Source organism: Zingiber officinale, chromosome 2A (genome assembly GCF_018446385.1).
Source record: "Zingiber officinale cultivar Zhangliang chromosome 2A, Zo_v1.1, whole genome shotgun sequence".
In the NCBI taxonomy this organism is placed as follows: Eukaryota; Viridiplantae; Streptophyta; class Magnoliopsida; order Zingiberales; family Zingiberaceae; genus Zingiber; species Zingiber officinale.
This window is the reverse complement of record NC_055988.1, coordinates 28,962,042-29,034,130: the sequence shown is the minus strand read 5'-3', so window position 1 is coordinate 29,034,130 and position 72,089 is coordinate 28,962,042. Positions and strand designations below refer to the sequence as shown.

The following is a 72,089-nucleotide window of genomic DNA, read 5'->3' as shown; positions in this document are numbered from 1 at the left end:
GAGGGCAAACTCCCTCTTAGGTAATGAAGGCCTAACTTAACCACACATTCTCCTCCTATTAACACACATCAAAAACTCTCTCCCTGAAGAGTTACCCAACGTTGTTTACAACTTCACTTGTTGTTCACAACATAATAACGAAGGTCCTATACCCTTCATTATTTTTAACACTCATCCTTCAACATATACCACTTGGTATATTCACACACAATTTAAATGAAGATCTCATACCCTTCATTGTCATCAAATGCTAATTCGTGAACACACACCACTTGAATAATGTAGATATCCACTCTCCATTACATTCAAATGTCCAACCTTGAGCATTTTCGCTAAAGATAGTTAACCACCTTCCAAGGTGTATGAAAAAATAGATTTTCATGTGCTTAAAGAGTAGCTCCCCCTAAAGACATGCACGTAACTTCTGTCATTGCACCAACAATGACTTAGAATCCCTAAACCCTTAGGAACCCCAAATTTAGAAGTTTTGAGGTTCAAAAATTCAATATTGAAGTCAAACCTCAGCCTAAACATCTACTTAGTCTTCCTTGACCAATCCATCCTTGTTTTCATCATGAAAACTCCCCCTACATGTATAAAAATGTTTTTTGAGGGGTTAGGAAAGGTTTTATAGACTAAAAATGGTTTAGAATGCTGAATATAAGCTTTTTCCAGCCAAAATCGACATCCCCAATCGATTAAAGTTAGGTCCCAATCGATTGAACCCTGCTGAATCGATCCACTAATCGATTCAGACTGCGTGGATCGATTGGTGGATCGATCCAGTGAGCTTCTGCTCGCGGGAAAACTCCTCTCAATCGATCGCCCGATCGATTGAGGCACTCCAATCGATCAGGTGATCGATTGAGGCACTCCAATCGATCAGGTGATCGATTGGAGCTCTGAAAAAACTAAAAATTTATTTCAGTGAATTTCAGAAACTCCCCTAAAATTCTACAAAAATTGAAAAATCATGAAAATTCATATAGACAATCCTTAGGGCATATATTATCAAGGAAAAATAGTTTTCTATGAAAATCCTTTCTATTTTCCAAGATTGACACAAACTTGAAAACTTGTAAAAATTTTAGTATTTTCTTCAAGTTTGTGCCTAACTTTTCAATGATGATTACTATAAAAAGATAGTCTTCACCAAGATTTTTCAAAAGTATTTTAAAATTATTTTCAAAACCAATATCCAACCATATTCTTTGGACTCAATGCACATGACTTGTACATTAGCTTTTCCAATGATTGGAAAACACATAACTATGTGTTGTGATGAACTTAAAACTCAAAAGAATGCACTAAATCAACATCTTGAGTTTTGTTCATCATCCTAATATCTCACTTGTATTTAATGTGTACGAAACCACATACAAGTCACCTTATAGTTCTTAGTGAGATATAAACTTTGGTTTTGCCCTAATCTAGGGATCATGCATATCTATCTAGGTATTTTGAGGTTATGAACATCCACCAAGGATGTTACTTGTTAATGAATGACATTTGTCCTTAGTTTGCAAGGAATTAAAAATAATGCATAATATGTTATGGCATACATCAAAAAGAAATAATTTTCAAAAGAAAATTTCCTATACCTACATAATGTATGTATGACATGACATGGTATGTTTGTATTTTTCATAATAAAACATAAATGTAAAATATGATGTCATGGCATATGATGGGCAAACAAAGCATGGTAAATTAACGTAAATGAAATACCTAGATTGTCTGTCTAAGTATCCTTAATCCTTTGCTAAATTAAAATTTAAACTTAGATTGCCCACTATTTTTAAAAAAATGCCAAAATTTAATTTTTACATTTCTTTTGATTTTCCTAATTTTGTGCCAATTTAAATTAAGCGAATTTCTCAATTTTTTTTTTTTGGCACAAATTACTCTTTTAAAGAGTAACAAATTAAGTTAAGGCTTAAGTTGCCTTTAATTCCTAAGAACATACCACTATTGGTGCAATATCCCACAGGTCAAGGTTGACCTGGTTGACCAAGATTGAGTCTTGGTTTGGGTTTCGATGTTTGACAATACAAGACTTCGATGATATGGACAAGTGCAGGTGCAGTTGTTTATTTGGGGAGATTGGTTGGTGCAATTCCCCTCTGATCAGGGTCTGATCAGGTTGGTTGAAGAAGAGTCAAGTAGGTCAAGGTTGACCAGATACTTGACTGGGAAGTCCTAACTGGGATGTTAGGCAGAAGGAAAATCCTGGTGAGTGAAGCCAGGTGAAAGTCCTAGTGAGTGAAGCTAGGCAGTGTGAAAGTCCTAGTGAGTGAAGCTAGGCAGTATGAAAATCTTAGTGAGTGAAGCCAAGTGAAAGCCCTAGTGAGTGAAGCTAAGCAGATGGAAAGTCCTAGTGAGTGAAGCTAGGCAGTATGAGAATCTTGGTGAGTGAAGCCAAGTGAAAGTCCTGGTGAGTGAAGCCAGGCACGGGGAAAATCCAGATGGGTCAAGGTTGACCAGACATCTGGTAATAGTCCAAGTAGGTCAAGGGATTGACCGGATACTTGGCACGAGGAGAAAAGTCCAAGTGGGTCAAAGGGATTGACCAGACACTTGGTGAGGGAGTCCTAGCAGGTCAAGGGTGACCAGATGCTAGGCATGATGTACCAACAGGTCAAGGTTGACCGGATGTTGGTTTAAGGGGCTTGGGACTTGGTTTTGGGCAAAAACCAGCATCTGGATAGATCAGCTGATCGATTGGCTGGAGCCCAATCGATCGACCGATCAATTAGGGAGTCCCCGCGAGAAACCTTCATCCCAATCGATCAGTGGATCGATTGGGAGGTAGTCGCGAGCACACAGAAGCCTGCTGGATCGATCAGCCGATCGATCCAGAGGCCCCAATCGATCAGTGGATCGATTGGGAAGCTGCGATTTGTCGCAATAAGCCCTGGATCGATCCGTTGATCGATCCAGGCATTTCTTGAGAGCACAGAGGCACTCTGGATCAATCAGTGGATCGATCCAAAGCCTTCCCGATCGATTGGGAGCAATCCAATCGATTGGGATCCGAACGTTGGTGTAGATAAAGGTCGTTGCCGTGCGTCTTCTTCGATAGCGCTTCACCGATTCATTTCAGATCCTCGACAGCAACTCCACAGCTCTCTCTAAGCTCCAGATCGCCAGTTCTTGAAGGTTCTTAGAGGTTCTTCCAAGTCAAGAGGTGGATCAAAAGCAAGAAGAAGAAAGCTAGGGTTAGGGTTTCTTGCATTCATTGTAAGCTTTGCTTATACTTTTGTTCTCTTTCCTTTCTTTCTATATTGAGAGTCTTGTAGGGCTTCTCCGCCTTCGGTAGTTACCAAAAAGGAGTGTTTATTAGTAGAGGTGTGTGTGTGTGTGTGGATCCTTGGACTAGTCACCTCTTGTGAGGTGGATACCAAGTAAAATCTATTTGTTAGCGTTGTTGTAGTTGTTTCTTGTATTTCCGCTACACATCTTTGAAGAAACAAGCAAGGCCAACCACGAGCACGCGACAAGCTATTCACCCCCCCCCTTCTAGCTACATTTCGGTCCCAACAAGTGGTATCAGAGTGAGGTCGCTCTTCACCAGAATCATCGCCGGAAGTGGCAAACATAACAAGAAGAGCTAGAGGGTGAAGAAGTTGGAGCAAAATTATCAAAGTCAAAGAATTTAAGAAGCTCAACTTCAAGATGCAATTCCAAGATGGACTTGGATTTGACACAAGGGTGGCTCCACCGTACACATCTACAAGCTTCGATCTTTGGAAATCAAGGATCGAAAACTTCTTAATGGTGGAGATAGAGCAATGGTTTGCTCTTATGGAAGGTTTCGAAGCTCCAACGAATTCAAAGGGCAAAGTTCTCAAGAGGAGCAAATGGAGCCCGAAGCAAGTCCAAAGGTGCGAAGCAAATGACAAGGTAACCAAATTATTGGTTAATTTATTGCCTAGCACAATTCTATGCAGTTGGACAATATGAAGATGCCAAAGAGCTTTGGAGCAAGTTGGCTAAGCTCCATGAAGAACCCTCCACTGTATCGAATCAAGAGGAATCCAAAGAGGGAGACTCATTGGAGCAAGACCAAGAGGAGGACTCCGAAGTTGAGAGATGCTCAACTTCCGAAGAAGAAGTCCAAGAAGAAGCTTCATCTTCGAGGGAATTCAATGAAGGGAACAAGGAGGGAGCATACTCCTTGTTCCATATACAAGATGATGAAGCCTCCACCTCTAGGATTGAGGGGGAGCAATTTTTGGTGACACCGGATCAAGAAGAAGGAGAAGTCTCCACATCCGGGTCAAGAAGAGAAGAGGATTATGAAGCTTCTACCTCCGGATCAAAAGGAAAAGATGTCATTCCTACACATGAAGGTATAAACATTTCAATTAAAAATAAAAATCATATTATATGTTTTGAGTGTAGGGAGAATGGGCACTACAAGAGCAAGTGTCCCAACTTGGCCAAGAAGAAGGGCCAAGTGGCACCCAAGGGTAAGGAGAAGCCCAAGGAGGCCATCCCCACAACAAAGAAGAGCAAGGAGCACATTGTGTGCTTCTTATGCCAACAAATAGGGCATTACCGAAGTCAATGCTCTAAGGGGAAGAAGGTGGTCAAGGCTCAAGGAGGAAGCTCAATTCAAGGGGGAGCCTCCAAGGTAAAAAGAAAGGTAACTTTTATTGAGCCTACCCCTTTAAATTATGGTAAAAAGCATGATAGTTCTAATTTATATCACTTCAATGCTATTTACCATGAAAATAGGAGGCATGATAAAGTTAAGGAAAATCATGTAGCTTTTCATGCTAAATCCTCTCAACCTAGGTTTAAAAGGGTAGATAGGAATTTAGGCAATAACCCTAAGGATTCTAGGTTTTTGCTTAAAAAAAAAGAAAAATCAAGATTTTAGTGAAAAATCTAAGGTTGAGGAATTATGGAAGGAAAATCAAGTCTTGAGGTCAAGACTTGATAAATTAGAGAAGACCCTTAGAAAAATCACAAATGGAACACAAGGGTCTAAGGGTAAAAACCTAGGTTTAGGACAACAAAAGTCATCCAATGGCCATAGAGGTTTGGGATACAAACCTAAGGCTAAGAAGGATGAAATTTCTTACCATAGGGTTTCATATAGTTATGGAACCAACCCTAGGTCTAAAGGTCAAGTCAAAAGTACAAGGGAAGTTATCCCTAGGAGTATTTTTGCAACTAAAGTGACTAAGACTTCTATGAAGTCTAACAAAGTCACTAAAAAGGTCACAAGGGAAGAAATCTCTAGGGTTGACCTAGAAAAGGTGACCAAGGCTTCTAAGAAGTCAAACAAGGTCACTAGGAAGGTATCTAGGGAAGTTATCCCTAGTGAATACCTAGAGCATCCAAGGAGCACCAATAGGTTTTGGATTCCTAGGAGCATTTTCTCTACCCCATAAATGGGTTAGAGAGTGTCAACTCTAAGAAGAAGGATAGTTAACCCAACTTTGAAGAAATTGACACTCAAGGAGCATTTTCAAGGTTATTATTAACCTTTGAAAATGAAATGGATTTATTATTTACTCTTTGGAAGAGTAAAATGTGCCTAATTCCAGATATATTGATTTTAATCTTAATTGGCACAATTTGGGAAAACATAAGAAATACCAAGTTGAGATTTTGGTATTTTTCTTAGTAATTTAAGGCAAATCTAAGCCAAATCTAAGCCTTAAGTTAAAGTGCTACTCTTGTAGAAGAACGAAATATGCCAACATTTGAGGAATAAGCTTAATTTTAATTGGCATAAGTTAATCAAGAGAACTAGAAATGCCAATTTAGGTTTTGGCACTTTCTTGGAGCATTTAGAGGGCAATCTAGGTTTAATTTTTAATTTACCTAAGGTTTAAGGACACTTAGATAGGTAATCTAGATATTTTATCTATGCTAACTTGCCATGATTTGCTTGCCCATCAAATGTCATGACATCATATTTATTTATTTGTGTTTGCACTCATGCCTTATTATGAAAAACACAAAAATACCATGTCATGACATACATACATCATGTAGTCATAGGAAATTTTCTTTTAAACATTATTTCTTTTTGATGTATGCCATAACATTATCATGCATTATGTTTATTTCCTTAAAATTAAGGACAAATGGCATTTATCAACAGGTAGTATCAATAAGTGACATCCTAGGTGGATGTTAAATATTCACAAAATGCCTAGATAGATATGCATGATCCCTAGATTAGGGCAAAACCAAATTTTACATCTCACAAAGACCTATAAGATGACTTGTATGTGTTTTGTACACAGTAGATACAAGTGAGATGTTAAGATGATGAACAAAACTCAACATGCTGATTTAGTGCATTTTCTTGAGTTTTAAGTTCATCAAAACACATAGTTATGTGTTTTCCAATCATTGGGAAAACTAATGTATAAGTCATGTGCATTGAGCCCAAGGAACATGGTTGGATATTCGTTTTGAAAATGATTTTAAAATTCTTTTGGAAAGCCTTGGTGAAGGCTATCTTTTGATAGTGATCATCATTGAAAAGTTAGACACAAACTTGAAGAAAACATTAAAGTTTTTACAAGTTTTCAAGTTTGTGTCAATCTTTGAAAATATGATGTATTTTCATAGAAAACTATTTTTCCATGATAAAGTATACCCTAAAGAATGTCTACACAAAATTTTCATGATTTTTGGAATTTTATAGAATTTTCTAGGAGTTTCTCAAATTGGCTGAAATTGAATTTCAGTAATTTCAGGTCTCCAATCGATCAACCGATCGATTGGAATGCCTCAATCGATCAGTCGATCGATTGAGAAGGCAATTCTCGTGAGCAGAAGCTCGTTGGATCGATCGGTCGATCGATCCAGACTGGCTGAATCGATCAGTGGATCGATTCAAGATGGTTCAATCGATTGGAACCCAACTCCAATCGATCGAAGATGCTGATTTTGGCTGGGAAAGCTTATTTTCAGCATTTTTGAACCTATTTTAGTCTAGGTAACCATTCCAAACCCCTAAAAATACATTTGTATACATAAAAAGGGTGTTTTCATATTGAAAACAAGGATGGATTGGTTAAGGGAGACTAAGTAGAAGTTTACGTTTAAGGTTAATTCAAATTTTAAACTTTTGAACCTCAAAACTTCTAAATTTGGGTTTCCTAAAGGTTTAGGGATTCCAAGTCATTGTTGGTGCAATGACAGAAGGTACGACCATGTCTTTAGGGGGAGGTACTTTTTAAAGACATGAAAACTATTTTTCATGAACCTTTGAAGGTTGTTGACCTTCTTTTAAGTATATGCTCAAGGTTGAGCATTTGAACTTTAATGGAGAATGGATATCCTCATTGTTCAAGTGGTTCAAGTTGGTATATGCTCATGGATGAGCATTCGATACAAATGAAGGGTATGAGACCTTCATTTGGGTTATTGGACCTTGTTAATGCTCAAGGGCGAGCATTGATGATAATGAAGGGTATGAGACCTTCATTATCGAGTTGATCACAACGAGTAAAGTTGTGAACAACGATGAGCAACTCTTCAAGGAGAGAGTCTCAAAGAGGTGAGTTTTCAACAAGTGAATTTGTTGATGTGTGCCAATAGGAGGAGAATGTAGAGTTTAAGTTAGGCCTTCATTATCTAAGAGGGAGTTTACCTTCTTAGTGGGAGAATGTAGGGTTTAACTTACACCTTCATTACCTAGTGGCATGAAGGAAGTTGAGGCTATGGGAATTAGCCTAACTTAAATGAGGTAATGAGGTATTGTCAAATATCAAAAAGGGGAAGATTGTTAGTGCAATATCCCACAGGTCAAGGTTGACCTGGTTGACCAAGATTGAGTCTTGGTTTGGGTTTCGATGTTTGACAATACAAGACTTCGATGATATGGACAAGTGCAGGTGCAGTTGTTCATTTGGGGAAATTGGTTGGTGCAATTCCCCTCTGATCAGGGTCTGATCAGGTTGGTTGAAGAAGAGTCAAGTAGGTCAAGGTTGACCAGATACTTGACTGGGAAGTCCTAACTGGGATGTTTGGCAGAAGGAAAATCCTGGTGAGTGAAGCCAGGTGAAAGTCCTAGTGAGTGAAGCTAGGCAATGTGAAAGTCCTAGTGAGTGAAGCTAGGAAGTATGAAAATCTTAGTGAGTGAAGCCAAGTGAAAGCCCTAGTGAGTGAAGCTAGGCAGATGGAAAGTCCTAGTGAGTGAAGCTAGGCAGTATGAGAATCTTGGTGAGTGAAGCCAAGTGAAAGTCCTGGTGAGTGAAGCCAGGCACGGGGAAAATCCAGATGGGTCAAGGTTGACCAGACATCTGGTGAAAATCCAAGTAGGTCAAGGGATTGACCAGATACTTGGTACGAGGAGAAAAGTCCAAGTGGGTCAAAGGGATTGACTAGACACTTGGTGAGGGAGTCCTAGCAGATCAAGGGTGACCAGATGCTAGGCATAATGTACCAACAGGTCAAGGTTGACCGGATGTTGGTTTGAGGGGCTTGGGACTTGGTTTTGGGCAAAAACCAGCATCTGGATCGATCAGCCGATCAATTGGCTGGAGCCCAATCGATCAGCCGATCAATTGGGGAGTCCCCGCGAGAAGCCTTCATCCCAATCGATCAGTGGATCGATTGGGAGGCAGTCACGAGCACACAGAAACCTACTGGATCGATCAGCCAATCGATCCAGAGGCCCCAATCGATCAGTGGATCGATTGGGAAGCTGCGATTTGTCGCGATAAGCCCTGGATCGATCTGTTGATCTATCCAGGCACTTCCTGAGAGTACAGAGGCGCTCTGGATCGATCAGTGGATCGATCCAAAGCCTCCTCGATCGATTGGGAGCAATCCAATCGATCGGGATCCGACCGTTGGCGCAGATAAAGGCCGTTGGCGTGCGTCTTCTTCGGTAGCGCTTCACCGATTCATTTCAGATCCTCGACAGCAACTCCACAACTCTCTCTAAGCTCCAGATCGCCAGTTCTTGAAGGTTCTTGGAGGTTCTTTCAAGTCAAGAGGTGGATCAAAAGCAAAAAGAAGAAAGCTAGGGTTAGGGTTTCTTGCATTCATTGTAAGCTTTGCTTATACTTTTGTTCCCTTTCCTTTCTTTCTGTATTGAGAGTCTTGTAGGGCTTCTCCGCCTTCGGTAGTTACCGAAAAGGAGTGTTTATTAGTAGAGGTGTGTGTGTGTGAGTGGATCCTTGGACTAGTCACCTCTTGTGAGGTGGATACCAAGTAAAATCCATTTGTTAGTGTTGTTGGAGTTGTTTCTTGTTTTTCCGCTGCACATCTTCGAAGAAACAAGCAACGCCGACCACGAGCACGCGACGAGCTATTCAACCCCCCCCCCCCCCTCTAGCAACATTTCGGTCCCAACAACCACAATCCCAACTTGATAGTTCTTATGATTTTCCTAAATGTGCCAATTTAATTTTAAAATTAAATTTCTCACATTATGGCACATCTTACTCTTTCCAAGAGTAAACCATCAATCCTTATCATTTTCAAAGATTAACAATAACTTTGAAAATGCTCTTAGAGTGCCAACTTCATCATGATTGGGTTAACTACCCTTTCAATTTGAGTTAACACTCTCTAACCCATCAAGGGGTAGAGAAAATGCTCCTAAGAACTCAAATCCTATTGGTGCTCCTTGGACGCTCTAGGTATTCACTAGGAATAGCCTCCCTAGATACCTTCCTAGTGACCTTGTGAGGCTTCTTAGAAGCCTTGGTCACATTTTCTAGATCAACTCTAGGGATTTCTTCCCTTGTGACCTTCTTTGTGACTTTCTTGGACTTCTTAGAAGTCTTAGTCACTTTTGTTGCAAAAATACTCTTAGGAATAACCTTCCTAGTATTTTTGACTTGACCATTTGACCTAGGGTTGGTTCCATAATTATATGGAACCATATGATACGAAGGCACATCCTTTTTAGTTTTAGGTTTGTATCTCAAACCCCTATGGCCCTTGGATGACCCATGTTGTCCTAAACCTAGATTTTGCTCATTTTGCCCTTTTAGGATATTTTCCATCCTTTTTAGGGTCTTTTCCATTTTATCAAGTCTTGACCTCAAGACTTGATTTTCTTCCCATAACTCCCTAGATTTTGATTTTTCTTTAAATTCTTGAGCATTTTTATTTCTAGGCTTATAACTATGGTCCTTAGTGTTATTGCCTACACTTTTACCTACCTTCCTAACCCTAGGTGTGGTAGTCTTAGCATGGAGAGCCATATGTTTTTCTTTAATACTATCATGCTCCCTATTTTTATGGTAAATAGCATTAAAATAATAAAAATTGGAATTAGCATGCTTTTTACCATTATTTAAAGGGGTAGGCTCAATAAATGATACCTTTCGTTTTACCTTGGAAGCTCCCCCTTGAGTTGTGCTTCCTCCTTGAGTCTTGACCGCTTTCTTCCCCTTGGGACATTGACTCCGATAGTGTCCCTTTTGATTGCAAGAGAAGCACACAATGTGCTCCTTGCTCTTCTTTGTTCCGGGAGCGGTCTTTTTGGGCTTCTCCTTGCCCTTAAATGTCACTTGGCTCTTCTTCTTGGCCAATTTTGGGCATTTGCTTTTGTAGTGCCCATGTTCCCTACAGTAAAAACATATAATGTGATTTTTATTTTTAATGGTAATATTTTTACCTTCACATAGGGATAGCACATGATCCTTCGTTTGATATTTCTTGATCTTTAGAGGATGTAATGTCTCTTCTCCATTTGACCCGGATGTAGAAGCTTCTTCTTATTCTTGATCCGATGTCAACAAAGGTCGCTCCCCCTCAATCCTAGAGGTGGAGGCTTCTTCATCTTCCTCTTGTACATGGAACAAAGAGTATGCTCCCTCATTTCCCTCTTCATTGTATTCCTTTGAAGATGAAGCATCTTAGACCCCTTCTTCGGAAATTGAGCATCTCTCAACTTCGGAATCCTCTTCCTTTTGATCTTGCTCCATTGAGTCACCCTCTTTGGTTTTTTCTTGGATTGATACAGTGGAGGGTTCTTCATGAAGCTTGGCCAACTTGCTCCATAACTCTTTGGCATCCTCAAATTCTCCAATTTGAGCAAATATATTGCTTGGTAATAAATTGACCAAAAGCTTGGTCACTTTATCATTTGCCTTGCTCCTTTGAACTTTCTCTTGAGTCCATTTTCTCTTCTTGAGGATCTTGCCCTTTGAACTTGTTGGAGCTTTGAAGCATTCCATTAGAGCAAACCATTGCTCTATCTCCATCATAAGAAAATTTTCAATTCTTGATTTCCAAGAATCGAAACTCATGGATACATATGGTGGAGGCACCCTTGTATCGAATCCAAGTCCATCTTGGAATTCCATCTTGAAGTTGAGCCTTTTGATGAAGTCTTCGACTTGTAGAATTGCTCCAACTTCTTCACCCTCTAGCTTTTTACCCCTTCTGACGATGATTCTGGTGAAGAGCAACCTTGCTCTGATACCACTTGTTGGGACCGAAATGTAGCTAGAAGGGGGGTGAATAGCTCAACGCGATCTCATGCATGTCGTTGCTTGTTTCTTGAGATGATGTGCAGCGGAAAATACAAAGAAACAACACTCAACGCTAACACTAGGGATTTACTTGGTATCCACCTCAAGAAGAGGTGACTAATCCATATAGCCACACACCCTCTACTATGTAAACACTCCTTTTTGGTAACTACCGAAGGCGGAGAAGCCCTACAAGCTCATAGTACAAGAAGAAAGGGAAGGGAAATACAATACAAATAAAAGCTTACAAGATATACACAAGAAAACCCTAACCCTAGCTTCTTCTTCTTGTTGAAGCTCGCCTCTTCACTTGGACGTGCACCAGCACTAACCTCCAAGAACTCTCAAGATCTGGCGAAGAGAGTTGGAGAGGATCGCAGTGTGGTATGAAGAGGAATCGAGGAAGCGCTACTGTGGGTAACGCTCGCCAACAACTATATCCTGCGCCAACGGTCAAATCCCAATCGATCGGGGAAGCTTTGGATCGATCAGCCGATCGATCCAAAGCGCCTCTATGCTCCTGGGAATTGCCTGGATCGATAGACTGATCGATCCAGGGCTTATTGCGCAAAATCGCAGCTCCCAATCGATTGCCCGATCGATTGGAGGCTCCCAATCGATCGGCTGATCGATTGGGAGGCTTTCTGTTTGTGTGACACTTCTCCCCAATCGATCCACTGATCGATTGGGGGTGACTTATCGCGGGGACTCACCCAATCGATCAGTCGATCGATTGGGCATGAGACAATCGATCAACTGATCTATTCAGTTCCTATTTTTGCCCAAAACCAAGTCCAAAGTCCCCCAAACCAACATCCGGCAAACCATGACCTTTTGGTACATTATACCTAGCATCCGGTTACCCTTGACCTGCTAAAACTCCCTCAACAAGTGTTCGGTCAATCCCTTTGACCCACTTGGACTTCCATCAGATGTTTGGTCAACCTTGACCCATCTGGATTTCCTCGTGCCTGGTTTCACTCACCAGGACTTCCCTTCTGCCTAGCTTCACTCACTAGGACTTCCAAACTGCCTGACTTCACTCACCAGGACTTTTACCTAGCTTCACTCACTAGGTCTTTCAAACTGTCTGGCTTCACTCACCAGAACTTTCACCTAGATTCACTCACCAGGATTTCCCAACTGCCTAGCTTCACTCACTAGGTCTTTCACCTGGCTTCACTCACCAAGATTTTAACTGCCTAACTTCACTCACTAGGTCTTTCACCTGGCTTCACTCACCAGGACTTTCTAGTCTGCCTAACCCCCCAGTTAGGACTTCCACCTGTCTTCACTCACTAGGATTTTCAAGTCAAGTATTCAGTCAACCTTGACCTACTTGACTCTTCTTCACAATCTCCCCACATGAACAATCGCACCTGTAATCTCTATGTGTTATCTACATGTATTGTCAAACATCGAAACCCAAACATCAAGGCTCGTGCTTGACCCAATTCAAGCACAATCAACCAGGTCAACCTTGACCTAGGGAATATTGCACCAACAAACACCCCATTATATAAAGCCTTAAAATCATATACACTTGAAATCTTCTACCTAGTACTTAGTTGTCACTACTTTATGTCTTTCTTCAATATTAACAAGATATAGGTTCCATGATTTCACCCAACTTGATAATAATGGTCTAAAAGATAACCAACTTGACCCTATTGAAGTTGAATGCTTGAAGGAAGAAATATTTGAACAAAACTAACAACTCAAGTTAATTGGAAGATGATGTTTTTTATCCAAGGATATAGTTGAACTATATTTCTAATATTAGGATGATTAGGATGAGTAGAAAACTGACTTAGTAGAAGTCTCCAACTTAGCCATAATAATAAGGTAATTTCATAGAACCAACACCTCTAGGTTGAGCTTGATGTTGAGAAGTAGAAGTATTGAGAATAAACATGAGATGTAAAGGTGACCAAGTTGAAGAAATTAAGAATCTCTAAAAGTCTCACAAGATCAAACATTTGTACTCTTCATATACAAAGCAACTAAATTATGATTACAACTACAAGCGATACAACCACTCCATGGCTCTATTGTCGAACCTTTCAAAGGATGTCTTTAAGCTGGTTATGTTTTGTGTAAAGCACAAGATATAAGGGTGAATTTGGTAATGAAGTACCTTGAGGTGATGAGCAGGGTCATAGCTGACATCATTAGACAAGTGAAGCAAACTAAAGAATCCCTAGATCTCATAACACTTACTAAGATTAAACACGTTACATAAGAATTACATAAGAAAGAAACATATCCATCAAAATTCGAAGAAAATAAACCAACCACACATACAAGTGAAGCTTGTTAGATAAGGACTGAAACTTAAAACTATTATTATATATACCTGTTTGATTCTGTAGAAAGGAGCAAGGTGACTATCAAAATTTCCAATCCACGACCTAAAAAAACAAGAAATGAGCAAGAAGTGAGTTAGGAGCCTATACAAAACAAAACTTCCAATCCACAACATAAAAAAAAACAAATTAAAAATCGCAGTGAGAGCATATTAGGGAGCCACGATGACGAGAATGGGTTAGGCAGGAGACAGGCAGAATCATGGTGGAGGCAGTGTTGTGGAGGAATCGTGGTGGCGACACACGATGGAGGCTGGCGGCGGCACAGGTATGCGTGAGCGTGGGTGAAAGGAGCGGCGACTGCGAGAGCATATTAGGAGGAAAAAGGGAGAGGAGCGGCAATGACGAGAGCAGATTAGGGAGGAGAAAGGGAGAGGAGCGGCGACGACGAGAGCAGATTAGGGAAGAGAAAGGGAGAGAAGTGGCGACGATGAGAGCAGATTAAGGAAGAGAAAGGGAGAGAAGCGGCGCTTGAGCGTGGGTGAGCGGTGGGACAACGAGAAGAAAGAAGAAGAAGGAAATCAATCGGCGCATGAGGGCTTGTGAAGGAATAGCGTTAAGTTAGGGCAAAAACAAAAAGATGGCTTAATTAAGTTATTATTAGGATGGTATATGGTGACATTGATGAAATCTATCACTATATATTGTCTAAAATGATATTTTTATATTTAAAATAATCCTTTTTGATAAATGTCATTAAAAAATATTTATAGTGACATTTAAAATTAAATGTCATGAAGAAAGTGTCGTAATATATTATATTTATAGTAGTGACTCCTCGACATATCAGCTTATTATGATTGTGAGATATGGTAGATGGATGTGAAAATAACTTTCTTTAATGGAAACCTACTCGATGATGCATATATGATACAACCCGAGAGATTTACATCTATTGATAGACATAAAGTATGAAAACTTTAACAGACCATTTATGGACTGAAGTATGCATCCCGGAGTTGGAATATCTATTTTGATGAAGTAATCAAAGAGTTTGATTTCTCACAAAATCCTGGCGAACCTTATGTATACCAAAAAGTTAGTGGGAGTATAGTCGTATTCCTAATATTATATGTTGATGACATATTACTTATAGGAAATACGTGTCAGTTCTATAGTCAGTTAAAATTTAGTTGTCCAAGACATTCTTTATGAAAGACATGGGAGAAGCAACTCATATCCTAGAGATGAAGATATATAGAGATAGTTCGAAAAGGTTGCTTAGTCTTTCACAATCTACGTATAAATAGAGTGTCAAAATGGTTTAGCATATTTGAATCCAAGAAAGATTTCATACCCCTGAGGTATGGAACTCGCCTTTCAAAATCTATGTGCCCACGCACAGAAGATGAGACGATTTGCATGAATAAGATTCCCTATGCATCTGCGATAGAATCTATTATATATGATATGTTATGTATAATGCCTGATGTATCATACACTTTGAGCTTCATGAGCAGATACTAGTCAAATCCAGGAATGGATCATTGGCACGGCTGTTAAGATAATCCTTAAGCACTTAAGAAGAACTAAGAATATGTTCTTAGTATATGGAGATGATGATATGGTTATATGCGGGTATACAAATGCCAGCTTCAAATAGACAAGGATGACTCCAAGTCCTAGTTTTGATACATATTCACATTAAATGGAGGTGTAGTTAGCTAGAAAAGTTTCAATTAAGACACCGTAGTATATTCTACCTGTGAGGTGAAATATATTGTAGCTTCAAAAGTAGCAAAGGAAGCGATTTAGATCAAGAAGTTCATCACTGAACTAGGAGTGGCTCCAACCATTATTGAAGCATTACCACTTTACTACGACAACACTAGAACCATTGCATAAGCAACAGAACCTAGGTCTCACCAATTATCCAAGCATGTGTTTTGTCGTTATCATCTGTCAGGAGATCATTAGTAGAAAAGAAATATGACTCAAGAAAATTTCTACTGAAAGGAACCTAGCAGATCCTTTGACAAAGAGTCTACCACAATGTAAGTTTGAGAGTCACGTCTAGGCTTACAGTTTAGGACACTATGGTGATTGACATTAGGCAAAGTGGGAGTATGTTATGTTTTAGAAGTGTTCTAAGACAATCTCCTTATGGTTTGTACTATTTATTTTGATAAATATAAATTTACTATTTGATTAAATTTATTCAAGTGTTTGAATGGTCTTAAACTCATTTATTAATTGTCCATAATACAACTCATAACATAAGAAAACTTGTAATTGGATCACAACTAATGAAAGTATTTACATGTGTAATTATGAAAGTATTGAAATATTCCCTAGTCAATGAATTGATGTATTTGGGCATCATGAATTCTATGAGACTAACACAGGTTATATTCTTTGGTCTAACCAAGTAGCTGTTATTCACTAGCTAGAGATGCATTGAGATGTTGAGAGTTAAATGTGGATACTAGTTGTGGTAACTAGTTCATTGGAGTAATCCACTATATGACTTCATATGATTCTCTGCATATATGAATATGTCTGTGAAGTACTTACTATAGCTCAAGTGCAAATTTCCTTCGACTTGAGGTATTTAAGTCACCTTAGTCATGAAGCTTTATACTTTGATATCTTAAGCAAAACATCTCCTTAGAGATGTGAACCTGGGATAATTGAGTATAAGTTGAAGTGTCTGAAGGTGTTTGGATAACTCAAAGAGGATTCACTACTCCTTGCGAGGAGACGTATACCCTATATTTACTTGTCAGGATTATTGCTCAAAGTCTTTTACATAGCATCATATGTTAAGAATATGAGACTCTTATGTAGGATCATAGATGTGCTAGAGGGGGGGAGGGGGTGAATAGCACGAGTTGCTTTTTCACTCGTTTCAGAAAATACACAGAATACGCAGCGGAATAAAGAATGAAAAGACAGGCAATGCTAGCACGCTTTCTTTTACTTGGTTCAGAGCCTATGGCGACTCCTACTCCAAGGCTCATGATCGTTGATCGCTTTTGGTTGGCAATTACTATAGATTTGGAAATTGAGTACAAGTACAAATATGCAGCTTACAAGTATTGCTCAAAATTAAACTTGTTACCAATGACTTGGAGAAATATAACTTCTAGCTTGATCATCGTCGGAGCAACGTTTAAACGTTTCCAGAGTGTGCACAAGAGCTCAAGTTGTTCTTCGAGAATTATTATTGAAGCACCTGGAGAGCCCTCCTTTTATAGCTGAGCTTAATCTGATCTAAATCCCCAGATCTAGGGATCAGGTTTGACCCGCTGTCGATCGATCGACCGATCCTCCTGATCAGTCGATCGATCCCGTCTGAATCGGTCCTCCTTCCGATTCTTCTGCTCGGATATGTTGGTGCCAGAAGCATTCAACGATCAAACCCATGTTTTGATAATGGCAAAGGATTCAAAGTTAAATTGGTTTGTGATCTAACAGTTTGAATGAGCTTGCAGGAAAGTCCTAAGTGTGCTTAGGCAAAAGTCCTAACTGTAGTTAGGTAGGTGGAAAACCCTAAGGGGTGATAACCCTAGATCATAAGAGGTGGTAACCCTATGCGGAAAGTCTTGGCGGGTTGAGGGCTTCAGGCAAAAGTCCTAGGGGGTGGTAACCCTAGGTGAAAAGTCCTAGTGTCGCGAACCAGGTGGAAGACTGGACGGGCCGAGGATCGGGCGTTCAGCAGAAAGTCCGGAAGCATCAAGCGTCGAGCAAAATTTTAGTCGATCTGGAGGATCGTGCTGGCAACAGGTAAATCTCCTGAGAGGAGTAGGTGAGGACGCGTTCCTCGCAGAGGGAACAGTAGGCGTTGGGTCGACCTAGGGTTTCCGGTTGGAAATCCGAAGTCAGACTCGGACAGTACAGAGACTGTCAAACACCTTTCTTATCATATCTATGTGTGTTAACCTTGTCTTGCAGGGTATATGTATATTTTGTGGACTAACACGTTGTGCCAGGACAAAAGAGCACACTTGGCCTCGGATGAACAGTGTCCGAGGCACCTCCATGGAGGTTGGAGGTGCCTCGGGTACAAGCTAGAAGAAGTCAGCGCAGCAGAGCTGGAGACGCCTTAGATGAGTCTGAAGGCGCCTTGAACCAGATCTTGGAGGCGCCTTGGAGTGGCTTGAAGGTGCCTTCAAGTGGATGAGGTGCAACCGGATCAGTGCTGATCCACGCGGCTGACTCAGCGGGTTGGAGGTGCCTCGGATGGGCCCAAAGGCGCCTTCAGCAATGTATAAAAGGACATCTCAACCAGAAGCTCATGATATCTTCTTCCAAGTAATCTTTCTACATGCAGCTGCTAACGAGATAGCCCGACAAAGCTACAACTCAACGCCGACGACCTAGAGCCTCATATTTAGTATTTTAGCTGTCGGTATAAAATTTATTTACAACTTTTTTTGTACTTAGCTTGTAATCATTTTACGAAATATAGTTGTTGCCCATCGAAGGCGATCAATGATCGTGGGCCTTGGAGTAGGAGTCGCCACTGCTCCGAACCAAGTAACCAACTTGTGTTAGCGTGTGTTTGTATTTAATTTCCACTGCGTTTTACTCGATACGTTTTAATCAAATGAAATAGCCACGAGCGCTATTCACCCCCCCCCTCTAGCGCTTCTCGATCCAACAGGATATACTTTCTTCATTCGGTCGACTGATCCCACTGTTCGATCGACCGATCCCCAGCACATCTGGCCCGATCAACTCGGCTCGGCCACGTCACCGCTTATCCTCGATTCGGTCGATCGATCCCGAGGTTTGGTCGACTGATCCCTCGGTCGAACCTAGTCTACTCGCTGGAACTGTGTTATGTTTGCTTGGAGGTTCAGTCAACCAATCCCCAGGTTCGGTCGATCGATCCAGGTTGAACATCAACCTGTAGAATCATTAGTCTTCCTGCAAAATAGAGTTAACATATAGCAGATAATATGTAAATGAATAACTTTGACAGTCTTTGGACTGTCCGGTTCTGACTTTGGATTTCCTTTGGAAACCCTAGGTCGAATCGACACCTACTGTTCCCTTACAGAGAACGCGTCTTCACCTACTCCTCTCAGAAGAAGTTACCTGTTGCTATACCGGTCTTCCAAACTGACTGGACTTTTGCTCAGTGCCCGATGTTTCCAGTCTTCATACTAGATGTCCGCTCCATGACCCACCTAGACTTCCACCCGGTCCGTGACTACCAGGATTTCAATCTAGAGTCTTCGACTCTAGGATTTTACTCGAAGTGCTCAAACCGCCAAGACTTTCCGCCTAGGGTCACCACCCCCAGGACCTAGGGTCACCACCCCCTAGGATTTTCCACCTGCCTAACCACAGCTAGGACTTTTTCTCACCTAGGGTTACCACCCCCTAGGACCTAGGGTTACCACCCCTAGGGTTTTCCACTTACCTAGAATCCACTAGGACTTTTGCCTAAGAACACTTAGGACTTTTCCTGCAAGCTCAATCAACCTTGTTAGATAACAAGACAACTTAACTTTGGACCCTTTGACATAATCAAAACTCAGGTTTAATTGTCGGATGCTTCCCGCACCAATATCTTAGACACATGTAGGAGTAATTTGAATCCATAGAACGAGAAAGTATTACTTGGGGTAGGTGTGACGTAGTCAGTCTAGTGGAGATTAACACATAGACCATGTGCTAAACTAAGTGGGTACAAGATGAGTGAAAGGAACAAATCATGTGCTAAACCATATGCTAAACCATGTGCTAAAGGGTTCAGAACTAGTTTTGGAATCAACTATGATTTTTCGGTTAATTGAGGATTATGATGTACTATTAGATGACACTCATGATCAATCCATAATTAAATAGTTAATTATGGATGATCAAGATAAACCTGAAACCTATTGAATCACACGCACTACAAGTATTTAAAAGACATAAATGAAAAAAGGTAAAGTTTTCTCCTTCTCTCATTCACAGTAGTAATTTTCCTCATCCTCTTCTTTTCCGCTGGTCAAGCATAGCAAGGAATAATTGCCTTCTTTTCTTGGACTTTATTTCTACAATTGTAGACCTATCGTCTTCTTTTTTGCTCCTTGTTTTCTAGGATTTTTGTTTGCCCCATAAGACCAACTCTGTGTTGCCTTTTCTTATTGGTTTTTTTGGGTGTCATGGTCGAGCTCATTGGAGCTAGTTGAGGATTTCAAACAAATAACAATAAAAAATTTCCATCTTCCTCTTCTCTTCTTTTGCCAGAATAGCAACATCTTCCCTTTATTTTCCTAATCCTAGCGATCAACCCTTCATGAGCACTCCTTTTTCCCCCTTTGTCCAACAATAACAACAAAAGGAGTAAGTTTTTATTTATTTCAGGCAATATTTGCCTTGGATATCTCCTACATAAGAAATTTTATTTTGTTAATCGATGAAGAGTTGATGTACTTGCCTTTAATTCCACAAATAAGGTCCTAAACAATTGAATTATTGTGTTTTTTTTATAAACTTGCACGATATCTGTGTAAGGTCTTATATAAGTGAATTTTGAATCGAAGAAAAATTCTTTATACCAAGTTTTATTATTTTTTGCTTGTTTATTGTATTTTTTTCATAATTTTATCATCATGAAATAACTCTCTGATATCAAAAAATGACAAAAAAGGAAAAAAGAAAATAAAGGAGAAGAGATAACCTAAAACTTAGGAGGTTCATTGAATAAATATTTTAGTAAAGAATCACATGACACAACAGAAAGCTTAGTTTAGATTTCAACTAATGAATCAAATGCAAATGAAGATTTTGTTGATAACAAGAATGATGAAATGAAGAATTTGTGAGAAGCGAAAGTGATGAGAATGAGAAATTTGTAAAAAATGAGAACGAAGAGAATACAGATTTTAATGATTTAGATAAAATTGAAATTGATAAAACTAAAGATATTGATAATTGTTGTGATGATGAGCATACAATATCAATGTTCAACACCTAGATATGATTTGAATATATTTGATCCAAGAGTTTGGGATAATCTTGATATAAAAATGAGATATTTATTTGTGGAAAGATGCCCTAAAAGAGAAGATATTCTCAAGTTTCCATTAGATAAAAAATCTTGACACTTTTCTCATACTTACTATGTTCAAATGTTACCAAATGGTGAGACTCATGATCAATTATGGTTAGTGTACTTGAAGGAAATCAACAAAGTATTTTGTATTTATTGTAAATTGTTTAAAGTAATACACATCAAAAGTAATTTAGTAAGGGAAGGAGTTAATGATGGGAAACATTTATGTGACAAGCTTAAACAACATGAAAATAGTGTTGAACACCTCACTAATCTGAGAATTTTTGTTGAACTATAAATGAGATTAAAGAAAAAATTGACAAGGAAATGCAAGAACAAATTAAAAAGAATACAAAACATTGGAAACATGTTATGCTAAGAATAATTGTTGTTGTCAAACATTTTGCTATACATTTTTTTAGTTAACACCAGGTATCCAAGCCTTTGGCTTGACTAATCCTGGGGGTGGCCGGCTTAGCCCAATGGAAGTTTTCCACCGACCACCTAGGTAAATTGAGAAAATACATATGAAGGTTCATCCTAACAGTCAGCGTCCTCGGGTCCGCTATCCATTAAGAAGAAAATCCTCCATAATACGTCGTAGTTGAGTTTCGAACTCTAGATGCTTGGTCTATCACTAGAGGGCCTAACCATGGCACCCTTCCCCTGGGGTAAATTATTTGGGTATGCCCGATGCGGTGTGTGCTTAACACATTTCGTAAAATATGCATCGGAAGTAAAAATACGATAATAAAACCATTTTATTACAACACTCATATCACACACATGCAGAATATAACTCATGCAGACATACTCATAAAATAAAAACTTAAGAATAACAATCATTTTAGGCATACCTTACGGATGATGTGTAAAGGAAAGGACATCAACTTAAATGATGTCCACAAACCTTGTCTCTATTCGTATCTAGGCTAAGTTCTTCAAGACAACTCCAATGAGTAATAAGGTTCGTCTCCGATTGGTACTAGCCAAGTGTGGAGGCAATGCGATCTAAGAGAAGGAAAAAGAAGCAAAAGATTGAGGAAGAAAATTCTCTTCCTCTTACTTGTGGTGGGTGGAGATAGAGAGAGGCTAGGTTTCCAAAAACCTAAACTCATAAATAACATATTCCTATAATTTTCTCTCTACCCAATATATATATATATATATATATATAAACCCAAACCCGACCCAAATTCCTTAAAAAAAATTTGGCCTATTAACCTCTTGGTTTGGTATATATATATATATATATATATATATAAACCCAAACCCGACCCAAATTCCTTAACAAAAATTTGGCCTATTAACCTCTTGGTTTGGTTCACAATCAAACCAACTTGGTTTAAACCAAACTAATTTTTATTAAACCAAACCAATTTAGTTCATTACTTAACCAAATAGGGTCTAACTCTTCTATAAGAGATGTGGTTCATTTACACTTCCATTCTAACAAAATATCTTTCATATTTACCTTTTCTCTAGTCCAACCAAACATCTTATCTCTTGATCTAAAATTCAAGTTTTCAAACTTGTTTTATGTCTTTTAAATACTCATAGTGTGTGTGATTCAATAGGTTTCAGGTTTATCTTGATCATCCATAATTAACTATTTAATTATGGATTGATCATGAGTGTCATCTAATAGTACATCATAATCCTCAATTAACCGAAAAATCATAGTTGATTCCCGAACTAGTTCTGAACCCTTTAGCACATGGTTTAGCACATGGTTTAGCATATGGTTTAGCACATGTTTTGTTCCTTTCACTCATCTTGTACCCACTTAGTTTAGCACATGGTCTATGTGTTAATCTCCACTAGACTGACTACGTCACACCTACCCCAAGTAATATTTTCTCGTTCTATGGATTCAAATTACTCCTACATGTGTCTAAGATGTTGGTGCGGGAAGCATCCAACGATTAAACCTGAGTTTTGATTATGTCAAAGGGTCTAAAGTTAAGTTATCTTGTTATCTAACAAGGTTATTTGAGTTTGCAAGAAAAGTCCTAAGTGTTTTTAGGCAAAAGTCCTAGTGGATTCTAGGCAAGTGGAAAACCCTAGGGGGTGGTAACCCTAGGTGAGGAAAAGTCCTAGCTGTGGTTAGGCAGGTGGAAAATCCTATGGGGTGGTGACCCTAGGTCCTGGGGATGGTAACCCTAGGCGGAAAGTCTTGGCGGCCTAAGCGCTTCGAGTAAAATCCTAGAGTCGAAGACTCTAGATTGAAATCCTAGTAGTCACGGACCGGGTGGAAGTCTAGGTGGGTTGTGGAGCGGACATCCAACATGAAGATTGGAAATATCGGGCGTTGAGCAAAAGTCCAGTCGGTTTGGAAGACCGGTATAACAATAGGTAACTTCTTCTGAGAGGAGTAGGTGAAGACGCGTTCTCCGTTGAGGGAACAGTAGGCGTCGATTCGACCTAGGGTTTCCAAAGGAAATCCAAAGTCAGAACCGGAAAGTCCAAAGACTGTTAAAGTTATTCATTTACATATTATCTGCTATGTGTTAACTCTATTTTGCAGGAAGACTAATGATTCTACAGGTTGATGTTCAACCTGGATTGATCGACCGAACCTGGGGATTGGTTGACTGAACCTCCAAGCAAACATAGCAGAGTTCCAGCGAGTAGACTAGGTTCGACCGAGGGATCAGTCGACCAAATCTCAGGATCGATCGACCGAATCGAGGATAAGCGATGACGTGGCTGAGTCGAGTTAATCGGGCCAGATGTGCTGGGGATCGGTCGATCGAACAGTGGGATCAGTCGACCGAATGAAGACAGTATATCCTGTTGGATCGAGAAGCGCTAGAGGGGGGTGAATAACGCTCGTGCCTATTTCATTTGATTAAAACGTATCGAGTAAAACGCAGCGGAAATTAAACACAAACACACGCTAACACAAGTTGGTTACTTGGTTCGGAGCTTGTGGCGACTCCTACTCCAAGGCCCGCGATTGTTGATCGCCTTCTGTGGGTAACAACTATATTTCGTAAAATAATTACAAGCTAAGTACAAAAAAAGCTGTAAATAAATTTTATACCGACAACTAAAATACTAAATCTGAGGCTCTGGGTCGTCGGTGTCGAGTTGTAGCTTTGTTGGGTTGTCTCGTTAGTAGCTGCATGCAGAAAGATTGCTTGGAAGAAGATATCATGAGCTGTTGGTTGAGATTTCCTTTTATACATTGCTGAAGGCGCCTTAAAGCCCATCCGAGGCACCTCCAACCCGCCGAGTCAGCCGCGCGGATCAGCACTGATCCGGTTGCACCTCATCCACTTGAAGGCGCCTTCAATCCACTCCAAGGCGCCTCCAAGCTCTGGTTCAAGGCGCCTTCAGACTCATCTAAGGCGCCTTCAAGCCACCCCAAGGCGCCTCCAAACTCTGGTTCAAGGCGCCTTCAGACTCATCTAAGGCGCCTCCAGCTCTACTGCGCTGACTTCTTCTAGCTTGCACCCGAGGCGCCTCCAGCTCCATGGAGGCACCTCGGACACTGTTCATCCGAGGCCAAGTGTGCTCTTTTGTCCCTGCACAACGTGTTAGTCCACAAAATATACATATACCCTGCAAGACAAGGTTAGCACACATAGATATAATAAGAAAGGTGTTTGACAGTCTCTAGACTGTCCGAGTCTGACTTCGGATTTCCAACCGGAAACCCTAGGTCGACCCGACGCCTACTGTTCCCTCTGCGGGGAACACATCCTCACCTACTCCTCTCAGAAGATTTACCTGTTTCTAGCACGATCCTCCAGATCGACTGGACTTTTGCTCGGCGCTTGATACTTCCAGACTTTCTACTGAACGCCCACTCCCCGGCCCGTCTAGTCTTCTACCTGGTTCGCGACACCAGGACTTTTTACCTAGGGTTACCACCCCCTAGGACTTTTGTCTGAAGCCCTCGACCAACCAAGACTTTTCGCATAGGGTTACCACCCCTTATGACTTAGGATTACCACCCCCTAGGGTTTTCCACCTACCTAACTACAGTTAGGACTTTTGCCTAAGCACACTTAGGACTTTCCTGCAAGCTCATTCAAATTGTTAGATCACAAACTAATTTAACTTTGAATCCTTTGTCATTATCAAAACATGGGTTTGATCGTCGGATGCTTCCGACACCAACATATCCGAGCAAAAGAACCGGAAGGCGGACCGATTCAGACGGGATCGATCGACTGATCAGGAGGATCGGTCAATCGATCGGCAGTGGGTCAAACCTGATCCCTAGATCTGTGGATCTAGATCAGATCAAGCTCAGCTATAAAAGGAGGCTCTCTAGGTGCTTTAACAATAATTCTTGAAGAACAACTTGAGCTCTTGTGCACACTCTGAAAACGTCTAAACGTTGCTCCGACGATGATCAAGTTAGAAGTTATATTTCTCCAAGTCATTGGTAACAAGTTTAATTTTGAGCAATACTTGTAAGCTGCATATTTGTACTTGTACTCAATTTCCAAATCTATACTGATTGCCCACCAAAAGCGATCAACGATCACGAGCCTTGGAGTATGAGTCGTCATAGGCTCCGAACCAAGTAAAAGAAAGCATGCTAGCATTGCCTGTCTTTTCATTCTTTATTTCGCTGCGTATTCTGTGTATTTTCTAAAACAAGTGAAAAAGCAACTCGTGCTATTCACCCCTGCCCCCCTCCCCCCCTCTAGCACATCTACGATCCTACATAAGAGTCTCATATTCTTAACATATGATGCTATGTAAAAGACTTTGAGCAATAATCCTAACAAGTAAATATAGGGTATACGTCTCCTCGCAAGGAGTGGTGAATCCTCTTTGGGTTATCCAAACACCTTCAGACACTTCAACTTATACTCAATTATCCCAGGTTCACATCTCTAAGGAGATGTTTTGCTTAAGATATCAAAGTATAAAGCTTCATGACTAAGGTACTTAAATACCTCAAGTTGAAGGAAATTTGCACTCGAGCTATAGTAAGTACTTCACAGACATATTCATATATGCAAAGAACCATATGAAGTCTTATAGTGGATTACTCCAATGAACTAGTTACCACAACTAGTATCCATATTTAACTCTCAACATCTCAATGCATCTCTAGCTAGTGAATAACTGCTACTTGGTTAGACCAAAGAATATAACCTGTGTTAGTCTCATAGAATTCATGATGCCCAAATATATCAATTCATTGACTAGGGAATATTTCAATACTTTCATAATTACACATGTAAAGACTCTCATTAGTTGTGATCCAATTACAAATTTTCTTATATTATGAGTTGTATTGTGGACAATTAATAAATGAGTTTAAGACCATTCAAACACTTAAATAAATTTAATCAAATAGTAAATTTATACTTATCAAAATAAATAGTGCAAACCATAAGGAGATTGTCTTAGAACACTTCTAAAACATAACATACTCCCACTTTGCCTAATGACAATCACCATAGTGTCCTAAACTGTAAGCCTAGACGTGTCTCTCAACCTTACATTGTGGTAGAGTCTTTGTCAAAGGATCCGCTAGGTTCCTTTCAGTAGAAATTTTCTTGAGTTATATTTCTTTTCTACTAATGATCTCCTGACAGATGATAGCGACAAAACACATGCTTGGATAATTGGTGAGACCTAGGTTCTGTTGCTTATGCAATGGTTCTAGTGTTGTCATAGTAAAGTGGTAATGCTTCAATAATGGTTGGAGCCACTCCTAGTTCAGTGATGAACTTCTTGATCTAAATCGCTTCCTTTGCTACTTCTGAAGCTACAATATATTTCACCTCACAGGTAGAATCTACTACGGTGTCTTAATTGAAACTTTTCTAGCTAACTACACCTCCATTTAATGTGAATATGTATCAAAACTAGGACTTGGAGTCATTCTTGTCTATTTGAAGCTGGCATTCGTATACCCGCATATAACCATATCATCATCTCCATATACTAAGAACATATTCTTAGTTCTTCTTAAGTGCTTAAGGATTATCTTAACAGTCGTGCCAATGATCCATTCCTGGATCTGACGAGTATCTGCTCATGAAGCTCAAAGTGTATGATACATCAGGCATTGTACATAACATATCATATATAATAGATCCTATCGCAGATGCATAGGGAATCTTATTCATGCAAATCGTCTCATCTTCTGTGCGTGGGCACATAGATTTTGAAAGGCGAGTTCCATACCTCAGGGGTATGAAATATTTCTTGGATTCAAATATGCTAAACCATTTTGACACTCTATTTATACGTAGATTGTGAAAGACTAAGCAACCTTTTCGAACTATCTCTATATATCTTCATCTCTAGGATATGAGTTGCTTCTCCCATGTCTTTCATAAAGAATGTCTTGGACAACTAAATTTTAACTGACTATAGAACTGACACGTATTTCCTATAAGTAATATATCATCAACATATAATATTAGGAATACGACTATACTCCCACTAACTTTTTGGTATACATAAGGTTCGCTAGGATTTTGTGAGAAATCAAACTCTTTGATTACATCATCAAAATAGATATTCCAACTTCGGGATGCATACTTCAGTCCATAAATGGTCTGTTAAAGTTTTCATACTTTATGTCTATCAATAGATGTAAAGCTCTCGGGTTGTATCATATATGCATCATTGAGTAGGTTTCCATTAAAAAAAGTTGTTTTCACATCCATTTGCCATATCTCACAATCATAATAAGCTGATATGTCGAGGAGTCACTACTATAAATATAATATATTACGACACTTTCTTCATGACATTTAATTTTTAATGTCACTATAAATATTTTTTAATGACATTTATCAAAAAGGATTATTTTAAATATAAAAATATCATTTTAGACAATATATAGTGGGAGATTTCATCAATGTCACCATATACCATCCTAATAATAACTTAATTAAGCCATCTTTTTGTTTTTGCCCTAACTTAACGCTACGCCTTCACAAGCCCTCATGCGCCGATTGATTTCCTTCTTCTTCTTTCTTCTCGCTGTCCCACAGCTCACTCACGCTCAAGCGCCGCTTCTCTCCCTTTCTCTTCCCTAATCTGCTCTCGTCGTCGTCGCTTCTCTCCCTTTCTCTTCCCTAATTTGCTCTCGTCGTTGCCGCTCCTCTCCCTTTCTCCTTCCTAATCTGCTCTCGTCATTGACGCTCCTCTCCCTTTTTCCTCCTAATCTGCTCTCGCAGTCGCCGCTCCTTTCACCCACGCTCACGCATACTTGTGCCACCGCCGACCTCCATCGTGTGTCGCCACCATGATTCCTCCACAACACTGCCTCCACCGTGATTCTGCCTGTCTCCTCCCTAACCCATTCTCGTCATCGTGGCTCCCTAATCTACTCTCACCATGATTTTTAATTTGTTTTTTTATATTGTGGATTGGAAGTTTTGTTTTGTATAGGCTCCTAACTCACTTCTTGCTCATTTCTTATTTTTTTAGGTTATGGATTGGAAATTTTGACAGTCACCTTGCTCCTTTTTACAGAATCAAACAGGTATATATAATAATAGTTTTAAGTTTCAGTCCTTATCTAACAAGCTTCACTTGTATGTGTGGTTGGTTTATTTTCTTTGAATTTTGATGGATATGTTTCTTTCTTATGTAATTCTTATGTAACGTGTTTAATCTTAGTGAGCGTTATGAGATCTAGGGATTCTTTAGTTTGCTTCACTTGGCTAATGATGTCAGCTATGACCCTGCTCATCACCTCAAGGTACTTCATTACCAAATTCACCCTTATATCTTGTGCTTTGCACAAAACATAACTAGCTTAAAGGCATCCTTTGAAAGGTTCGACAATAGAGCCATGGAGTGATTGTATCGCTTGTAGTTGTAATCATAATTTAGTTGCTTTGCACAAGAAGAGTACAAATGTTTGATCTCGTGAGACTTTTAGAGATTCTTAATTTCTTCAACTTGGTCACCTCTACATCTCATGTTTATTCTCAATACTTCTACTTCTCAACATCAAGCTCAACCTAGAGGTGTTGGTTCTATGAAATTACCTTATTATTATTGTTGAGTTGGAGACTTCTACTAAGTCAGTTTTCTACTCATCCTAATCATCCTAATATTAGAAAAATAGTTCAACTATATCCTTGGATAAAAAACATCATCTTCCAATTAACTTGAGTTGTTAGTTTTGTTCAAATATTTCTTCCTTCAAGCATTCAACTTCAATAGGGTCAAGTTGGTTATCTTTTAGACCATTATTATCAAGTTGGGTGAAATCATGGAACCTATATCTTGTTAATATTGAAGAAAGACATAAAGTAGTGACAACTAAGTACTAGGTAGAAGATTTCAAGTGTATATGATTTTAAGGCTTTATATAATGGGGTGTCTGTTGGTGCAATATTCCCTAGGTCAAGGTTGACCTGGTTGACTGAGTTTGAATTGGGTCAAGCACGAGTCTTGATGTTTGGATTTCGATGTTTGACAATACATGTAGACAACACATGGAGATTGCAGGTGCGATTGTTCATGTGGGGAGATTGTGAAGGAGAGTCAAGTAGGTCAAGGTTGACTGGATACTTGACTTGAAAATCCTGGTGAGTGAAGCCAGGTGGAAGTCCTAACTAGGAGGTTAGGCAGACTGGAAAGTCCTGGTGAGTGAAGCCAGGTGAAAGACCTAGTGAGTGAAGCTATGCAATTAAAATCCTGGTGAGTGAAGCCATGTGAAAGACCTAGTGAGTGAAGCTAGCCAGTTGGGAAATCCTGGTGAGTGAAGCTATGTGAAAGTTCTGGTGAGTGAAGCCAGGCAGTTTGAAAGACATAGTGAGTGAAGCTAGGTGAAAGTCCTGGTGAGTGAAGCTAGGCAGTTTGGAAGTCCTAGTGAGTGAAGCTAGGAAGAAGGGAAGTCCTGGTGAGTGAAACCAGGCACGAGGAAATCCAGATGGGTCAAGGTTGACCAGACATCTGGTGGAAGTCCAAGTGGGTCAAAGGGATTGACCGGACACTTGGTGAGGGAGTTCTAGCAGGTCAAGGGTGACCGGATGCTAGGCATTATGTACCAACAGGTCATGGTTGACCGGATGTTAGTTTAGGGGACTTTAGACTTGGTTTTGGGCAAAAACAAGAGCTGAATCGATCAGCTGATCGATTGGCTCATGCCCAATCGATCGACTGATCGATTGAGTGAGTCCCCGCGACAAGTCACCCCCCAATCGATCAGTGGATCGATTGGGGAGAAGTGTCGCACAAACAGAAAGCCTCCCAATCTATCAGTCGATCGATTGGGAGCCTCCAATCGATCGGGCGATCGATTGGGAGCTGTGATTTTGCGCGATAAGCCTTGGATCGATCAGTCTATCGATCCAGGCAATTCCCAGGAGCACAGAGGCACTCTGGATCGATCGGCTGATCGATCCAAAGCCTCCCCGATCGATTGGGAGCAATCCAATCGATTGGGATATGACCGTTGGTGCAGGATATAGTTGTTGGCGAGCGTTACACACAGTAGCGCTTCCTCGATTCCTCTCCATGCCACACTGCGATCCTCTCCAGCTCTCTTCGCTAAATCTTGAGGGTTCTTGGAGGTTAGTGCTGGTGCACGTCCAAGTCAAGAGGCGAGCTTCAACAAGATGAAGAAGCTAGGGTTAGGGTTTTCTTGTGCATATCTTGTAAGCTTTTGCTTGTATTGTATTTCCCTTCCCTTTCTTCTTGAACTATGAGCTTGTAGGGCTTCTCCACCTTCGGTAGTTACCGAAAAGGAGTGTTTACATAGTGGAGGGTGCGTGAGTGTGTGGATCCTTGGATTAGTCACCTCTTCTTGAGGTGGATACCAAGTAAATCCCTAGTGTTAGCGTTGAGTGTTGTTTCTTTGTATTTTCCGCTGCATATCATCTCAAGAAACAAGCAACGACAAGCAGGAGATCGCGCTGAGCTATTCACCCCCCCCTCTCTAGCTACATTTCGGTCCCAACAAGTGGTATCAGAGCAAGGTTGCTCTTCACCAGAATCATTGCCGGAAGGGGCAAAAAGCTAGAGGGTGAAGAAGTTGGAGCAATTCTACAAGTCGAAGACTTCATCAAAAGGCTCAACTTCAAGATGGAATTCCAAGATGGACTTGGATTCGATACAAGGGTACCTCCACCATATGTATCCACGAGTTTCGATTCTTGGAAATCAAGAATTGAAAATTTTCTTATGATGGAGATAGAACAATGGTTTGCTCTAATGGAATGCTTCAAAGCTCCAACAAGTTCAAAGGGCAAGATCCTCAAGAAGAGAAAATGGACTCAAGAGCAAGTTTAAAGGAGCGAGGCAAATGATAAAATGACCAAGCTTTTGGTCAATTTATTGCCAAGCAATATATTGGCTCAAATTGGAGAATTTGAGGATGCCAAAGAGTTATGGAGCAAGTTGGCCAAGCTTCATGAAGAACCCTCCACTATATCAATCCAAGAAAAATCCAAAGAGGGTGACTCAATGGAGCAAGATCAAAAGGAAGAGGATTCTGAAGTTGAGAGATGCTCAACTTCCGAAGAAGGGGTTCAAGAAGCTTCATCTTCAAAGGAATACAATGAAGAGGGCAAAGAGGGAGCATACTCTTTGTTCCATGTACAAGAGGAAGATGAAGAAGCCTCCACCTCTAGGATTGAGGGGGAGCGACCTTTATTGACATCGGATCAAGAAGAAGAAGAAGCTTCTACATCCGGGTCAAATGGAGAAGAAGACATTGCATCCTCCAAAGATCAAGAAATATCAAATGAAAGATCAAGTGTCATCCCTACGTGTGAAGGTAAAAATATTACCATTAAAAATAAAAAATCACATTATATGTTTTGACTGTAGGGAACATGGGCACTACAAAAGCAAATGCCTAAAATTGGCCAAGAAGAAGGCCCAAGTGACATCTAAGGGCAAGGAGAAGCCCAAAGAGACCGCTCCCGGAACAAAGAAGAGCAAGGAGCACATTGTGTGCTTCTCTTGCAATCAAAAGGGACACTATCGGAGTCAATGTCCCAAGGGGAAGAAAGCGGTCAAGACTCAAGGAGGAAGCACAACTCAAGGGGGAGCTTCCAAGGTAAAATGAAAGGTATCATTTATTGAGTCTACCCCTTTAAATAATGGTAAAAAGCATGCTAATTCCAATTTTTATCATTTTAATGCTATTTACCATAAAAATAGGGAGCATGATAGTATTAAAAAAAAACATATGGCTCTCCATGCTAAGACTACCACACCTAGGGTTAGGAAGGTAGGTAAAAGTGTAGGCAATAACACTAAGGACCATAGTTATAAGCCTAGAAATAAAAATGCTCAAGGATTTAAAGAAAAATCAAAATCTAGGGAGTTATGGGAAGAAAATCAAGTCTTGAAGTCAAGGCTTGATAAAATGGAAAAGACCCTAAAAAGGATGGAAAATATCCTAAAAGGACAAAATGAGCAAAATCTAGGTTTAGAACAACATGGGTCATCTAGGGGTCATAGGGGTTTGAGATACAAACCTAAAACTAAAAAGGATGTGCCTTCGTATCATATGGTTCTATATAATTATGGAACCAACCCTAGGTCAAATGGTCAAGTCAAAAATACTAGGAAGGTTATTCCTAAGAGTATTTTTGCAACAAAAGTGACTAAGACTTCTAAAAAGTCCAAGAAAGTCACAAAGAAGGTCACAAGGGAAGAAATCCCTAGAGTTGATCTAGAAAATGTGACCAAAGCTTCTAAGAAGCCTAACAAGGTCACTAGAAAGGTATCTAGGGAGGCTATTCCTAGTGAATACCTAGAGCATCCAAGGAGCACTAATAGGATTTGGATTCCTAGGAGTATTTTCTCTACCCCTTAGATGGGTTAGAGAGTGTCAACTCAAATTAAAAGGGTAGTTAACCCAATCATGATGAAGTTGGCACTCTAAGAGCATTTTCAAAGTTATTGTTAATCTTTGAAAATGATAAGGATTGATGGTTTACTCTTGGAAAGAGTAAGATGTGCCATAATGTGAGAAATTTGATTTTAAAATTAAATTGGCACATTTAGGAAAATCATAAGAACTACCAAGTTGGGATTGTGGCATGTTCTTAGGAATTAAAGGCAACTTAAGCCTTAACTTAATTTGTTACTCTTTAAAAAAGTAATTTGTGCAAAAAAAAAATTGAGAAATTTGCTTAATTTAAATTGGCACAAAATTAGGAAAATCAAAAGAAATGTCAAAATTGAATTTTGCCATTTTTTTTTTAAATAGTGGGCAATCTAAGTTTAAATTTTAATTTAGCAAAAGATTAAGGATACTTTGATAATCTAGGTATTTCATTTACGCTAATTTACCATGCTTTGTTTGCCCATCATATGCCATGACATCATATTTTTCATTTATGTTTTATTATGGCAAACACAAAAATACCATGTCATGTCATACATACATCATGTAGGTATAGGAAATCTTCTTTTGAAAATTATTTCTTTTTGATGTATGTCATAACATATCATGCATTATTTTTAATTCCTTGCAAACTAAGGACAATTGCCATTCATTAACAAGTAACATCCTTGGTGGATGTTCATAACCTCAAAATGCCTAGATAGATATGCATGATCCCTAGATTAGGGCAAAACCAAAGTTTACATCTCACTAAGAACTATAAGGTGACTTGTATATGGTTTTGTACACATTAAATACAAGTGAGATGTTAGGATGATGAACAAAACTCAAGATGTTGATTTAGTATATTCTTTTGAGTTTTAAGTTCATCACAACAAATAGTTATGCGTTTTCCAATCATTGGGAAAGCTAATGTACAAGTCATGTGCATTGAGTCCAAAGAATATGGTTGGATATTGGTTTTGAAAATAATTTTAAAATACTTTTGGAAAACCTTGGTGAAGACTATCTTTTGATAGTAATCATCATTGAAAAGTTAGGCACAAACTTGATGAAAACACTAAAGTTTTTACAAGTTTTTAAGTTTGTGTCAGTCTTGAAAAATAGAAAGTATTTTCATAGAAAACTTTTTTTCCTTGATAATATATGTCCTAAGGATTGTCTACATGAATTTTCATGATTTTTCGATTTTTGTAGAATTTTAGGGGAGTTTCTGAAATTCACTGAAATAAATTTTCAATTTTTTTCAGAGCTCCAATCGATCACCTGATCGATTGGAGTGTCTCAATCGATCGGGCGATCGATTGAGAGGAGTTTTCCCGCGAGCAGAAGCTCACTGGATCGATCCACCAATCGATCCACGTAGTCTGAATCGATCAATGGATCGATTCAGCAGGGTTCAATCGATTGGGACCTAACTCCAATCGATTGGGGATGCCGATTTTGGCTGAAAAAGCTTATGTTCAGCATTCTAAACCATTTTTAGTCTATAAAACCTTTCCTAACCCCTCAAAACACATTTGTATACATGTTGGGAGAGTTTTCATGATGAAAACAAGGATGGATTGGTCAAGGAAGACTAAGTAGAGTTTAGGTTGAGGTTGACTTCAATATTAAATTTTTTAACCTCAAAACTTCTAAATTTGAGTTTCCTAAAGGTTTAGGGATTCCAAGTCATTGTTGGTGTAATGACAGAAGTTACGTGCATGTCTTTAGGAGGAGCTACTCTTTAAGGACATGAGAATTTATTTTTTCATACACCTCGGAAGGTGGTTAACTTTCTTTAGCGAAAATGCTCAAGGTTGGGCATTTGAATGTAATGGAGAGTGGATATCTTCATTATTCAAGTGGTGTGTGTTCATGGATGAGCATTTGATGACAATGAAGGGTATGAGATCTTCATTTAAATCGTGTGTGAATATACCAAGTGGTATATGCTCAAGGATGAGTGTTAGAAATAATGAAGGGTATGGGACCTTCGTTATTATGTTGTGAACAACGAGTAAAGTTGTAAACAACGTTGGGTAACTTTTCAGGAAGAGAGTTTTTGATGTGTGTCAATAGGGGGAGAATGTGTGGTTAAGTTAGGCCTTCATTACCTAAGAGGGAGTTTGCCCTCTAGAAAAGGAGGAGAATGAAGGAAACCATCACTCTTACTTTGGCATGAAGGAGAGTTTGAGGCTATGAGATTAGTCTAACTTAAAGGTATTGTCAAACATCAAAAAGGGGGAGATTGTTGGTGCAATATTCCCTAGGTCAAGGTTGACCTGGTTGACTGAGCTTGAATTGGGTCAAGCACGAGTCTTGATGTTTGGATTTCGATGTTTGACAATACATGTTGACAACACATGGAGATTGCAGGTGCGATTGTTCATGTGGGGAGATTGTGAAGGAAAGTCAAGTAGGTCAAGGTTGACTGGATACTTGACTTGAAAATCCTAGTGAGTGAAGCTAGGTGGAAGTCCTAACTGGGAGGTTAGGCAGACTGGAAAGTCCTGGTGAGTGAAGCCAGGTGAAAAATCTAGTGAGTGAAGCTAGGCAGTTAAAATCCTGGTGAGTGAAGCCAGGTGAAAGACCTAGTGTGTGAAGCTAAGTAGTTGAGAAATCCTGGTGAGTGAAACTAGGTGATCAAATTTATTCAAGAAAATGCTCAAGAATGTATGAGACTCAAGATTGTAATGATAATGATCCTCTAGGTCATTTATATTGTGAACTACAAGCGAATACAATTCAAATATCAATCTTATCTATATAATTGAGTCGATCATAAAATATGCTAAGTCAATCTAAATCCTAGGAAACCATTATTGATAGAAAATATCACCCAATAAGTATGAATTGTTTTAATAAATATTCAATATTTGAATTTCTCAGGTCAACTAAGGAAAAAAAACACCAAATGACAAGTCAACCAATATAAAACTTAGATGGAGCCATCTTAGAGAAGTGGCAAAATAGTACAATTTAACGCCCAAACTACCTTTCAAAAGCATCTAACAATTCGATATTGGCTTTAACTCAACCCCATCAATCTAGAACTCCTAACGTATACATAGACATCTCCAAGATAATTGACACTAGTTAAAATTGACACAAGGCAAATACTTAGAATGACTAACATAGGCTCCTTAAATAAGAATAAAAACCTTGCCTAAAGTCACTCTTTAATTCAATTTCAAATTAATTATACTTTTAAAATCAAATTATTTAGTTCTGATCTACATTATTATTCAATTTGATGCAAAGTTTTAGTGCAAATTTCGTATTAATAAAATTAATTATTAATTTTGAATAATTTTTTAATATTTAATCAGACCGTTGACCTCTTTGACTAATTCTTATGTTCCTTCCTCAGCTAGCAACCGGAACACCGTTACTCCGACCGGTGGGACCCAACCCAACAACGCGTTCCGTTACTTTTCCTCCTCGACCGTCCAACCTGGAGCCGTAACCACTCCGGTCCTTTCTTTTCCCTTCGAGTCCGATCCCTTCTCTAGTCATCTGCTGCCTCTGCTAGTCCCTTTCACTCTTCCTCTGTTCCGCCTCCGATCGAGTCTTACGATTGGGGAGAAAAGGCCGACGGAAGGGGAGGCTGCTGGGCCGGAGGTCGATTCATCCGCCCGACGAACGATCGGCGATGGGGGCGAGCGACGCCCTGACGGAGCGGGCGGCCTTTCTCCGCGACTCCCTCCACAAGAGCCGCACCAACACCGACCGCATGGTCTCCATGCTCGGATCCTTCGACCACCGCCTCTCCGCCCTCGAAGCCGCCATGCGCCCCACACAGGTACACATCCTCGTCCTCCTTACCCGTCGATGGATCTCTCTGTCGTTAGAGTTTTCGGAGTGGATCTTCCTTGAATTACAGTTTGGTTTTGGTTTAGGGTTTTGGAGAACCTCGCTTTAGTTATCTGCTGTCGCTTGTGATGCAGGTGCGCACCTATGCTATTCGTATGGCTCACGGGAACATCGACAAGACCCTCAAATCAGCGGACATTATACTTGGATACTTCGAACGCATGAGAGAGGTTGCCCCTACTTTCCCCATTTTTTTGTTTTTGTTTGTCAAAAGACACGTTATATATATAAATATTTGATCAAGCTCGAGTTTTTTATTTTCAAATTCTTCTTCTCACGCATAATGCTTGTAGGTGGTAGTAAGTTCATTGTTGAAGTCCATTGTTTTCAACTTCAGAAATGCTTTATTATAATAATAATTATTATTATTCTGTGGGCAAAACGGATGAAGGAAAGAAATCTGAAAATTTAATCTGAAAATGTGATTGGATTAGTTTGCGCTTGTGCATATTCTGATCATTCATGTTAAATCTAGTTCTTTTTTGAATGCGTAGGCAGAGCTCAAATTGTCAAGGGGACCACGTGATGATCTTGAAAGTTATCTCACAGCAATTGATCAGCTTAGAAGCATCTCACGGTTTTTTAGCTCAAATAAAAGTCTAAGAAACAATGATGGTGTGGTCAACCAAGCTAACAATACTCTTTTGAAGGCAGTAACAAGACTTGAGGATGAATTTCGTTCACTCCTAACTACTCATAGGTTTGTTTCAACATGATATAGCTTCACTTTGTTTTAATTTTTTGGATGGATATTGAGTTAATTGCACTTTAGTCTACAATGATTCTATCTAATTTTGCATTTCCAACATCTGTTTCTTTAGGGCTTTGTACTTCTTGATATGCTGTTAGATATTTATTTTTGCTATTGCATATTATGACTTAAAATGATTGAATCAGTTGATGTAGAAATTATAAAAAATAAAAAATCTACTATCACATGCAAGTTTTGTTGACACTGGAATTCATCATTCTTTTAGGCAGCAATCTTCCCAGCTGCAAATGCATTCAACTTGTTTTTTCAATTGTAATAGCCATTGATTCAGATACTTGCAATCTTCATTTTCCCCTTTGCACCCATTTCACACACCACACCTTGAGCAAGACATCCACACTCATAGTTGACACATGATACTCCTATTTATCATCTGTAAAAAAATTTACAAACTGACATGTCACTGACTTAGATACACACTTGTGTAGAATACTCGTACTTGAGCCTAGTTCAAGTAATATAGAACATTGCATATTCATATGCCTATTTGTCTCTTACAAAATTTACACTATAGGTTGCAACAAGCACGTGTAGTAATAAGTGTTGATAGGTTGCCGCCAACCTGCTATAACCTATTGTTTGCAATTGCATATCGTGCTAGAGTGATGTGTTATAGCACTCTGTAACAGTAGAATTTGTGTGGTGTCCATCCGGATATGGTACAAGATGTTGCCATTACTTGGCTCCGATCCAATCTGTCATTTCAAATTTAAAATGAATGGTTATTAGCCTCATACCTGCATTGCTACTTGTTTCTATATGTAAGATAGGTATCAAAGGTTTCAAATTTGGTGTCGCATCACTTTCCTTTTTTATATAAAATGTTCACAAAGACCACAATTTACTACTCCTAACTTTAAATTTTGACATGGTTGTAGATGCAGTTCTTTTTTCCCTGTGAAAGAGAAAAAAAAAGCATCTTTAAACAAGCTACAAATGACATCCATGGTTCATTAGATTAAGGCAGCAAAAATACTATTTGAAGACCTACAATTAACATTCTACAAGGAATGCATTTAAGTAAATGAGGTAATCTATTTAGAACACAAGACTAAAATGAGCTAGGAATTTTGAATATATCATGTAGGTCTCATGTTTTCTGTTGTACTGTAATCCACAAATTATACTCTTGAATTTCCTGTTTTCAAGTTAGTTCGTGTATTAACCTACTATCTGACTAAAGTATCCTCTTTTAGCAGTTTTCATTTGTCAGAAATTTCATGTCAAGGTTTGATGTAGGATATACAACTTTTTACTCTCCAAGAAATTATAAATAATTTATATTTGATTACTCAAAATTTTCATGTAGCGTGACTTCATCTTTCATTGCCTGTCTTTTTTGTTGTGTCAATAACATATTTAAGTCTTCTGATATGATTTACTTTTGTGGAGGCTAAGCTGCCAGCATATTTCTATATTATTAAATATGCTTCATGATATCTAAAAGGTTCTTCTTGCTTTTCACATACCTTTGTAATGTTCTTTTTGTATCTGGTTTCAGTAAGCCGGTCCCTCCTGACAGTCTCTTTGGATCTCTTCCGGAGATATCACAGCCATTGTCAGGATCACTTGACCAGCAGAGTGAAAGTGTTTCCAATCACTCTGAAAACCAAGTCAAAAGCTCTGAGCCTTCTGCATTGACACCTCCTAAACTTATTCCTCCAAGGATTTTACCTCTTCTGCATAAGTTAGCTCAACAGTTAGTTCAAGCTGGACGACAACAACAATGCCTTAAGATATACAGGTATGGTTCAAGCATTTTTTTAAAAAATATTTTCATCGTCTTTTCTTTCTTATTGGACAATGTTGACAGATGACAATGAGGGCATTTGGATGTTCCTACCTGACAGTATTCACCAAAGGATACATGCAATATGAGTATATAAATCTTTTGTCCACTGAGGTGTGGAACACTCTTCATGTCACACCTCAAGTGGATTTCAAAGGTCATTGGCATGGCATGGAATCCATGAGTCCACATAAGAATCTTTTGGGCACTTGTGAAGCCCGAAACAACCAAATAACAAGAATACAAATCACAAACACTAATATTCTGAACCGCAATTACTGAATCACACTTTGAAAACTCAAATTGTATATAAATAAGTTTTTACAGATTGGAAACATAAATTGAGAGAAACACTAATATCAAAACTGATATATATTTTTCAACTACGTAAGCTCAAAATCTTACAAAACCATGCAAGTGTCTCAGAGCAATCCTGCTAGCAAAAAACAACCACAAAACCTCCCAACCCACCCACCCAACCAAAGATCTATAACCGCTTTTCATTGCCCTAAAGTAGCAAGAGGAAAGTCATCAAGGAAACTGAGTAGGACAAGTGGCATCGTGGGACCAACAAAAACAATGTATAATTGCAAACAATAAACTAAATGTATGTATTGCAATCTACATCATGAGAAAATACTGCACTGCAATTTATCATTAAACTGCTCACAACTAGAATTGCAATTAAACAAGCATAATAGGACCCAGTTATGGATATTACCCTTTGCGCTCCGCCATACTAAGACAGTGACACCACCTGCATGCCCCATGTGGTTGTGACTACCAAATGTAGATCAAGGTCATTCTTGCTGATGCAGCCAATGTACAATCTAAGAGAGAAAAATCAATATAATTGCCATGGCCTATATCATCTAATAAGCCAAAGGTCTTATCCACAAAAAGAGTCATCATGCACAGGTATCTTTTCCTCACAAGTGATTCCTCATCTACCAATCATCCATCCAATGATATACTATGTTATGCCTTAATTTGATCATGCCCTAACCTACAATAAGGAATCTAGTTCTCTACCATCCTTAATCTGTACCTACTCGAACAACAATAAGGAACAAATATCATGTTACACAGTAAGAATAATTAAATTATCCTTCATTACTAAATATTTAGACCACATGAATAATATCATCAGATTAGATCATCATGTAAGACGACATATAAGTTTTGCATGTGTATGATTTACATGTCAACTAGGTAATATGAGTAAGATAAGTGAAAAACAATGTGCATGTCTAATAGTTGATATGATCAAAGGAAACCTTCGGAAGTCAACTAGATAATATGAGAAAGACAAGTAAAAGAGCCAACAAGGTAACTCGAGGTTCTCTACAAGAATCGGCACACTGAACTCAATTCTATCCGCATCAAGCAATCTCCAACCCAAACCAAACTTGCAACTCAACCTCAGGATACAACCCCTAGATCAAGAACTCTTACTGTCCCACCTGCCAAGCTTTCTAGTATCACATCAACTATCACCCAAATCTACCCATTTTAGCTCAACCAATCACTCTTAAAATTTAACCATTTAGATGCAGTAATCTCTCACTAACCATCCTCTATCATCAAGTATTCTCAACTCATAACTTACAAGAATGATAAGTGTGCCAAAACACCGACATTGATTCATCCGTTACACAATTAGGGTTAATATAACCACTAAGTCATTTTATGGTATTGAATTGATGGACCCCTTATGCTGCTACGCACAATTAATCCAGCATACTCTTTAGGCTACCTTTTTATAATTCCACCCATTTCAAGGGAAAGAGAGCTGCACCTACCTCTTTACATGTTGCAATTCACTGAAACAGTATCATATAAACCGCTGCAGCAGAAAGAATTGCTCCCTCACCCCTTCATGTAGGGGTGAGCAATTGGTTCAAAACCGAATTGACTGAACCGAGCAAACCAAAACCAATTAAGCCAATTTTTTTTTAACAAACCGAACTGACCAAACTTTGTCATCAAATCCGAACAAACTAAACAGATATAAAATCGGTTAATTCAGTTGGTTACCAAATTAACCGATGATGACATCATTGGGTAGGCGAATCATCTGTCAACGCTTACAATAGCAGTCGATGAATGATGTTTCAATTTAATCGATTTGTGGATATTAAAATTGAAACGGAATCGAATAATAAAAAAACTTTATATATATATATATATATATATATTCAAAATTTGAATTTCCATATTAATCGAATTGAATTTTCAAATTTGGTCGGTTAATTCGGGTTAACTGATCTTTTGCTCACCCCTAACTGGATGACATGTCTTGCTAACGAGGAGAAGAATAGTGACACACAACAGGTTAAGGTAAACTCACATGAATATAGCTCCTGATATAAATATAACAATACTCACATATCCGTGAAGCTTCAACACAAGAGGAGGCTAGGAGTAAGGCCTAGGATTGCTATTGCTCATGCAAAGAGGAGAAAAGATGGTAGTGAGTTATGCCACACATGAGAAGAAAGAAAGGGGGAAAGAGGGAGAGGAAGAGGGAGAGGGACACTCATGAGTGAGGAAAGAGAAAGTTGAGGGTGCTCAAGTGGAGAAAAGAGGATGAGGGGATGGTTTTTATAAACACACCAAACCTAACTGGTTCAGATTAGTTTAAGGTTCAACCCAAGATTTAAAATTTCGAACTGTGCCGAGGTTTCGGTCCTGGACCGAAACGATACAGTTTCGGTACCGTATCGTGTCGTGCCAATATAATTTTGGTGTTTTTTAAATATAAAATATATTAATTAAAAAATAAAATATTTGACAGAAGTATTTAAAAAATAAACAATATAAAAAATAATCTTTAAAAAAGGAAAAGATATGAAAACAGATAATAAATAAATAAAAATTTTATGAGGGTTTAATAAAGCCTATTTAAATTATTTCCATCATAACTAGGAGTTGGTTAAAATAATTAACCTAAGTTTAATTAAAAAAAACAAAATCCAATACCACTCGCGAGCTCACGCTACTTTGGTAGCGCCGGGGGGGGGGGGGGGGGGGTGCGCGACCCCTCAGCCATAGCTGCAAGGATCACGTGACTCCTCCGGGGCGACCATGGTGGTCGTGCGATCCCTCTGCTGCTGTTGTGAGGTCGATCGATCCCTTCGCTGCGGCCACAGGGTCTTGCAACACATCACAACTGTCGTGGTATGGTGTCGGGGTCGTGCCAACCCCTCCGTTATGGCCACGGGGTCACGCAACACGTCGTAGCTGTTGTGGGTCTGGTGTCGGGGTCGTGCCAGTGTTGGTCGTCGAGTGGAACGAGATATTTCGCCCATTTCGATCATCTCGACACAACACTTTAAACCATGGTTCAACCAAAACTCATCCAATTTGAGTTCGAATGGATACGGTTTCTGACGCAAATTAATGACCTGATACAACCTTCAATTAGCTTCTCTAATTGCCTAATTGTATCCAAATTCGATTGAACAAGCATTAAAGTATTTTGATTCATCTCTTAAGTAATCTTAATTCCTGCAAATAACCCACAATTATCTCTTTTAATCCTCTAATAACTCCTAATCAAACATCAGAATATGACTTTTGTGACATAGGCATCAACCTATGTACATTTTTAAATTTTTTGCCCATTAGGGTTTTTTATGCTTCCTTTTATTGTGTTTTTTATCATATAGGGAAGTTCGCTCTTCAACTTTAGAGAAGAGTCTTTCAAGCCTGGGAGTTGAGAAACTCAGTAGAGATGAGGTGCAAAAACTTCCCTGGGAGTCTCTTGAAACAAAAATTGGAAATTGGATTCACCACATGAGGATTGCTGTAAGGATTTATGAAGAAACAGCTAAGTTATTTGATTTTCTTTTCTGGTTATCCAATTCTTGACACTGCTTAAAATAGGTGAAACTTCTCTTTGCTTGGGAACGAGAATTATGCAACCAGATCTTTGAAGGCATTGGTTCTGTTAAGGACCAATGTTTTTCTGAAATAACCGCAAACAGCATGATGGTGCTACTAAGTTTTGGAGAGGCAATTGCTAAAAGCAAACGGTCACCAGAAAAGTTGTTTGTGCTGCTAGACATGTATGAAGTAATGCATGAACTTCAACCAGAGGTATAATAACCTATAATTTAGGGCACTTTTTCAGTTTTTTGTTTGTTTGTCTTTCACAATGAAATTCTTGTCATTATAGGAATACTTATTCTGTTTCGATCAAATTGATCTAATGTCAAATCTATTTTTTAATTGTAGGGATATTTTGGTCTATTTCATGTACCTTTACTATATCTTTATGTCTCTTACGCTATATGTGAGTACATATGGAGGGCAAGATTTTTGCCTTCCCCTTCCTCAAAATAGCTGGATAGATAAACAAATAATTAAATCTAATTCACTATTCTATGCTTCTCTTTCCATTCCCCAAGAATGGCTTCCTGTTTCCTTATCAATTAATTCCATAAACAAAAAGCAAATTAGACTTAAAATTGCATCACTTAGCCTTCCATTGCAATATTTATTCTACATACTTTTTCTACATCATTCCCGTATGTTTTTTTGCTAGGATTTAGTGACTGGATATTTTATTGTGTTAATATATGATTATGTAACAAATTATATTTGCTATGATCAGATTGAATCAATATTTGAGGGGAAGGCTTGCTCTGAGATGCGGGATTCTGCATTTACCTTGACAAGGCACTTAGCACAAACAGCACAAGAGACATTTGGTGATTTTGAGGATGCTGTTGAGAAGGATGCTTCAAAAACATTTATTGCTGATGGAACTGTCCACCCGTTGACCAGCTATGTCATTAACTATGTGAAATTTCTGTTTGAGTAAGTTTCTTCTCCTTTTTCTGTAACTATCAAAAGTTTTCTTAACTATGTTTTATCAAAGGTGATTCTTTGAAATTTGATAACTATTCAATAATGATCAATCTGTTTCTGTCATCTTTTCATCTGTTAAGTTTTGTTTTGGTTTCTATTATTTTTTTATGTGTATTAGCAATGGCTCAGTTTCTGGGGATTACCTATTTTACCATTAAGAATTTCTTGGGGCAAGTTACAAGAGCATTTGAATCCTCTATATATTTCAAAAGATTTATCTTAGACATCTTACCTATCCTAACGCATCTTATCTAATTTGGATATCTGATATTCTATGAATATGTTTGTACTTCTAACCAATTTCCTTTGTTTACCTATTATGGAAATCTAAAACACAGTTCTTTAAGTCTACCAACCCAACCCAATCAATCATAGATTCTTTTCTTAGTAATACTAACATTTTATAGATATTTAATAACTTTCAGATATGCTAATGCTACTAACTCAAGGTTTTTGCACCAGGGTCACAATCTAAAAAAATAGTTGGGAAGTTCCAGCATGGATACATCAAAAAGTAAAATGTTGTTGGAGACAAAGAACAATGGAATGGATGTTTACTACTACTTAGATTTGTGATTTTGCACTTATTTGATTGTTCATCTAATTAAATTCAAATCTCATACTTTTTGGTTGGCATGGGCTAAACTTTCCATTTGGCCCGTCAATAAAAAATGATATGATGTCTACATGGGCATTTTGTAGTTGTATCTCTCTTGCTGATTGGTATTGCTTAGTGTCTCACCTAGTAGCTTGGTGCCAATATTTTATGGTGTCGGTCCATAATGAGGGGGTAATAGAGATTCATCTTGTGTAAGTTTAGATCATGGGAGAGTAGTGGCCATGGTAGGTGTGCCAAGTTGTGAGGAGCAGTGACGAAAAATGGCGGCGAGGAGCTTCATCATTTTGCAGCTGGAAGAGAAGCAAGTCTTGGTGAGGAGTTCATTTGGAGTGTCATGGAATAGGTGAAATGTGGTTGTAATTAATTAATATGATATTAATCAGTTTTATATGGTTGAATCCAATTAATAGATATTAATAATGTGTTATAGGAGCGAGTGCAGTTATTGGATAGGCAGAATAAAGTTAATATAAATAAAGATAAATTATTAATAATGATAGGATAAAGCTTTAATAAATTTCATGAATTTTATTTTATATTAGTATTTATAATTGTGGTTAGCGTAGAATTCTACTTCTACTAATTATTATAAGTTATATAATTTTTGTTTTAAATTAAAAATATAATCATAATTATGTTATAATTTTAGATAAATAATTAATACTTTTTATATTACTTAGTAATCATTATGGTTGATTTGATTAATGGACATATACTATTGTTTCATTATTAATAAACAACAACAATTAAGTTTTATCCCACTAGGTGAGGTCAGCTATATGGATCCTTTACACTATTGAGCTCTATCTCTTACTATATTATTATCTATACTTAAATAAATTTTATTTTATTTTATTTTTTGCTAACCAAGTATTTTTTGGTTTGATATGTGTATTTGTCATAGTTTCATATTGCCTAACTTGAGTATTTATTGGTCGTCTAAGTACATACTCGTATCATCTTAAACGCGTTTCTCGGAGTTTTCCATCAATAAATGCAACTCTGATTTTTTCTCTAATGCCCTCATTTCTTATTCTGTCCATACATCCATCTTAACATGCTCATCTCTGCAACTCTCATCTTCTACTCATGTGCTCGAATCATATCCAACATTCAGCTCCATATAACATAATAGGTCTAACTGTGGTTTTGTAAAACTTTCCTTTAAGTTTTAGAGGTAATTTACGGTCACATAAAACACCCGACGCTTTTCTCCATTTCGATCATTCTACTTTTATTTTATATAAAATATCTCTCTCAATCCCTCCATCATTTTGCAAAAAATGATCTTAAATATCTAAAGGTTTCAGTTCTGAGTAACTCATCATCTCCTATCTAATAATTGTCTCATTATGTTTAATATTGCTAAATTTAACTTCCATATATCTTGTCTTTATTCTATTAAGTTTAAAACCTTTTCATTCTAGTGTTTTCCGTCAAGATTCTAATTTAGCATTTACTCCTTCACGTGTTTCATCTACCAAAACAATATCATCTGCAAACAACATATACCATGGTACTATGTCTTGAATGTGTGTAAGTTCGTCCATAATTACTGTAAAAAGATAAAGACTTAGAGTTGATCTTTGATGTAACCCTATCTTTATTGAAAATATTTCAGTTACTCTGCTTGAAGTATTTACTCTAGTCGTTACATCTTCATACATATCCTTAATTAGTTAATATATGTTATGCTAATATTTCTCTTTTCTAAAATTCTTCATATAATAAGTTTTTTCTAAGTCAATGAATATCATGTGTAGATCTTATTTTTACTCCCGATATTTTTCAATTAATTGTCTAAGAAGATGTATAGCTTCTATTGTTAACCTTCCAGGCATAAACCCAAATTGATTTTCAATCACCGTGGTCTCCTTCTTTAATATTTTTTTTATTATTGTCTCCTTCTTTAATATTTTTTTATTATTTTTCCCAAAGTTTTATAGTATGACTTATTAGTTTAATACCTCTATAGTTTGCACAATTTTATTACTAGAGTACTTATCTGTAATTAATCATATATTTTTTCCGTTTTCAATATCATGTTAAATAATTTTGTAAGACATTCAATACCTTGTTTTCCTAGACACTTCCTTGCCTCTATTGGAATATTTGGTCCAACGACTTTTTCATTATGCACCCCATTTAAAGCTTGTTCTACATCTGAAGTTTGAATTTTACGATAAAAATTTAAATTTCTATGCTCATTTGACCTATTTAAATTTCCTAAGTTAAGTTGGTCATCTAAACAGTCATTAAAAAGTTAATGAAAATATCTCTTCCACCGCTCTTTTATTTCGCCATCGTTTACTAGTACCATGTTACATTTATCTTTAATATATTTTATTTGGATAAGATCTCCTGTCTTCCTTTTTTCACTTTAGTTATTCTATAAATATCTCTCTCCCCTTCTTTTGTATCTAATTTTTGATATAATCGTTCAAAAGTTTCATTCTTCGCTTCTTTCACTACTCCATTACCTTCTTTCTTGGCTAGTGTATATTTTTTTAAAGTTTCCTCGTTTTTACAAATATATAATTTCTTATAAGCTATTCATTTTTCCTTCACATTCTCTTGTATTTTCTCATTCCACCACTAAGATTTCTTACTTAATAGTGCATATCCTTTTGACTCTACTTTTAGCTATTATTTTCAACTTTGATACCATCTTATGCCATATCGTATTAGAATCACTGTATATTTACCTAATGCTTGTACTCCTATCTTCTTCTTAAATATATTTTGCTTTCCATCCTTTAACTTTCACCACTAAATTCTAAGAGTCGTATATATTTTCTTTCTATTGATACTATGTTTGAGGCATATATCCAACACTACTAACCTATGTTGGGTAGTTAAGCTTTCTTTAGGAATGACTTTACAATCTTTACAAATCTTTCTATCTTTCTTCCTAAGCATAAGAAAGTCAATTTATGATTTATTATTTCCACTTTTGAACGTGACAAAATATAGCTAATATAAGGTCATATGCTATCGCAAAAGCTAATATAATTTTCCTTTCCTTATTTCTTATTCTAAACCTATAACTGCTATGTACCCTTTCATATTCCTTATTTTTTACTCCAACATTTTCATTTAGATCACCTCCTATTAAAATTATTTTATTTGGCAGAATGTTTTATAATATTTCATCTAAGTTGTACCAAAATATTGATTTAGTAGCTTCATCTAATCCTACCTGCGGTGCATATATGCTAATTATGTTCATAATTTGTTTCACCACTATTGTCTTAAAGGTTATAATGTTATCTCCTTTTTTAACTATTACTACAACTTCATCCTTTAACGAACTCCTATAAAAATACCCACTCTATTTCTTAGTTTATTTTTTCTTGTGTACCATAACTGAAAATCTGAGTTCTCTATCAGTTTTGTCTTCTCACCTACTCATTTTATTTTTTATATACACAAAATACTAATTTTTCTCCTAATCATCGTATCTACTACCTCCGTTGATTTACTAGTAAGAGTTCCTATGTTCTAAATCTTAAGATTATTAGTTTTCCTATCATATTTGTTCTTATCCAACCTACGGTGTGAGAACTCTCACTCATTGGGATGTAGCGATTCTTGCCGATATGTTATAGTCGGAACCTGTAACGCGAACTCTTGCATATTTAGCATTACACATAAGTTCTGGAGATATAGCGGTCCTTGCCGAGATATTACAGTTGAACCCAGTAACGCGATCCTTCCAGGGAACTACCTAGCATTACCACAATATTTTAATAGATCTATTCATTGAATATTTTTCATAGTTTTAATACTGGCTGACAATCTAACGTAACCCTCTTCCTTTATCCGGGTTTGGGACCGGCCATGACTAGTTGTCACGGGTGGAGTTTTCATTATTAATAAACATGGCAAAATATTAATTTAATTGAACATTAATAAATATAATATAGTTATCAAATATTAGGAGTTATTATTTTAGTTGGAATTATATGGATTAATATTGCTGGTTAATTAATAATTATATTCTTTTAATTAACTTTAACAGTCAATATTCCCTTACACCCTGTTTGGAATCCTATGGAATTGAATTCCTATGGTAATTGGAATTGAATTCTATAGTTTGGAATGAATTTTTGAGATGGATTTGATATGGAATTCAATTCCAATTCCATTCAAAACGTGAATAGTAAATCAGACCTCAAATGGTCAGATTTGGATAGGGATTTACCATGAACAACTAAAATTACTTAATTGCCCTTTTAACTTAAAACCCTTTTTTCCATTTGCCGACTCTCTTGTTTTCTCCTGCGTTTCTCCCGTGCGTCATTTCTCCTTGTGTCGAAAACTTCTCCTTGCACCGTTTCTCCCGTGCGTCACCTTCTTCATACTGCTATCTTAACTGTGCGATCCCTTCTTCCTATTCTCTAATACTTAACTTGATTATTAAATGATTAGTTATGAGGATAAAATGGTAAATGTATAAGAATGGAATTCAATTCAAATAGATTCCAAATTAAGGAATTCAATTCAATTCTATTATTCACTAATCCATTCCAAACATAGGAATTGAATTCAATTCCTGCCAGAATTCAATTCCTAATAAAATTCAATTCAATTCCTTCGCTTAAGTTGTTTCCAAACAGGGTGTTAAATTTAGCATCAATATTCTATGTCTTAATACGCTATTATTATTAACAACTTTGTATTGTATATGTATCCTCGCAAGTATAATTTGTATATTTGCAATTTCAAATTTTTTTCATGATTTAGAACTTGAAAGTTACGCAATTTTGAAAAAAAAAATGTCCATATGAATGTGAACACGATAATACCTAACCAAGTGCCAATGAAATGTTATTGCTACTGTAGATGCCTATGATTTATAGAATTTGTTGTTGAAATCATGGAGAATTCTAGCTTCAACATCTAATGAAGAGTTTGTATGTTGTTGGTTCAATTACAATTGAAAACCGGTAAAAGAACATGTCCTTTTCACCAATCAAGGAGACATATCACCTTCACATAGCCACCATCTAGTCCATCTAGATAAGACATTGTCTCTTTAGCTCCAAAACAAGTGAGAACAAACATCCCTGATTGAGGACTTGGATTTATTGTTCTTTACATGCTTGAGATTGAGAACCACATGTAGTCACAGTGCAACCCTAGTGCTCCACCCATAATGATCCTTTGTTGTCCTCGTATTGTACAATGATGTTGACTATCTTTAGCTAGATAACAAAATATGATAGAAAGAGGAAAATATGAAGAAATTGAGGAACATAGGCAAAAAAAAAAAAAAACAGAGGACATTCAACCCACGCTGAGGTTGTGCCCAGCGCACAGGTTAGACCTAAGGAGTATGCCAACCTAGCTAGGTCCTAGCCGACCCAAGTTCGGTTTGGGCAATGGCTCACTGGCCTAGCTGCTTCGAGGCTTAAAATTAGTTTGGGGTTCTACACTCCCAAATAAACATTAATATAGTGCATTCTGCCTTTTCTTTTTTTTTAAAGAGGATGTTATGGTTGGAAATTGATATTTTATCCTGAAAGAAGGGGTAGTGTTGAAAAAATTGCCCCCTCATCTTTCTTTTTAATCTTTTGTATTAAACACATACAACTTATCTATTCTCTTTATAGCTTCCAAATGCTGGTATAATATTATGTTTTTAGTTTTAAAAAATATGTTTTCTCCATAACTCATGTGTAGTGCTAAATATACAAGAGTTCGCGTTGCAAGATCCGATTGTAACATATCGGCAAGGACCGCTACATCTCCATGAGAACTTGGGTGTAGTATTAAATAAGCAAAAATTTTCACACTATAGGTTGGATAAGAACAAATATGATAGAAAAACTAATAGTCTAAGATTTGGAACATAGAACCTTCACTGGTAAATCATTGGAGGTAGTAGATATGATGATTAAGAGAAAAATTAATATTTTGTGTGTACAAGAGATAAAATGGATAGGCGAGAAGGCAAAAATGATAGAGAACTCGGGTTTTAAGTTATGGTACATAGAAAAGAGTAAGGTAAGAAAAGGAGTGGGTATTGTTATAGATAGTTCGTTAAAGATGAAGTTATAGGAGTATTTAGAAATGGGGATCGAATTATAACCCTTAAAATAATAGTGGCGAAAAAAACAATGAACATAATTACCGTATATGTACCGTAAATAGGGTTAGATGAAGCTATCAAAACAAGATTTTAGAACGACTTAGATGAAGTATTACAAAACATTTCGCCAAATGAAATGATTTTAATATGAGGTGGTTAAATAGACATGTCGGAATAAAAAATGAGTAATATGAGAGGGTACATGGAGTTATGTGTTTGGAATGAGAATTGAAGAAGGGAAAATTATATTAGATTTTACGATAGCATATGACCTTATATTAGCTAATATATTTTTTAAGAAAAGAGAAGAACACTTAGTCACGATCAAAAGTGGAAATAATAAATTGCAAATTGACTTTTTTATGGTTAGGATGAAGGATAGAAAGATCTGTAAAGATTGTAAGGTCATCCCTAGAGAAAGCTTAACTACCCAACATAAATTAGTAGTGTTGGATATACACCTCAAGTATAATATCAATAGAAAAAAAATATAGTGGTGAAAATTAAAGGATGGGAAGTCAAATATATTTAAGGAGAAGGTAGAAGTACAAGTATTAGGTGAAATATATGGTGACTCTAATACGATATAGGATAAGATGATATCAAAGTTGAAAATAGTAGCTAAGATGTACTCGGTGAGTCAAAGAGTATACACCACTAAATAAAGAATCTTAGGAGTGGAATGAGAAAGTACAAGAGAAAGTGAAGGAAAAACGAACAACTTATAAGGAATTATATATTTGTAAGAACGGGGAAAATTTAAAAAAATTACAATAGCCAAGAAAAAGGCTAAGAAAGTAGTGAATGAAGCAAAGAATGAAATTTTTGAATGATTATATCAAAAATTGGATATAAAAGAAAGAGAAACAGACATTTATAGAATAGCTAAAGTGAGAGTAAGGAAGACAAGATATCTTATCCAAATAAAATGTATTAAAGATGAATGTAATAGAGAGAAATAAAAAAGCCGTGGAAGAGATATTTTTATCAATTTTTTAATGAAGGTTTAGGTGACCAACTTAACTTAGTAATTTAAGTAGATTTCAAATAGGTATAGAAATTTAAATTTTATCGTAAAATTCAAACTTCATATGCAGAACAAGCTTTAAATGGGATGCACAATGGAAAAACCGTTGGACTAGATGATATTCTGATAGAGATATGAAAGTACTTAATAAAACAAGGTATTGAATGACTTATAAAATTATTTAACTTGATATTGAAAATGAAAAAAAATTGTTTGATCAATGAAGGATAAGTTCTCTAGTTCCCTTATATAAGAACAAGTGAGACATATGAAATTATGCAAATTATAGGAGTATTAAACTAACGAGTCATAGCATGAAACTTAGGGAAAAGTAATAGAAAAAAGATTAAGAAAGGAGACCACGATCCATGGTGACTGAAAATTAATTTAGGTTGAAAGGTCGACAATAGAAGCTGTACATCTTCTTAAATAATTAATTGAAAAATATCGGGAGCAAAAACAAGATTTACACATGATATAACTTATAAAAAGTTTATGATAAAGTCCCAAGAGAAATTATATGAAGAATTTTAGAAAAGAGAGGTGTTAGTGTAATATATATTGAACTAATTAAGGATATGTACGAGGATATAACGACTAGAGTAAATACTTCAAGCAGAGTAATTGAAACATTTCCAATAAAGATAGAGTTAGATCAAGTATTAGTTCTAAGTTCTTATATTTTTACACTAATTATGGGCGAACTCACCGCATACATTCAAGACACAATACCGTGGTGCGTGTGATTTGCAGATGATATTGTTTTGGTAGATGAAATATGTGAAGAAGTAAACGCTAAACTAGAATCTCGACGAAAAACACTAGAAGGGAAAAATTGTATGCTTAGTAAAATAAAAATAGAATATATGAAATTTAAGTTTAGCAATATTAGATGTAATGAGACAATTGTTAAGATATGAGATGATGAGTTGCCCGGAATCGAGAACTTTAAATATTTAGGATCATTTTTGTAAAACAATAGAGGGATTGACAAAGATGTCTTATATAGAATACCAGCAAGATGGTTGAAATGGAGGAGAGCGTCGGGTGTTTTATGTGACTGTAAAGTACTTCTAAAACTTAAAGGAAAGTTCTACAAAACGTCAGTTAGATCTGTTATGTTATATGGAGCTGAATGTTGGATTATGATTCAAGCACATGAGTAGAAGATGAGAGTTGCAGAGATGAGGATGTTAAGGTGGATGTATGGACATACAAGGATGGACAGAATAAGAAATGAGAGCATTAGAGAGAAAATCGGAGTTGCATCTATTGAGGGAAAATTCTGAGAGACACGTTTAGGATGGTATGGGCATATACGACCAATAAATGCTCCAGTTAGGTTATGTAAAATTATGACAAAGACACATATCAAACGAGGAAGAGGAAGATCAAAAAAAGACTTGGTTAGCAACAATAAAATAATAAAATAAGATAAAATTTATTTAAGTATAGATGATGATATAGTAGAAGATATAACTCAATGGTATAAAAGGATCCATATAGCCGGTCCCATCTAGTGGGATAAGGCTTGGTTGGTGTTGATGTAGTAGTTTTAAAAATCTGTTTTATTAGAGGTGGTAATTGCTTTGTGGAGAATGCTACGGCCTCTTCCTACCATGCTGGCTGTAGGCTTTATCTGGTCTATATTTATTGATTTTGTTTGTGTTCTCGAATTCATGTCTCTTTGTCTTTTTGATTCTTTTGGATTCATGTCTCCTTGTCCTTTGATTCTTTTTCTTTTTTCCTTATTAAAAACTTTCAGCCTGTTTCATTTTCCCTTGAGATTACTCTTTTTTATGTTAATAGAGCGAACTTCCAACTTAAATTATCTAGGTTGACATCTTCATTGTTGTCAATATTGGATCACCAGCTAAAACTACAACGTGAAGAACTATTTGAGATGGTTATGTTTGGATTAGTATTCATCATATTCAATATTTTTGTTACCCAATATTAGTGATTTTAATCAGGAAGTCAGATGTGCTATTTCATGTTTACAAAGAAAACATCTAATTGTTTTTGTGAATCTAGAGGCAAAAATAAGATATTGTACCTTGCTTGCTTGCCAACTGGCTTGCAGCATTGTGTGGGTCAAACTAATTTATACTCAAAATTGTTCAAAAGAGAAAAAAAACTCACGAGAGATCAAAAGCAGATTCTGGAATTAGTGGAATCCTTTAATGAAATGCATTTAGTATATATCCAGGATTCATGGATGCAGGGCTTTATGTTTATTCCCCCTCACTTGTATCATTATCATCCTTTCTGGTGACCTTTCATTTTAACACACTTCTTTCGGTCTGTCTGAATTTTAAATGAACTTGTGCAGCTATCAGGCGACACTTAAGCAACTTTTTCAGGAGTTTGGACCAGGAGACGGCACAAGCTCCCAACTAGCATCTATAACTATGAGAATTATGCAAGCCCTTCAGAGTAATTTGGATGTGAAATCCAAGATGTATAAAGATACTGCTTTGCAGTTATTATTTCTTATGAATAACATCCACTACATTGTAAAATCTGTACGGAGGTATGCTTTTTTATGGTTATATGAGATGCATGATAATTGAGGTTGAATATGTCTAATGTTTTTTTCTTGCTTTTACTTTTTAGGTCAGAAGCAAAAGATATATTGGGTGATGATTGGATCCAAAGACACCGTAGGATTGTACAACAGAATGCAAATCAATATCGAAGAGTTGCTTGGTCAAAGGTTTGTTCTTATAATCTGTATCATATTGCACATTAAAGAGGATAGCCTTGGTGTCATAAGGTTGCGTAGTCTTCCCCCTCTCCCCAAACATGCACACACACCTCTTGGTGTTAACATTGAATCCCATACCTGTCCTATCAGTTACTGATACCTGACACATTGGGATAGTATTTTTAAACAGCATGGCAATCTCATAGCATCTTGGTGGTTAGCATTGGTTAACTAACTGTTTCTTTTTGATAGTTGCTTTTAAAACCATGCATGGCTTGGTGCTTTTGAACTGATAATGTGCATTTCCTTTATTTTTTTTTGAAACTGACACTATGACCAGATAGTTCTTCATTTTTGGTTGTATGATATTTCTAATTTGGTCAATTTCACAGATATTGCAGACCCTCTCGGCCCAAGGTTTGTCTTCGTCAGGAGGTAGTGGTGTGCCAGGAACTGAAGGTGGTGGCAGTAGTGGTTTAGTTCCAAAACCAATACTGAAGGACAAGTAGGTTCTGTGTTTTCTTGAGTATCGAATCCATGATGTGTTATGAACCCAGCCGCCTTTCTTGTTGCTAGGTTCAAGTCGTTCAATATGCAGTTTGAGGAGCTATGCATGAGACAATGTGAGTGGACGGTACCTGATCAAGAGCTGCGCGAATCATTGAGGCTTGCAGTTGCTGAGGTTCTTTTACCAGCATATCGATCTTTCATAAAACGGTTTGGGTATGTTCTCAGCAACAGAGATCAATATATACTCATGCTTCCACTTTCATTTGAAATAAGACTTTTTGGTTCACATTTCATAGGCTTTCATGTTCTTGTCATTTGTTCCTCTTCATGAATGCCATAATTTTCAGCATCATGTGAACATGACTTTGCATGTCGAACCTAATCATCTCTTTTTTATTCAGAGCCCACTCCACTAATCTTCCTGTTGCAATATTTTTTAACCAAGATTAAACTAGTTTTCAGCTTGCCTATATATGAACATGGACACTCGTTATCTAGCTGCGAACCTAATCATTTTCTTTTTTGTTTGTTTTTAAAGTATTGTAAACTTGTATCCCTTTAAATATACTAGTTAACAATGCATATGAAATCTTGTGAACTTAATGATATGAATATAATGCATTGCTCAGTTAAATACTCGTACAAGCTTATCAAAGATGTTTTTTGTTACAAATAAATAATTAGCTTTAAAATGATCCAGTGTGTGTATCTGGATATATGTGCTCTTAATTGAATTTTCTCAGAAAATAATAAGAGTTTGCTCATGAGTTTTATTCAGTGAGCCGACCCCACTAATCTTCCTGTTGCATTGTTTTTAAGCCAAGATTAAAAAGTTTTGAGCTTGCCTATTTACAAACAGGACACTCTTAACTAGCTGAGAACCTAATCATCTGTATTTAGTTAAATATACTAGTTAACAATGGTTGTGAACATATGGTATAAATAGAATATGTTACTCGGTTAAATACTTAATACAAGCTTATCAAAGATGTTTTTAGTTGCAAATAAATAGCTTTAAAATGAACCTGTTTTGTGTGTGTGGATAATCTGCTCTTAATTGAATACTCTGATGAGATAATAAAAGAGTGTGCTCATGAATTCTATTCGCTAAGTCAACGTCACTAGTCTTCCTGTTGCATTGCTTTTAAACCAAGGTTAAAACAAGTTTTCGCCCTTGCCTATGTACGAACATGGACACTCTTACCTTAGTGAGCACCAAGCTGTCCACCCATATCGGGGGTTCCTTTTTTAGCCCTAAGAAATCTCACTATTCTTGTTGGTTTAGTCTCTTGTTTTTTACAATTCTAGTTTGGTGCTTTGACATTTTTCTGTATGTTCTTACGCCATAAAAGGTTTTTCAATTTTTTTTTTCTTTGCACATTGTAGTTCTCAAATATGGAGTCTCTGGTCTGCAGGCCATTTATGATTTAAATCTTATCCCCAAGTTTCCTCTTGTGGGCCTTTAGTATTGCCGGTCTGGCATAACTTGGGTCCTTTGGCCATAGTTATATGTGTAAGTCTATGAACATCATCCATCATACTCAGACAAACCGGGTCAGTAGATTGGCTGATGAATTTACACTTGCTTGCATTCTGAAACAACCGATGATTATCTAGTATAATAATTGTTATGTCTGTTCATAGCTTGACACCAACTTGTGACCATTGACAATAGCAATGTCTTCTGTCAGGCCGCTACTTGAGAACGGAAAGAATCCATCAAAATACATCAAATATAGTCCAGAAAATCTGGAGGCAAGGTTGGGTGAATTGTTTGAGGGGAAGTCGTCAGCATCAAAGTCTAGCACAGAGACAAGGCGCTGAATTCTGTATAAAGTAATAATGCTTTGAACAAAATTGTATTAATTCATGTAGGCGTACCAATTGCGTTCATGTATCTAACAAATAAAAGGGGCTTGTCTGTTTTACAACTCGTGTACGTTGATTTGCCTGTTTCATATCACAGATTGCTTATGTTTGTCTGTCAGCCATGAAATCTGTTGGTCTAGTCACAATTTGGTCGTAAGTCATGCTTTAAATGGAATACAAGTTTACTAGTACATCTGAGTCGTGATAGTGGTTTTCTTTGTTAATGTTGCTCTTTTGTTGTTTTTATAATAATTCATTATGCATGTTATTCTGATATTAGCTATTGGATTCCCACACAAGCATGATGCATATCTAATGAATGTTTTGGGCTTTGCACATGTGCAAAAGAAAAAGAAAAAGAAAAAGAAAATCTATATGGATAAGTGACAGACTATTCACCACCTCTCCTCTTGGTCATTGACACCTCCACATTGACCATGACACCATTGGGTCGTCGTTTAATTTATTGGCTGAGAATAGGCAATGCGGGAGCGGGTCGCAGGGGATCCCTCGGACGGCATTCCTTGCTTCTTGTAGCATTCCCATCGGCCTATTAATTCCGCTATCCTCTGCCATGTTCTTCCTCCTCAACATTCAATCCTTTCTCTCTCTCTCTACTGATCAGATGGATAACACGTTCCTGTTCACTTCGGAGTCGGTGAACGAGGGCCACCCGGACAAGATCTGCGACCAGGTGTCGGACGCGATCTTGGACGCGTGCTTGGAGCAGGATCCGGAGAGCAAGGTGGCGTGCGAGACGTGCACCAAGACCAATATGGTGATGGTGTTCGGGGAGATCACCACCAAGGCTAAGGTCAACTACGAGAAGATCGTCCGCGACACCTGCCGCGCCATCGGCTTCGTCTCCGCCGACGTCGGCCTCGACGCCGACCGCTGCAACGTGCTCGTCAACATCGAGGAGCAGAGCCCCGACATCGCGCAGGGGGTTCACGGCCACCTCACCAAGAAGCCCGAGGAGATCGGCGCCGGCGACCAGGGCCATATGTTCGGCTACGCCACCGACGAGACCCCCGAGCTGATGCCGCTCACCCACGTCCTCGCTACCCAGCTCGGCGCGCGCCTTACCGACGTCCGCAAGAACAAGACCTGCCCCTGGCTCCGGCCCGACGGGAAGACTCAGGTATTATAGATATCATTAATTGATCGATCGGGATCGGGGGTATATATATATATATATATATATATATATATATATACGAAACTGAACTGAGATCGATGATATCTCAGGTGACGGTGGAGTACCGGAATGAGAGCGGCGCCATGGTGCCGGTCCGGGTCCACACCGTGCTCATCTCGACTCAGCACGACGAGACGGTGAGTAACGACCAGATCGCCGCCGACCTGAAGAAGCACGTGATCGAGCCGGTGATCCCGGCGCAGTACATCGACGACCGCACCATCTTCCACCTCAACCCCTCGGGCCGCTTCGTCATCGGCGGGCCCCACGGCGACGCGGGGCTGACGGGCCGCAAGATCATCATCGACACCTACGGTGGGTGGGGCGCCCACGGAGGCGGGGCCTTCTCCGGCAAGGACCCCACCAAGGTGGATCGCAGCGGCGCGTACATCGTGCGCCAGGCGGCGAAGAGCGTGGTGGCGTCGGGGCTGGCGCGCCGCTGCCTGGTGCAGGTCTCCTACGCCATCGGGGTGCCGGAGCCGCTCTCGGTGTTCGTCGACACGTACAAGACGGGGAAGATCGGCGACCGGGAGATTCTGGCGCTGATCAAGGAGAGCTTCGACTTCCGACCTGGAATGATCGCCGTCAATCTCGACTTGAAGCGCGGCGGCAACATGAGGTACCAGAAGACGGCGGCCTACGGCCACTTCGGCCGCGACGACGCCGACTTCACCTGGGAGAAGGTCAAACTTCTCAAACCACGTGCGTAATATAATTCAACGTACGTACGGTACGTATCAAAGGAAGCATGCATTCGCCGTGAAACGCTGCTTCACCAAACCTACAATATATTTATATATTTATTAACTAATTAATTGTCTATCTATAGATCTTTACATGTTTGGTTCTGACGATCGACGTACAACTTTGTTGGTCATTGTTGAGGATATTGTATGACCAATAACAGAGTACAGATCAATCAATATATTTATATATTTCTTTTCAGAATTAACTTCTCAGCCTGCTTGCAGTTGTTTAAGTGGCATAACAGTCAATATTTATGTTAATTAAATGTATTGTGATGATTGAAAATTTAATTTAATAAGTATTATAAATCTAGCTTGGTTGATGGGGGAATTCCATTATTTTCGTGATGAGTTTCACAAAATTATTGGGAACCCAAAACTAATGTAAATGCCATAATTAAATGGAGACAAAAAGCAATTGTGAATAATGAAACATAGTCGAAACCAAATAATTCGTATAAAATTAGTTAGAATTTTGAAATCGAGAAGATTCCTTAAAGTAATAAAAATGTTGATTTTGGAAATTTTGAAAATTAAAATACTAACGATAGGGTGAATATGAATATGACATGGGAAGCCTCTATGTGTCCCCAAGGGATCAAGTATTATGTTTGGAGGTCAAAGTAAAGAAAGTCAACAAAGAATAGATCCACTCGGGTAACTCTAATAGACCCCGATCGGGTGAGCGTCGCCTTTCATGCCTAGTTTACCCCGTCAATCAAATGCTCTCCACTTCTCCTCGATCAACCCTAACAGCGGTAGATCTACTCGGGTAGTTTCTTGAACCATGATCGGACGAGCTTCGTCTCTCTCCCCAATTGGTCCCATAGACCGGATGCTTTCCACTTTTTCATGGTTGGTCCTAATCGGGACAGATCCACTCGGGTAGCTCCTTGAACCCTGATCGGATGGGCTTCACCTCTCTCCCTGATTGATGCTACCGACTGGACGTGCGTCATTTATCCCTGGTCACCCCTAATGGCTAGATCCGCTCAGGTAGCTCATTGAACCTCGATCGGACGAACTTCGCCTCTCCCCAGTTGATGCCACCACACTACAAGAAATATGACTTTTTGTGATGCATGACATTGTCAACGTCGCCAAATGTTACCATATGGTGACGCACAGTATGCTCTACGTCGCTATAATTGTGAATCGCACAGCAACTTTTTCCCTCTTTTATTTTAGGTTATTTGGCGATTAGGCAAAGTTAATGCATCGCCATATGTGAGCATTTGACGACGCAAAGAACACTCACGTTACTAAAATGTAGTGGGAAATTTTCCATCCCCCGCTTTCTATCTTTTGGCAATGTGAGTCAGTTATGCGTTGCAAAAAGATAGGCCAGGAGCGTCGTAAAATAGGTATATCATTCCATGATACATTCCAAACGTTGCCGCCGAATAGTATTTATTTATTTATTTATTTTTTTATTTTTTATGAAACCTTAATTTCTCTTTACTTATTCCATTAAGGTTTCAGCGTCGCAAAATAGGTATATTATTTATTATAAGTATTATATATCTAAATAATTATTGAATATATAACATGTAAAATTTCATTCTACCATCAAGACATTCCTCGCTCCTCATCTCTCCCTATCAAAATCCCTAAAAAAATCATCGACACTCTCTCCCTGCCTAAAATGCCCAAACCATCTCTTTCCAAATCAATTTTTTCTATTGGGAAGTGGCTTCAAGTGAAACATTTTCAAAGAGTTGTCGTTAATAAGAAGAAGCAGGGTAGGGTCTGTAGGATCAAAGTTTGATTGCAACTGATACAAGGGAATCGCGGAACTAGCGTTGGGCCCATTGGCTTTTCTTGCTTCTCCTATTTTGACTTTCGGGTCAGGTTATTCGAGGTTCGATTTGAGGCTACTTCTCGACATTCTGGGTGCACCACTCATCCTTGTGCATGTCACCAATAACAACTCATTGCCTTACCTCTATATTAAAGACACCCCATTGCTAGTCGTCTCTGTATTGGTTTCCGTTTCTTCTTATTTTTTATTATTTTTTTAGTTGTATTTAATTTTTCTTTTTTTTTTTTTATCTATTTTTCCTTTTTTAGGCATTTGCTTGGGTTGTTATATCAAACTTATATTGACTGTGAAATGATTGGATTGGACAAGAATTGTTTTTTATATCTCATAAACTAAAAAATTGTTTTCTTGCACGTTTTTTTTTATGCTTGTTTTTGGCTACACGATATTTTACCTTCTTTTTCTTGTTTCTTTATGCATATGATTTAGATATATTCAAGAGCAAGAGAGATTTATGGATGGAAACAATTTACAAGCATGCTTGAAATTATTTTTAGTTAGTGTTTTGGTATTCTTTTTATTTTTTTACTTGCAATTCTTTACACAAAATCTTCGCTTTTGCCGTAAAATTCAATTTTTTGGTTCTTGCTAAATTATTGAATTCGTCATTTATTCAAATTCAATTTTTAAAATGTTATTTTTTGTCCTTTTTCTTATATGGTTTGTTTGTAATTTTTGTTAGTGCTTTTTTATAAATGTTAATGGATCAGTTTTTAGAAATTGGTTGATTTCATGGCATGTAATGAAATTTAATATATATGTTTGTTTGCTCTAGTTTTACAAAATGATGATTGAAAAAAGTTGGATGAGTGTGAAGAATTGAATCTCTCTCGAATATAAAAATGATGTTCGGATGTTTGTAACATAGCTATCGAGTACGCTAATGAAGAGGGAAAAATAAGATGTCCATGTAATACTTGTTTGAATCATCTGTATCTGCCACTGCGCTTAGTAGAGATGCATCTAAAAAAATATGGGATACAATAGTCATACAAAGTGTGGGATACAATAGTCATACAATAGTCGATTTTTCAATCGACGATGCCTATAAAAGAAGGCCTTGAGGTTCGAGCTGAAAAATAATTCTTCATCCTACCTCATTCTGTTCGTAATCCGACTGCATGTGCAAGCTTCTACTATTACAACGCTGAAAGGCTCACCAACAATCAAGCTTTATCTTCATTTCTATTTTGTCGGTATCTTTATTTTAGTTGCACATTGTATTCATACTTGTAATATTTCATCATTTAATGGACTGCCCAACGAAAGTGATCAAAGATCACAAGTCTTGGAATAGGAGCCAACTGAGCTCCGAACCAAGTAAAAAAGAGACTTATCTTTTGTCTTTATCTGTTTTTGTTTCCACCGTTTAACTCTTTTTTTTGTTTTTATTATTACGAAAAGAAAAGATTTTGAATGAACGAGATTCACGCCCCCTTCCCTCGCCTTTCTCGATCCAACAAATGTTTGACAAGAGAAAGTCCTATCAGGTTAAGAGAGAACAGAATATTAAGCAAGGGAAAGTCTGGACAGGTCAAAGATGATCAAATGTTTGGAAAGTGGCAAGTCCAAGTAGGTCAAGATGATCAGATGCTTGACAATGAGAAAATCCTAAGGGAGTGAACCTTAGATAGTGAAATCTTACTCCAAACAAGAAGACTAGTAGGCCAAGTAGACTTACAGTGTTAGGCTTGATTCAGGAAGTGAATCTTAGGTGGTAAAATCTTGGAGGAGTGAACTCTAAGCAAGATCTAAGGCTAGTAGGTTAGGTAGACTTATAAGGTTGGGATTGATCCTAAGGGAGTGAACCTTAGTAAAGTCTTGAAGGAGCAAAATCCAAACAAGAGATAAGCCTTAGATTAGGTTTGAGTGTTTGCTTATGTTTTGTATGGTTATTTTGCATGAACCTACAGCGGTAAGCAACATGGAGAGCAAACGAATGCAATCAAACATAGTTAGACCAAGCCTGAGGTAAACTGAACTTCACTTGGGTTAAAGAAGACCCAAGCCAGTTCGTTGACAAATCCCAAGGATCAATAGACTGATTGGGTTTGGTTGACCAAGTTCAGGTATGGACTCAGATCTAATAATGTGGCCTTGTTTGGTAGACCGGAAAAAGTTTTTAGTTGACTGATAAACCTGATAATGATGAGATCGTAGATTGTGATGAACTCGATTGTGGGAATTAGGTTTGACCAAGATCGATAGATTGATCAAGATTGATCGGTTGACCAAAAAGTCCTATAAAAGAAGCTCGAGATAGTGCTCAAGATATCAATTCTCCTATTATGTTCTCTTGATCTATGCTCGAAGAAAAGTAATAGCACATCGCTTGTGCGACCGGGGAAGCGCCATGAGGAGTGTGAGGCGCTCAGAGATTCTAGACCGATCGTCAGGTTATTTTGGTTTGCTTTTAATATTACATGCCATACTTTATCTTTTATATTTGACATGTAATCAAAATCGGTAAGAAAGGTTGCTTTGCCTATGGAAGACATCCAGAAAGGAGAACATTAGTAGACGGACGCTTACCGTACATAGGCGTTCGATGTACTAACCTTGGAGAGTTAATTAGGAATCAAGTAAATCAATGTGCCCTCTTCTCTCTTGTATTTGTTCTTTATTATTTTTGCTGCAACGACTTAACTCTATAGAAAGAATGAATGGAAGACAAATGAGTATGAAAGATGCGATCAATATTCACCCTCTCCTCTATCCGGTCCTACATTTTGTTTTGTGATATACCTCTGTAGTTGCCTCCCAAAGATCTCAATATTGACACTAAAAAGATAAGGTGATAATTACCTTACCTTAGTTCTCTAGCACCTCTGATGTATCCAAAGGTTCCTCCATTGGTAGCCAATGAGAATGAGATTGTAATCACACTCTCCACGATCCAAAACACAAATTGCAATAGAAAATCCGACCCCATCAAAGCATCCCGTAAAAAGTTTCAATTCACATAATCGAATGCTTTCTCGAGGTCAATCTTCATGATGCATTTGAGTAGTATCGACTGTATCTTCTGAAAAGTTCCAAAGCTAAATGGATATTGTTAGTGATTAAGCTTGCCCTTCACAAATGTCACTTGAGGTTGGTGAAGAATCTGATCCATGATATCTTAAATCTTACCTACTAATATCTTCAAAATAATTTTATAGAAAATAGATTGATAATCAAATATTTTATTAGCATGTGCCGACTTAGGAACAAGTGCGATCAAGATATGATTTCATCTTTATACCAACTTCCTAGTGTGGAAAAACTCTTATAAAGTAGTTATAAAAATTAATTGGACTGTATCTCATATGTATTTGAAGAATCTAGAATCATATTTATTCGAGTCAGACATCCTCTGATCACCAATATCAAATAGAACCCATATATATTCATGTTCATGATAACTATCAATTTGTGTTTTTACAAATTGATAATTTTGATAATTCATAGAGTCTAGACACCTATATATATTGATATTAATAATAAATTATATAAATTGATCCTGTGATGTATTTCTCTTCTATGATTTAGGAATAAACTATGAGAATACTTGGAATGAGTATAATCATATTTTACTATAATGATAAATCATCAACTTATTTCTACTCCTTGTCAAATTTGAGAGTGCTAGTTGATTTATAAGTCAATTTATACTTTCTTAATAGAAGATTTCGACCAGCATTAGCGTCTAGACCTCTCTAATATAGCACATTATGTGCTCTCTATTAACATAAAGTTTGTTTTGATGATAATTTAAATCGCAAACTGAAACTTGCAATCATTTTATACTAAATTGGAGGACAACGGCACTTCAAGGGTATTGCTGGGAAAAATATTAGCTACGAGACTTTTTGGGAAAAAATTACTACGTGGAGTCAATTCGAAATGCTCTAAATTTTAGGGGGTATTCAGAAACTTTACATCAATAGATTTGGTCCCAGTATAAGCCCATCTGAAATTTGTAAGTCCAACACTAGTTTTGAAGCCCATATAACATCCATTTATTGTCTTGGTCAGACAGCCAGGTGGGCGATCGATCGGTAAGCGGCGAGGCGAGGGCTTCGGAGTTCGGTTGACAGAGAAGAAACGAGAGCGATGGGGAAGACGCCGGTGCGTATGAAGGCGGTGGTCTATGCGCTGTCGCCGTTCCAGCAGAAGGTGATGCCCGGGTTGTGGAAGGATCTAACTGGCAAGATCCACCACAAGGTCTCCGAGAACTGGATCAGTGCTACCCTCTTACTCACCCCGCTAGTTGGTACCTACAGGTATATCACTTTGATTGAAGAAAGATGCATTTTTTCCCCACAGTTTTGACAGGCATCTCTAGTATAATTGGATAGGTTCGCATAGCGTTTGCCTTTGGTAGCTTCTTGCATATATTGGATGCTTACTTAGATGAAATTTAATATTTCATCGGCTGATCTGCCTTTTCTGATTTTTAAACTATGCTACGTGTTAAATCATCGTGAAAAGCCCCAATTTGTTTCAGTTTCAACGATATCATGGGCTTGGATCCATAATCGAAATGTTTTACGCCTCTTTATTTTCTTGTATTTCACTACTACAAATTTCCGAGATTTGTATGACACGAGTTGTTTTATGGAGTTGTGAATCAGTTGCAGTATTGAAATGACCGGTGTCTGAGCCCTCAAACTTTCAATGGAATAAGCTACATTTTTTTATCTATTTTATTTCACTCAATATTGCTGCCGATTTACATTTGGTGCGAGTCTTTAGCAATCTCAACTGGTTTAATTTTTATTGTTTCTACTTATATCATGTATGGACTTGATAAATATTGTACCCTTAACTCTTGGATCAACTTCTGTTCTTCTATCGAAAAAAGGAGTGTATTCATGTTCAAATTAGTTGTTTGAAAATGATAATTGATGAGAATATAAAGTGTAAACTGGAAATTTGAATTGTGGAGAACAACTTTAGGAACTAAGAGTTTTAAGTTAAGCAGAATGAACACTATATGTATAAAATGCAATATCCATATGGAAAAAAGCCTAAGCGAATAATTAAGGTGGATAGAGAAAAAGTTCCTTTTAGATATTATGGATCAATTGTTCAAGAAAAAAATACATTGGTATGAAGATACAATTCATACGATAAAGAGTGGATTGTATAAAAGAAGTCAATGCAATTCAAGATTTGGGGCTAAATTTTAGGGTTTGTTTTAATTTTTTTATGTTTTAAATTTTACAAGTTAAATTTTGTAAAAGTTGTTTTGAGTTTTAAAATTTTGTTAATAATATTTAGATTAAATTTGGCCTTGTATTAGGAGACTCAATCTTATCATTTGGTTTATAGAAGGGGTTTGAATCCTCATGTAAGGACAATTCGTCGATTTATGATATTTTCCCTCTATGTAAGTTTTTAAGTTTAAGATTATCACTGTGTTGCATTAAAAGTACTTTTGGATTCTTAGGTAATCATTAATCATCAGGTACCCCTTAGGTTAAGTGAAATTTCTATAAAGTTGTGGTACAATTTGCCATACTTTGTGAATTAAAATGTTCGGATGTTAAGAATAAGATTAATCTACTGGAGATAAGAATGCTAAGATGGATTTATTGGGCTAATAGAAAAGATAAACTAAAAAAAGATGATATTCTCTAGGAATAATTATGTGAACCTTAAATAGATTGCCACATGAGAAAAAATATATTCTCATGTGGCAATCTATTTAAGGTAAAGATTGTAACGTGTTTAATGGCAATCAATATATTCTATGGTTAGAGAAGTTCAACTAATTGGAGTTGAAGGTGTAAAAGGCAAAGGGAAATAAAAAAAAACTTTAGTTGATATAGTGAAAATGGTTTTAATGATTTGGAATGTTATAAGTGATACAACCTTGTATGAATTTGAACAAAGGGATAATATTTTATTGCTAGGGCAATTTAGGGCATGATACTAATTTGATCCAATAAAACTCAAAATTAAACATGATCAAAAGAGAGACACAAATTATAAGACAGAACACTATTATGAGAGAGTCTACCTACTTAATAAACAAATTATTTATTTGAAAGTTACCTTGAAAAAGTTTACCTAATCTTACATCATGTATATAGTTATTTGTTTTTGAAAGATGATGAGTTTTATATTATTTTATGGTTTTACATTGGCATGAACAGCACAAGTCATGACATGAATAGCTAGACGTTGCAGGATTTGTGAACTCCATATTTATCTGACCCAAAATAATCTGGACAAACAAACTTAATAAAAAAAAAAGGACAGCCCGGTGAACGAAGCTCCCGCCATGTGGGGTCCCGAGGAAGGATCCATTGTACGCAGCCTTACTCTACTTTTTGCAAGAAGTTGTTTTCAGGATTCGAACCCGTGACCTTTTGGTCACATGGCAACAACTTTACTGTTGCGCCAAGGCTCCCCTTCGGACAAACAAACTTAATAATGATCATAATGGTGCTCAAATCATGGTTTAAATTTTAATATAAATATCATTTTTAGTATCCGCTCGGACTGGTAGCTTCGGTGTTGAATCTTGTTGACATTGGCTTGTATCAAAATGGGTTAGATTATGTTGAACATGGTTTTTCCTCTCTCATTTGGTTTGTTTACTTCTAACAACAAGGGCACAATAACTTCATAGTTAATTGCAAGGTTTGTAATTTTGCTTCAAGTTGAGGTTTTGGTCCTTAGCTAAAATGAGATGTGTTGACCCTGCCATGTGCCAATGCCAATGTTTGTGCCAAGCACCAACCCTAGTTGGAGAAGGGGGGAGGAGGAGTTGTGTCCCTTGTGGAAGCATAGCGGATATATCAAAATCGTCGCCATTGTTGCAATGCCCGTGGAACTCATTGTCATGTCATAGATGTTGCAGACCCATGAAGTCTTACCGAAAGCTTGTGCTTGTTATCCTTGTGTGACAACTCACATGGTCGAGGATAGGTGTTGTCTTCAAGAATTCCATGTGTTGGTCTGTGGGCAGGCTACTTGATATGTATAGGGTTTATTGAATTTTGGTTAATTGAATGATGGTTGCTGACTACATATGATGAAATTATAAACCATGGTTAATTGAATTATGGTTGTTTTGGAAATTTCAGAAAGCATAACAGGCATTCCAACCTATAACATAACTTAACTTATTAGTAATAAGAGTATCCCTATTTATATCATATTAGGAGTTTACTAATAAGAGAATGGAACTGTTGCATGAGATGAGAGTGCATCAATTCTTGCAATACCAAGTGTGATCAATATTATGATCCCATCACATCTCAATTCGGTACTAGCATTCTTCCCTATTTACTAAGATCAGATTAACTTAAAAAAGATTATTAGTGTAATATATTTCATCATTTTATTCTTTTTTCCTAGAGAAAAAAAATAGAAAGGTAGTGAAAATGAGCAATATTTGAATGTATTATTTTCAACCCTACGAAAATACGATAATGCTTTTAAATCAAGCCTAGGGTGAAACCTAGCTCCTCTGTAGGTTCAGACTTTCTAGTTCTCTATTTCTGTTGATATTGTTTAAGATGTTAATGCACTAATCCCCATCAACAACTTCTTGACTGGTTCAGATCACCAGCATTTCAGTTTTAAATAGTATTATTAATGATTTCTATTCTATTGTATCCAATTCCATAATGTGATATCCTATCTGTTAATGCAGTTATGTCCAATATTACAAGGAGAAAGAGAAGCAAGAACATAGGTACTAAGGGCTGGAATGGTTCAGGAGGCCTTTCAGAGTTATCTTCCTCTAACTTGGAAGTGCATCTTTCATATGAAATCTACTTCAATGTTGGCCCTTTTCTATTTTCTCCAATAATTAAAATGTGAACAAGGTGATGCTTGAACAATCTTTTTTTTTTTTTTGTGTGTGGAAACTAGATATTTATTATCTTCGTGTTGCATTTCAGTTATGTTTATTGTATTGGTTGAACTATAATACTGCGAGTTGCACCGAGAAAGTAAGTTAGGATTAATCAGCCACATAAAATCCATCAGTAATAGCATATTCAGCCCAGATAAGACCGAGTGGCTTTTGTCCGAGCATCTCGCACTGTGATCATGGCCATTAGATCCAAAAGAGCTGTGATTTTTAAGTTTGGAAGAAAGGAACAAAATAAGGAAGCTACATGTAGTTCATCTCATGATGGACAAAGCATTTACAAGGCCACATCAAATGTGATTGGTGGCCAACTTTCGTCTGATTAATCTGAAAGTAGACTATCATTTCTCTCTAATTTGTTTAGCGAGTATATCTGGAATATAACTTAAGCATATGGATTCAAAACTAGGACAGGTTTGGTACAGGATTCAAAACTAGGACAGGTTTTGTGCACATCAATATGATGGTGACAAAAGAACACTCAGAGGCAATAGTTTTATATCCATGATAGCTCCGCAAAACTAGGACAGGTTTGGTAATATTGATCCAGTATACTGAACTATTAAATTACATATTTATACCGTATTAAAATTTTTAATATATTAGATATTCGATATAATTCGTTATATTTCAATATGGTACTCGTAATATATAAAAATTTTTAATGACAAACATCACTACCAAATTGTTGATCAACCGATATCATCCATTGCCTGTATTAATAGATATTATCATTGAAATAAACTTCAAAAATTTATCAAATTTTTTTTTGAGTGGCACAAAATGATTATTAAGAATCTAAGTTGGTATCTAAATAGTATATTTACATCAATAGATAAGAGTTGAGTTGTGATTGTGACAAATAACTCTCTTATTTGAGGTTGTTTATTTAATTTATCTTTCTTCATCTCACTATAGAAATCGACGAAAAACACATTTTAGCATCTTTTTAGGATTGACTCGCTATTTATGTTAGAATTAACTCTTGTACTATAATATATTTTTTTTAATCAGAACACTCGTCAATCTTTTTTTCACATTTTATTAAACCATGTACTTAAACTTCTATTAATTTTCAAATTTCGCACTATATTTTTTATTTATTAAATCACATCTTTTTAGCAAAAACAAATACTCCACTCTTTTATACATGTATTTATCCGACTCACGCAAACACCAAAGTACATTTAAAATATAAAAAAAATTAAATCAGCTTGATAGGTTTTAAATCTCTCTTAATTTTTTTAAAAAATCTTACAATGGATTAAAGATAAAATGAAATCATGTTGGAAGGGTATGGTTATACTCAAGAGAGTCCTACTATAATATTTTTTTATTTGGATTAAATTAGATAAGTTTAAGATCATTAGTAAATTTTGATCAAAATTTTAAAATTCATTTATGACCTTAGCCACATCTGAATCAATTCAAATTAGAACAAATGCACTTTTAGTAGTCTCCTAAGTCTCACCATGTCCTTCAACCTTGTTTCACACTCTAGATAAGTTGTGAATTTTCAAAATTTATACAATTTTGAGTAGTTTGGTACAAATTCACTCTTAGATTTAGAAATATCATATTCACTGAGCAATAATACTAATGTGTTAATGAGACTTCCTTGATTATGACCATATCTAAAATTTTAGAATCTAAATATTTCATAGTTGTTAACGAGTTTTGACCAAAACTTACTAATGACCTTATGAACATCATAATTAATTCAAACAAGGACTCCTTAGAGCATCCCGAGTCTCATTATACTCTCAAATTTTAATTTTACTGTTTAGATATCATGTCATGGATTTATTAAATTTAGATAGTTTTATGTAAGTTGGCATAAACTTATTGTTGAATTTAGGTATATCATATTCACTCAACATAGTACTAATGTGTTTTTGAAACTCTCTTGACTCTGATTATGTCCCGAATTTTAAAATCTGGATATTATACAATCATTAATAATTTTTTGTCAAAAATCATTAATAATCTTAAAAATATCAAAATCAACTCAATTTAAGACAAATGCACTTCCTATGAACCTCTTGAGTTTTATTATATCCTCAAACCTTAATTTCATAGTTTAGATAGTATGTTGTGGATTTTTAAAATTTAAACAGTTTTATGTAATTTTAACACAAAATCACTGTTAAGGTTAGGTATATCGTATTCACCCAACGATAGTACCAATGTATTTTTGAAACTCTCCTGATTCTGACCATGTCAAAAAATTTAAAATATGGACATTGCATAATTATTAGTGAGTTTGGCCAAAACTCATTAAAGGTCATACAAACTCTGAAAGTTGAAATTTGGGGCATGGGGAGACTTAAGAGGTTCCTAAGAATGCATTAGTCATGTTTTGTGTTGATTCTGATATGGTTAAGACCATCAGGTATTATAGGCCTTGAGTTGGAGGAAATCTAAACTATAACATAAATATCTCAAGGGGTCTATACCGCTTCGTCACTTGGGAGTACCTCTACTAATAGTCAAACTCAAAGTTATGTATGATGCCCCTTGATAGATAAAATTGCAGTATCCATTAATGTATATGCGACAAGAGTTAAATTCATCAAATCAATACTACAAGGGGTTAAATATTATGATTATCCATCTTTCCTATATCAGCCACCGTTGTAGATAAGATAATCAAATTATGTAGAGTCTTCTTATGGGACTCTAAGAAGTCACTAGTGGCATGGAGAGATCTATGCTATCCAAAAGAGGAGGGAGGACTGGGTTTCCGAGAATTAAAATCTGGAATAAATTCTTTATAATAAAAGTATTATGGAACGTTCACACAAAGAAAGATTCCTTATGGATCCAATAGGTTTGTGCTTTCTATAAGTCACAACCTAAGAAAGGAGATTCATCATTGATGAACCTACTAATAGAGGGAGAGGGGAATAAAGATGCTGCAGTAAGAATATTGGAAAGTTAGACTCAAAGTCAAATATGACAACATATAAAGCAGTGGGTGAGCATATTTAGAGCTATGAGACAGCTAAAGAGTACTTGCAAATGGATAATTAAGGAGGCAAAAGGAACATTATGAAAAAAATCTTACTCAAAGGTTAACATTTGCTTACATAGTGTATAAATTATGGCAGATGCATAATCAACCAATATTTGATGGTTTCTACAACCATAATTATCCATAAAATTCAAACTTAAGTATATATACAAAATAATATTTATGATTTATCTAAAATTCAGCTCTTGTATGAACAATTAGTCAATAATTGATTGAGGGAAAAATAATTGAAAAGTATTTATAATAAGGCATGAAACATACTATGAAAATTGATTTATAAGAATAGATTAGAAAGAAAATAGTATTGTAATACATACATATAAATCTTTATTTTTGATGAGCCCGGGTGAACCTAGTGGGGTCATCGTCTATTAGAACCTTGTATTCTTAGCCCATGCCCTTCATAATAATAGAGGTCCATCAAGCTCCGACTCTCACTACTCAAGTGGCTATAGTAGTTCCAGAACGATGAAGTATTTTGGTCAAGCGGGCTATCTTGGACACCAACCTCCAACAATCCCTAACGTTAAATTGACCTCAACAAGGCTACCCACTTGGAAAGTGACATGCGACATCAGGCTAACAACTAGACAACACTAGTGGGTTGGACAAATGGTTGTCACCCTCAGAGCAATGGCCCATTAGTATAGTTAGTTGGTGGG

At 37.3% G+C, this 72,089-nt stretch overlaps 3 protein-coding genes across 3 annotated transcripts; all 3 read left to right on the top strand.

The window, feature by feature from the left end:
• Positions 1–36,106: 36,106 nt before the first annotated feature.
• On the top strand, positions 36,107–56,945 carry LOC122040991 (exocyst complex component EXO70A1-like). Its single transcript, XM_042600508.1, has 12 exons — positions 36,107–36,421; positions 36,567–36,662; positions 36,987–37,192; positions 38,766–39,008; positions 42,725–42,863; positions 42,942–43,154; positions 43,672–43,877; positions 54,001–54,201; positions 54,285–54,384; positions 54,768–54,880; positions 54,952–55,098; positions 56,577–56,945. The coding sequence occupies exons 1-12, from the start codon at positions 36,272–36,274 to the stop codon at positions 56,707–56,709; spliced, it is 1,947 nt and encodes a 648-aa protein (XP_042456442.1). The 5' UTR covers positions 36,107–36,271; the 3' UTR covers positions 56,710–56,945.
• Positions 56,946–57,361: 416 nt separating this feature from the next.
• Positions 57,362–58,662, top strand: LOC122039562 (S-adenosylmethionine synthase 1). The gene is made up of 2 exons (XM_042599131.1): positions 57,362–57,895; positions 58,003–58,662. The coding sequence occupies exons 1-2, from the start codon at positions 57,380–57,382 to the stop codon at positions 58,660–58,662; spliced, it is 1,176 nt and encodes a 391-aa protein (XP_042455065.1). The 5' UTR covers positions 57,362–57,379.
• Positions 58,663–64,526: 5,864 nt separating this feature from the next.
• Positions 64,527–68,450, top strand: LOC122040990 (cytochrome b-c1 complex subunit 8-like). The gene is made up of 2 exons (XM_042600507.1): positions 64,527–64,785; positions 68,172–68,450. The coding sequence occupies exons 1-2, from the start codon at positions 64,616–64,618 to the stop codon at positions 68,218–68,220; spliced, it is 219 nt and encodes a 72-aa protein (XP_042456441.1). The 5' UTR covers positions 64,527–64,615; the 3' UTR covers positions 68,221–68,450.
• Positions 68,451–72,089: the final 3,639 nt, after the last annotated feature.

Excerpts from the sequence above, each read along its gene's own strand:
- LOC122040991 (XM_042600508.1), top strand. The coding sequence starts at position 36,272 with ATGGGGGCGAGCGACGCCCTGACGGAGCGGGCGGCCTTTCTCCGCGAC. Across the intron at positions 36,663-36,986 it reads ACTTCGAACGCATGAGAGAG|GCAGAGCTCAAATTGTCAAG; the intron begins GTTGCCCCTACT and ends TTGAATGCGTAG. Across the intron at positions 39,009-42,724 it reads CAATGCCTTAAGATATACAG|GGAAGTTCGCTCTTCAACTT; the intron begins GTATGGTTCAAG and ends TTTATCATATAG.
- LOC122039562 (XM_042599131.1), top strand. The coding sequence starts at position 57,380 with ATGGATAACACGTTCCTGTTCACTTCGGAGTCGGTGAACGAGGGCCAC. Across the intron at positions 57,896-58,002 it reads GGCCCGACGGGAAGACTCAG|GTGACGGTGGAGTACCGGAA; the intron begins GTATTATAGATA and ends ATGATATCTCAG.
- LOC122040990 (XM_042600507.1), top strand. The coding sequence starts at position 64,616 with ATGGGGAAGACGCCGGTGCGTATGAAGGCGGTGGTCTATGCGCTGTCG. Across the intron at positions 64,786-68,171 it reads CCGCTAGTTGGTACCTACAG|TTATGTCCAATATTACAAGG; the intron begins GTATATCACTTT and ends CTGTTAATGCAG.